Source organism: Pleurodeles waltl, chromosome 5, assembly GCF_031143425.1.
Source record: "Pleurodeles waltl isolate 20211129_DDA chromosome 5, aPleWal1.hap1.20221129, whole genome shotgun sequence".
Lineage (NCBI taxonomy): Eukaryota > Metazoa > Chordata > Amphibia > Caudata > Salamandridae > Pleurodeles > Pleurodeles waltl.
In genome coordinates, this window is record NC_090444.1 from 1,354,229,100 (window position 1) to 1,354,301,188 (window position 72,089).

Below are 72,089 nucleotides of genomic sequence, written 5' to 3' on the forward strand. Positions count from 1 at the left end.
ACCTTCCCCCCTCTGGAAACCCCAGCACAGCACCCACCCAGCGGGCCCATACCTCCGTCCCCAGGACACGTCAATCAGCTGTGTGTCCACCACTACAGGGAACCCAGGATGACCCACCACCCCAACAACAACAGGGACCTGGGGGCAGAGGCAGTGGGCACACGGTCAAGGGGACGGAGGCCCAGGAACACAAGGGAACTGGGAGGGCTGCCGTGCGACAGGGGACAGACAGGCCAAGGGAACCCACTCTCCACGAGGCCCTCTCCTCCATCATGGGAGCATACCACCACAGGAGACCCAGCGAATGCAGGAGGAACAGTATATGGGCTTCAGGGAGGAACTCAGAACCATCAGCTCCGCCCTGGGCACCATCGTAGGGGTGCTTAAGGAACTACTTAACACCAGGAGGGACACTGTGGCACTCCAAGGGGCCGCTGACACTAGCATGGACGATGAACTGTCCACCACCTCCGCCGGCGCTAGTGGACAGGACGCCCCGCCACAGGAACACCACACCAGCACCCCACCCCCTGCAGAGGGAGAACCACCCTGCAAACGGTCCCTGAGATCCAGGAACAAGACAGAGCACGATGCCAAGACCCCCGCCAAGAAATGAGACCACCCTGATTGTCATCCCACTGTCCCACTTTGTCACCCTGTCCATAATTAAACTGCCCCAGCTCCACTTCCTATGCCCATATGGGCAATGCACCTGTGAGAATAATAGACTGGACTCTGCCATGGACACTCCTCCGCCATCACCCCTCACCATTTAACTTCCCCCTCCAATATTTTACATTTAAATAAACACACCTAAAGCACAAAATAATCTGGAGTCTGTCTGTGATTTCGAAATAGTGTATTTGCAATTACAGTGACAAAATGTTCTTGAAATAGTAATGTCAACATACCTATGTCACACAGCTCTAGTCCATGAGGAATCTAAGCAGATGACACACGTTGGGACCCACATCTGTGAAACCTTAAGGGAAAGTGACAACTCAGTGACCATACACTGGGTGAAAACGACAGACAGTAGAGAGGTAGTAGTGTAAAAGTACATGTAGTAGGCAGGAATGTATTCTCACCTGTGTTTCACTGGAAATATTGCTGGATCACTGAGTCCTTGTTCTGCATGTCTTCTTCCTCTGCTTCATCCTCATCACTGTCCACAGGCTCCACAGCTGCCACAACACCGCCATGTGGACCATCCTCCTGCAGAAAAGGCACCTGTCGTCTCAAAGCCAAGTTGTGAAGCATACAGCAGGCCACGATGATGTGGCACACCTTCTTTGGTGAGTAGAATAGGGATCCACCTGTCATGTGGAGGCACCTGAACCTGGCCTTCAGGAGGCCGAAGGTCCGCTCGATCACGCTCATAGTTCACCCATGGGCCTCATTGTAGTGTTCCTCTGCCCTGGTCCTGGGATTCCTCACTGGGGTCAGTAGCCATGACAGGTTGGAGTAACCAGAGTCACCTGCTAATGGCGAGGGACAACTGTTAGACACACACTAACCTGTAGGGATAACCCCAGACAACCATTCCCACTGTCTTGCTTCCAGGGGCTCACCTAAAAGCCACACACGGTGCCTCTGGAGTTGACCCATCACATAAGGGATCCTGCTATTCCGCAGGATGTAGGCATCATGCACTGAGCCAGGGAACATGGCATTCACATGGGAGAGGTACTGGTCTGCCAAACATACCATCTGTACATTCATCGAATGATAACTCTTCCGGTTTCTGTACACCTGTTCACTCCTGTGGGGGGCGGGGGGACCAAAGCCACATGGGTACCATCAATGGCACCAATGATGTTGGGGATATGTCCAAGGGCATAGAAGTCACCTTTCACTGTAGGCAAATCCTCCACCTGAGGGAAAACGATGTAGCTCTGCATGTGTTTCAGCAGGGCAGACAACACTCTGGACAATACGTTGGAAAACATAGGCTGAGACATCCCTGATGCCATGGCCACAGTTGTTTGAAAAGACCCACTTGCAAGAAAATGGAGCACTGATAGCACCTGCACTTGAGGGGGGATTCCAGTGGGATGGCGGAATGCTGACATCAGGTCTGGCTCCAACTGGGTACACAGTTCCTGGATTGTGGCACGGTCAAACCTGTAGGTGATTATCAAATATCTTTCCTCCATTGTCGACAGGTCCACCAGAGGTCGGTACACCGGAGGATGCCGCCATCTCCTCACATGTCCCAGCGGACAGTGCCTATGAAGGACAACAGCAACCACAGAGTCAAACAACTCAGAGGTACGTACCCACAGTTTACACAGAACACCAATCATACACAAAAGGTGGCCTGTATGTGTGTTGAGACTAGGCCTAGGTATGTGTGACGCAGTTGGAAATTAGGTCATGTGGGCCCCTCAAATGGCGGCTGCCTGACCTCTAAAGTGGGACAATGGGATGTGAGGTAACTGCGCTGGCGTTGTACTCCGTCGTGGTAGGCGGTCGGAGACCGCGGCGCAATGCTGCATTGGTTAACATTGGACCCTATGGGTCCCAGGAGCCAATGACGATGTATGCCGGCGGTGATGGTACGCACCACCGTGGACGTGACCGCCGCGGACATGACCGCCATTTTCTATCTGTTCAATAACTCGATACCTGATCTTCGACAGGAGAGGACCTACACTGCAAGTGCTGCTGTGACCTCAGTCTGGAAGAGACAATGGCTCGTGCGTCTGGGGAAAGAGCCCCTGCCTTCACATCGGAGAAGTTGGAGAAGCTCATTGATGGGGTCCTCCCCCAGTACACGCTACTCTACGGTCCTCCAGACAAACAGGTAAGTACACAGGGAGCATGTTGTATGGGCTATGCCAGTGTGGAGAGGGCTGGATGTAAGAAGGAAGGGGGCAGAGTTCCGCGTGCATGAAAGACGGTGGGTGCATGTGCCACATGGCAAGGGTAGGGATGGGGGCCACCCACATTGACGGTGCAGTTGGCAATGACTTCTCTTCTTCCCCTGTACATTTCATGTAGGTCAGCGCCCACCAGAAGAAAGATATTTGGCGTGCCATCGCCAAGGACGTCCGGACCATGGGGGTCTACCACAGACGGAGCACCCACTGCCGGAAAAGATGGGAGGACATTCGCCGCTGGAGCAAGAAGACAGCGAAGGCTCAGCTGGGGATGGCCTCCCAACGTGGGAGGGGTGCCCGTCGAACCATGACCCCCCTGATGTTCAGGATCCTGGCGGTGGCCTACCCGGAGTTGGATGGGCGCTTGAGGGCATCACATCAGACACAAGGGGGTGAGTACACTCTCATTCAGCTGACTTTGCGCGCAGTGGAGTTGTCTGGGTGGGGGAGGAGGGCTGTGGGTTTCCCTAGGCCAGGGCGAGATCCGTAGGCTAGGCCCCTCCGTAATGCATGGCCCTGTGGCCCCCCACCCCACCTCTGTAGAGTGCCAAGTACAGCTATTCATGCCCCTGTGTCATCTATGTGTGCAGATGTCATCCATAGCCTTGTAGGCTATTTCAAGGAATTGCACTGTAGAGCCCAAGAGCGCGGCGTAGTGCAGGGGGCTTCTGTGTCTGTCTTGTCCGCCAACGGTAGCGGTAATCCATGCACTCAACATGTCTTTATTCTGTTCCCCCCGCTTTTTGTGGTCTCCCTGTTCTTGTGTGCATTAGCATCATCAGGCGGAGGAGCAGTGGCACCGGAGCACGAGGGAGCTGCATTCCACATGGCCATGGAGGGCCACACTACGGACTCCGAATTCACCAGTGTGACGGAGGGCAAGGGGAGCTCCACGGCGGGGACAGGAGCTGAGACCAGCGACATGGACTCGTCCTCTGATGGGAGCTCCCTTGTGGTGGCGGCAACATCTGTGCCCCCGCATCTACAGGTACAGCCGCCAACCCCGACCAGCACCGCCCTCCCTGCAGCCCCTCAGCCTTCGCCCCGTGCCCGCTCACCCAGGAGGGTGGGCATCACCTTCGCCCCAGGCACCTCAGGCCCTGCCCCAGTCACTCCTGCTGCCCTCAGTGAGGAGGCCATTGACCTCCTCAGGTCCCTCACTGTTGGGCAGTCTACCATTTTGAATGCCATCTAGGGTGTAGAAAGGCAGTTGTAACAAACTAATGCATTCCTGGAGAGCATTCATTCTGGTCAGGCGGCCCTTCACCGAGCCTTTCAAACTCTGGCCTCAGCACTGATGGCAGCCATTGTCCCTGTGTCTAGCCTCCCCCTCCAACTTCCTCGACCCAGACCCAATCCCCTGTACCTCTGCCCATCCCAAGCACACCATCAGACCAGCCTGCACACACCTCACCACACAAGGGAAGCTCAGGCAAACATAAGCACCACATATCCCACAGGCACTCATGCAAGCATCACACACATGCAGACACACCAACATCCACTGCCTCTACTGTGTCCCCCTCGTCCTCGTCTCCTCCTCCCTCCCAGTTTCGTCTACACACACACCTGCATGCACTACCTCTACAGCCACTACGTCCTTCACCAGCACACCCACCAGCACACCCCCCTCACGTGCAGTCACCACCCCCACTACCATTCACATATTCCGTGTCCTCTCCCAGTGTGTCTGTGACGCCCCCTCCCAAGATACACAAACGCAGGCACACACCCACCCAACAGCCATCCACCTCACGACAGCCTCCAGCGCATGCACCTGCACCCAAAGTCACCAAACGTACATCTCCTACTACCACCACCTCTTCCTCCATTCCCAAACCCCCTCCAGCTACCCGTCCCAGTGTGTCCCAAAAACTTTTCCTGTCCAGCCTTGACCTTTTTCCCACACCTCTCCCACCCCGTCCATCTCATAGGTCCCGAACTAGCTCCTCAGCCACAACATGTCTCCGGGACCAGCGGTGCCTGTAGTCATAGGTATGTGGAGTGCACCGGCCACCAGGAAAGCCAGTGTGGCACGGAGCCACAGCACAGCCAGTCCCCCCCGTGAAGCATCAGAAGTTGACCAGTGCCCGGCAGGAGAGGGGGAAGACTCCAGCCACCAAAGCCGCTCCCAGGGGTCCCGGTGGGAGTGTGGACTCAGCTGTGACACCTCCCAAGGTGGGGAAGGGCCACAAGAAACCCAGCAAGTCTGGGAAGAGCAGCATGACGGAGAAGACCGCCATCATCCCCGCTGCCCAGGAGGCCACCGCCAGCCCCATCCCCGCTGCCCAGGAGGGCCCCACCAGCCCCATCCCAGCTGCCCAGGAGGGCCCTGCCAGCCCCATCCCAGCTGCCCAGGAGGCCATCGCCAGCCCCATCCCAGCTGCCCAGGAGGCCACCGCCAGCCCCAGCCCAGCTGCCCAGGAGGCCACCACCAGCCCCATCCCAGCTACCCAGGAGGCCACCTCCAGCCCCAGCCCAGCTGCTCAGGAGGGCCCCCGCCAGCACAAGCCCAGCTGCCCAGGAGGGCCCCGCCAGCCCCAGCCCAGCTGCCCAGGAGGCCACCGCCAGCACAAGCCCCGCTGGGCCACGAAGGACTGCCAGCCCAAACCCCACTGGGCCATGAAGGACCGCCAGCACAAGCCCGCTGGGCCATGAAGGACCGCCAGCACAAGCCCCGCTGGGCCATGAAGGACCGCCAACTCAAGCCCCGCTGGGCCATGAAGGACCGCCAGCACAAGCCCCGCTGGGCCATGAAGGACCGCCAACTCAAGCACCGCTGAACAGGGCACCGCCAACTCAAGCACCACTGAACAGGGCACCGCCAACTCAAGCACCATTGAACAGGGCACCGCCAACTCAAGCACCGCTGAACAGGGCACCACCAACTCAAGCACCACTGAACAGGGCACCGCCAACTCAAGTACCGCTGACCAGGGCACCGCCAAATCAAGCACCGCTGAACAGGGCACCGCCACATCAAGTACCGCTAGCCCATGAGCGGCAGGGGCACTGACGCAACTGGGACCGTCACGAGGTGAGTGATGCACTCTGCTCACAAGTCCCCCTCCAGAACCAGTGGAGACATCCATCCACTACCTCTGTCCTTCACAGGATGAAGCACTCTGGGCAACAGTCCCCCTCCAGAACCAATGGAGACATCCATCCACTACCTCTGTCATTCACAGGATGAAGCACTCTGGGCACCAGTCCCCCACCAGAACTAGTGGAGACATCCATCCACTACCTCTGTCCTTCACAGGATGAAGCACTCTGGGCACCAGTCCCCCTCCAGAACCAGTGGAGACATCCATCCACTACCTCTGCCCTTCACAGGATGAAGCACTCTGGGCACCAGTCCCCCTCCAGAACCAGTGGAGACTGTTATCAACTTGAGAGACTGTGGCTTTGCACTCCCCAGGATTGAACAGTAGGCAAACCACCCACTGGAGAGACTTGAGAGACTGTGGCTTTGCACTCCCCAGGATTGAACAGTGGGCAAACCACCCACTTGGGAGACTTGAGAGACTGTGGCTTTCCACTCCCGAGGATTGAACAGTGGGCATTGAGCCCCCTTGTGGATGTGGCATCGTGCACTCATCCGGCTGAGGTGCCCCCCCTTCCCTTTCCCCTGAGGTGCCTGTTGTATTTCTATCTGATGCCTCTGCAGTGTTCTCTCTGTTTTGATCTGGTATCGAGTGTGGGCCTCGCCCACGCATTTTGGGCCCAGTGGTCCACGGACTATAAATGGTGCAATACCTGGACTTGTATTATTGGTGTACACATATGTTTATAGTGTATATATATTTTATAGTACTGTATTTTAATACATTACAATGGTTACAATCATTTCCTTTGGTCTTTGCATTCTTCCTTGGGCATGGGGGGTGTAACTATAATGTATAGATATGCATTAGTGTGTGTGTTGTAGTGGGTGAGGGTGGAGGTGGGGGTGTTGCATGTGTGTGTGTCCCTGTATTTTGCCTCCCCTCCCCTGTGTCGTAGGTGCAGTACTCACCGTGGTCTTCGCCACCGGCGTTCATGCTCCTGGTAAAGGAGCAGGAAGACTATAGCAGATAGAATTTGGAGTTCCGGGTCCATGGTGTCCTCGTTCCTCGTGGAGTGTGATGAGGTGAGCATTTTCCCTTTGAAATTCCTGTTTCTGCTGTGTTTTTATCCGTGGTGAATCCGCCCCGGAAAAGGTGGCGGATTGGCCTGTCATAATAGTGTGGGCGGTACATTGTCTCCCGTCTGTCTGTTGGCGGTGACCGCCGCCCTGTTTGTTTGTACCGCCGTGGCGGTCGGAGTGTTAAAGTGGCTGTCTTTGTTGGCGGTTTCCACCACGGTCATAATTGCACATTTTTTACCGCCGGCCTGTTGGCGGTCTTACCGCCGGTTTAACACCGTCTGCCAGGGTTGTAATGAAGGCCAGAGTTGGGATGGTTTAGAGAAATAACAGATGAGGTGAGTGTGGGGAACCAACATGGACCATTTGAGGACCCTGGTATTTGTGGGGGTGCAGCACACAAGTGAGAGAGAAAGAAAACACAAGCACTCACACAGAGTGCTAAAAGAAAAAAGATCTGTCTGTATTCAGCTGCCTGAAAATAAGCAGATGAAGGATACAAGTCATTCAAGAAAAGGATGGTAAAGGCGCTTTAGGGGCAAACTCAAGAAGAGAAAGTCGCTATGCCATTTGCTTGTTTGAATAAGAAACAAGCAAATTAGATTGGCAAGAAAGCCAACCAATGGTAAGCAGTGGGCTGGCCCAAGGTCCATTGTATGTGTTGATATTGTCCACAACAGCTTTTGACAATGGACAGCTAAAACTGCCTGCACGCAAAACCTAAAAAGGAACACAGCCACATTAAAAAAGCATTGTTGGCATACCAAACCACCCTATGCCAATGGGGGTCTCATTACAAGTATGACAAAGCAGTATCCCAGGGTAGAGGATATGGATCTGCCAGACTCCCAGTTGCATGGTGTTCCTGTACCTGCAATTCCCAGAAGAGCAACACAACCCCCACCTGACTACCAGGAACACCATGGGGAATATACAAGGCTCATCCTAGCATTGCAGTAGCCTGCCCGTTAATGCCCTTCACACCCTCAGAACCTCCCACAATCAATATGGCAATCATGATTCCATATAGTGCTTGCAGAGAGTAAATAGGATTAGAAAAGAGCCTGTAATTGGGGCATAGAATGTGGATACACACAAAGAAATTCTCCTGTTACTATAGGGTCCACGTTATTTAATGCCCAACATATTTCTATTTAGTCCCTTGTTAGTGGGAAGGGAAATGTATTGTTTATTGCATTGTATACACAATATGCAAAATAATACAAGTCATCTGTACAGCCTAGAGATATCAGGAGACTCAGTGATATAAAGAGTTTTGGGGGAAATTCTACCCGGAGTCAGTACTCCTGGCTCTAGTATAACTCCATCAAAACTGGCCATTTTGCAATGAGTTCCTGATCATGCAACTGGTTTTAAGTAGATTTCTTCTGTTAAGTCAGCTATTGATACCAATCAGCTGAGAGATGCAGGGAACGATATGAGATCAAAATCATGATTTAAACATTCTAGATTGTGGTAGATCACATTGTGCACATGGTTTGTTCCGTAAGTCATTTCATCACAATATCTTTCACTGGGATGAGCACAAGTAGACAGCCAAGGGTGCCACAAATCACGTCCTAGAGCAGAAATAACTCCTATCTTTCCCAACTATAACTACGATCTAAAGTTAGAGCTTAGTTCTAGTTAGGAAAAAATATTTTCCCTATACAAACCAAATTTAAACTACAAAACCTTTTCAAATTCTAAAGCTATTTCTTTCATTTACAATATATCCCACCTTCAAATTAGCGGACTTCGTTACACACTCTTTTCAGTTCACCATCCAGACATCACTAACCATAACTCAGCAGTCTACCATGCACTGTGTTATGACAAATAATGTAATTTGAGAAGTTGTAAGTGTTGTTATGAATGCTATGATTTCACATGCTATAAATGATATGGTATTCAAGGGTATAAACTGTGCATGGAAGGGGCATGAGTTTTAGTTAATGTGTTGTGGTGAGTGAGGTGACAAGACTGTGTTGGAGGTGCACAGCATAGTTATTTGAAGGTGGCGTATAAATTATAAATTAAAGCTATAAATATAATTTTACAACTTTCATTGTTTGTGTATTTTAAGTTGGGTTTGTATAGAAAGTGTACATAAGGTATTTCTAAGTATAAATTATCCTTAATCTTTGTTGTTTGCATTTTCTAATAATGTTTTTTTCTTTTTTAATAAAGATGTGTTTCAAGTCATAGTGTGGAGTTTCACTGATTGGAGTGTCATAAAGTGGATTGTATTACAGTATAGTGGGGAGAATGTTGTAAAGTCTATTGTCATAGACGAGGGTATTGTAATTTGGAATCAAGTGGAGTAGAGTAGAGTGCAGTAGTCTCCTGTAAAGTGTAGTAAAGTGTTATATAATGTAGTGGCATGGTGTCTCACATAGTGGAGTCTAGTATCGTAGACTGGAGAAGCATATTGTACAGTGAAATGGTGTGTCAAACATTAGATTAGGGTGTCAAAATGTCATAGAGGTGTGTAGAGTATTTGAAAGTGGAGAAGTGTGAACTAGAGTGTCATAGAGTGGAATATTGTCAGGTGGAGTGTCGTAGAGTACAGTAGAGGAGAGTGTTGTAGAGGGGAGCGCCGTGTCATATAGTGGAACTGTGAATCATACAAAGAAGATGAGGGGCATGTTGTTAAATGTCATACAGTGCAGTACAGTCTCGCAGAATAGATAGGCATAGAGTGAAGTAGAGTGTAGTACAGTGTTGTAGAGTGAAGTTGCATACTGTGGAGTAGAGTGTCAGACAGTAGATCGGTGTAGAGTGGAGTATAGTGGAGTGGAGTACACTGAAGTGGGGTAGTGTAGACTGGAGTAAAGTGTCATAGAGTGGAGTGGCATGTGCTAGACTATAGTGGTGTGGAGTGCAGTCGAGTGGAGTAGAGTGGAAAGGATCAGCATCCAGCCGAATAAAGTATCATAAATTGGAGTACTGTGGTGTACAGTAGAGTGCAGTGGGGTCTATTGAAAAGTGATGTAGAGTAGAGTGATGTACAGTCTAGGTGTTTTTTGTAGAGGGAGTGGTGTAGAGTATAGTGTTGTAGAGTGAGGTACAGTGGATTGGCATGTAGTGTTATAGAGGGAGAACTGAGTGGAGTGGCGTACAGTGGAAAAATGCAGTACTGTGTCAGAGTAAAGTGGAATAAAGTGGGGCGCAGTGGCATACAAAGAGTTGTGTATAGTGCTGCGTGGTGGACTATAGTATCATAGAATAGAGTGGAGTAGAGTGTTGTACAGTGGCATAAGGTATAATACAGTGTTGTACAGTGGAGTGATAGAGTATAGACAGGAGTAAAGTGTGAGAGAATGGCATGCAGTGTAGTAGAGTGGAGTTGCATAGAGTACAGTAGTGTGTGAAATAGTGGAGCTCAGTAGAGTGGACCTTTGTATAGTACCATAGAGTGAAGAAAAGTCTTGTACAGTGGAGTAGAGTCGAGTAGATTGGTGTAACATATTGTGGAGTAAAGTACAATAGAGTGTATTGGTATGTCAAAGAGTACAGTGGCATGGAGTGGATCGTACTGGCATAGCGTAGGTAGTGAACTGTTATAAACTGGAGTGGGGTCTCATACAGTAGAGTGGAGTTCTGTCTCCTATAGAAAAGTGTTGTATAGTGGAATAAGTGTGCAGGCATAGAGTGGAGTACAGAGTTCGGCATCGGAGAGTATGCGGATAGAGTGGATCATAATGTTATAGAGTGACATGAAATGTGGTAGGCTTTTATGCAATGGAGCTATATAGAATGAAGAAGTGTGTCATACAATGAAGCGGCATTGAGTGGAGTGACGTACACTGTAGTGGAGTAACATAGAGTGGAAAAACATACAGGACAGTGGACTGTACAGTGGAGTGTAGAAGAGTGGAGTAGGATGGAGTGGAATAATGTATAGTGGAGTGGTGTACAATGGAGTGGCATAGAGAGGAGAAGGATAGTATGGATTAGCATAGAGTGGGGTGCAGCATACATTGAAGTGATGTACTGTAGATTCAAGAAAACTGTTTTAAATTGTAGTGACATCTCATACAGTAGAGTGGAGTGCAGTGTTGTAGAGTGTTGGAAGCTGACGTAGAGTGGAGTAGATTGTTGTACAATAGGGTGTAGGGGCATAGAGTCAAGTTACATTTTGGAGAGTAGAGTGTATGGGGATAGAATGGAGTAGAGTCTTTTACAGTGGAATAGAGTATAATTGAGTTTTGTAGAGTGGAGTTATATGTAGAGTGGAGGAGAGTACACTGGAGTGCATAGAGTAGAGTATTGTACAGTGGAGTGGAGTGGCATAACATGAATAATGTTGAATGGAGAAGGAAAGACTGGAGTGGCATACAGTGAAGTGGCATCCAATGTAATAGCGTATAGTGTAGTAGCGTACAGTGGAGTAGTGTAAAGTGTAATAGTGTATAGCCTAGCAGCATACAGTGGAGGGGTGTACAGTGGAGTGGTTTAGACTGGACTGGTGTACTGTGGGGAGGGATAGAATGTAATAGCATACAGTGGAATGGGCTACAGTGGAATAACATACAGTAGAGAGGCAAAGGTTGAAGTTGTATAGAGTGTAATGACACAGAATGGAGTGGCATACCGTAGGTTATCGTACAAAGAAGTGGCATAGAGTAGAATAGCATAGAGTGGAATAGTGTAGCATAGAATAGTGTGGAGTGGAGTGGCGTACAGTGGAGTAGTGTAGACTGGAGTAATGTACAGTGAAGTAGAGCATAGTGAAATAGTATATAGTGGAGTGGCATAGAGTGGATTTGTGTAGACTGGAGTGGCGTAGAGTGGAGTAGCATACAGTGGAGTGGCATAAAGTGGAATAGCATAGAGTGGAGTAGTGTAGACTGCAGTGGCATAGAGTGGAGCAGCGTAGAGTATAATGGCATAGAGTGTAGTAGCGTACAGTGGAGTGGCTTAAAGTATAATAGCATATTGTGTAGTAGCACACTGTGGAGTTGCATACAGAGACGTGGTTTAGATAAAGTGGTATAATGTGTGATGGGGCAGAGTGTAATAGCATACAGTGGAGTAGGGTACAGTGGAGTGGGGTACACTGGAATATAATACAGTAGAGGAGCAAAGCTTTGAGTTGCGTACAGTGTAATAGCATAGAAAGGAGTGGGGTAGAGTGAAATAGCATAGAGTGGAGTACAGAGGAGTGGTGTAGAGTAGAATAGCATGGAGTGGAATATCATAGAATAGAGTAGAGTAGAGTGGCATACAATGGAATGGTGAAGACTGGAGTAATGCACAATGAAGTGGGGTATTGTAAAATAGCATATAGTGAAGTGGCATAGAGTGGAGTAACACAGTGAAGTGGCATACAGTAGAACTGGGCAGAGTGGAATAACATATACCAGAGTAGTGTATAACGGAGTGGGATACAGTATAGTGGACCAGTGGACCAGTGCTCAGTGGGGTTTTGTACCATGTAATAGCAGGTTTGGTGCAGAGTGTAATAGGGTATAGTGGAGTAGCATACAGTGGAGTGGTGTATAATGGAGTGGTGTAGACTATAGTGGCGTACAGTGGTGTGAGTAGTGGAGTGGCCTACACTGGAGTAGGGTCCAACCAAATAGTGTAGAATGAAGTGTATCGAGGGGGGTGCCTTACACTGGAGTGGCGAAGATTGGAGCAGTGTACAGTGGAGTGGCATGCAGTGGAATAGCATAGAGTGAAGTGACATACAGGGGAATGGCGTAGAGTGGAATAACATATAGTGAAGTAGCATACAGCGGAGTGGCATACAGTGAAGTGGAGTACACTGAAGAGGAGTAGATTGGAGTTGCATACAGTGTGATAGCATAGAGTGCACTGGCATAGAGCGGAGTTGTGTACAGTGTAATAGTGTACAATAGAGTGGCGCAGAGTGGAGTGTTGTGCAGTGGAGTGGCGCAGAGTGTAATAGTGTTTACTGGAGTAGCGTATAGTGGAGTAGCCTATAATGGAGTGGTGTAGACTGGAGTGGCTTACAGTGGCGTGGGGGTAGAGGGTAACAGCATACTGTGGAGTGGTGTACAATGGAGTGTGGTCCAATTGAATAATTTAGAATGAAATGGCATTGATTGGGGTGCCATACACTGGAGTAGTGTAGAATGGAGTAGTGTACAGTGGAGTGGCATGCAGTAGAATAGCATACAGTGGAGTGTTGTAGAGTGGAATGGCTCACAGTGGAAAAGAGTACAGTGGAGTATTGTACATTAGAATGGCATAGAGTGGAATAGCGTATAGCAGAGTAGGATCCAGTGGAGTAGTGTACAATGGAGTGCAGTGGCATACAGAGGTGTTGCGCGCAGTGTAATATCGTACATTGGAGTGGCATAGAGTGGAGTCTCATACAGTGCAAAGGCAAATAGTGAAGTGGCATTGAGTGGAATAGTGTAAAGTGAAGTGGCTACAGTGGTGTGGCGTATGGTTGCATGTGCAATTTAGCAGCAATGTAGATTATGGTGTGCAGAGTAATGCAAAAGATCAAATTGCGCTGCCTAACGTTTCTCCAGATTTACCTGTCAATGCAGGGCCACACATGATGGCCCTGCAATCCTTTGTAAATGTGACTTAAGTACAGCAATCCAGTAATAGAGCTAGGTCTTAGTTATATTTTGGACCATGGTATACTGGATAACTTTGCAGTATGCTGTGATACAGGGGGATGACAAGTCAATATGTAAATGGGTAATGGCTGTTTTTAGAGAATAAAAAGGCAGCCATATTGTTGTTACTACACTTCAGCTGTGTTCAGTGTTAGGGCTTTAGGTATAGGTAAGTAGTAGATCCCTAGCTATTACCACTTTACTTAAGTGGTAATAGGTAGGGAATGTATTTATATTTTTTATATACTTTTAAAAATGTTTACAGTCATGTCCTGTGGTAGTTTAACAACATTTGAAATTCTTCCAAAGTCCCACAGTGATAAATATCACTATGTTCAAATGCCTTATAACTTAAAAATACTTAACATACTTAACTGCAGTACCCAAAAAGCATCCTCTCTGCCCCAAAATGTATATTCCTGACAAATTTCATGGAAATCCATGAAGCGGTTTGTGCTCTACGTCAAATACAATGGTCTAAGGAAAATGCATTGGTAGAAAAATGCATTTTGTGGCACTTCTTTTATCTTTATACTCCCTTAATGAATCACCACAATGAATCACATCATGTCAAAATATAGAAAATGGTGTAGGTCTGGAACGTTTTGTGGTGATTGGTAAATTGGGTGGAATGTTATTCCAATCTTTGGGCAGACTAACTAGAATTACAGAGTGGCAAACATATTAAATGTGATTTCTTTCTTTTTATATATTGTATTTGCTTATTTATTTACATAACCATGTGACCATAAATGGGTCTTCCATTTGTTCATATAGTAAATCTGAAACTTCAAATATGGAGTCTAGTTTATTCTTTGGGCTTGCTTCCTTACTACGTTTAATAGGATTATGCTACATATAAAGGCAAAAGTGAATGAAAGGCAATTATTATTCTTGGTGATTTTTTTTTTTCTATTGGCCAATCAGCATGTCCTTCAAATAGCAGTGTAGGTGGCTCACTGCAGAGTTAGATAAGAAAGATGGTGTTTCTTTTATTTTGTGAGACAAGGAGCATGCAACGAAAACTTCAGTAGATTACAAATATTCTATTCCTTATGTATTTGCTTATAGGTTTCCAATAGCATGTGACATAAGTGGGTCTTTCAGTTGTTCATGTAGTATATCTGAAACTTTACATATGCATTTTAGTAATTTTTTTTTTGGTTTCCTTCCTACCTTTAGAAGCATTGTGGTACAAGAGATAACTATGTTGAAAAACTTTATAACTTAGGAAATACTTTCTCTACTTACCTACAGTACCCCCCCAAAGAATCACCTGTGCACCCTAATATGTAATGCTGCCAAATGTTTTAAATATCCCACTGTAATTTTCATGCTACGCAAAATACAAATGTCTATGTAAAATACATTGGATTTCAAGCCTCCTATTTTCTTTGCACCCCCTTGACCAAATGGTACAAAACTCTCAGTAGTAATGGGGGACACAGGTCTGCAACGTTTCATGGAAATTTGTCAAATGGGTGCAAAGTTAATAAGGGACACAGATAAAAAAAACTATTTCTGGTCACCTTATCTATAACTACACAGTGACTACCCGGTCCATTAACTCCCTGAAGCTTGCTGTCATGTTGGGCTCAGTGTGCAGTTTGGGGGGTTGTCTATCCAGAGTACCATCCAGGACACAACTAAACTCTCCCACCCAGATAATTGGAACCTCCACACATGGAAGCCATTCTTTTTCCAACATATTGAAAAATGTATATGTTGGAACACTTATTCCTCTTGGATCATGCTCTGCTGATGCTAGAATAAGGTACAAGGAGGGAATGGCCTGGGATCCCGCTGCAACGCTTTCAGGTGGAGGTGCTGACTGATTCCCCTTTTGGGGGGAGCTCTAGGAAGTGTTGATTGGGTACTTTGATACTAACTGGACTTCAACGTCGTATAGGGGGACAGTATGGAATGCCTTAAAAGTTGTGTTGAGGGGTGAGTGCATCTCCAGGATCAGTGGTACCAGGCTCCAAGAGCCTGGGTCTAACCAAGACAGAACGGTCACTAGCGATCTGCTGCGCACGTGGTGCGAACGGGAAATGTACAGCTGATAACAGTCCAAAGGAAGGGAGGTGAGCCGTGGGATATTAGACTGCCACACACATTGTAAGGGCAGGCAGTGTCAGCACAGAGAGGAGGACAAGACGAGTCAGGTGCTTGCATGGTTACTTAAGAGGGAGGGACTTCCCCGACTATTCTCTCCTTGAAGAACAATATGGGTCAGTGTTGCAGACCCAAACGGGCATTAATGCCCTGAAACTGTATCAGTTGTTAATAGGGCATGCCTGACTGCCTATACGAAAGATCTGTTTTGCCGGGCGATCCTTATTCATACATCCATTTATATAAAACATGTCTAGGGATCCTAGAGTTCTTACTAGGGACAAGTCCTGGGCAGAACATTCTACATTTGGAAAGGTGCTATCTGGAATTTGTGCAGCTACATGCAGCTCCTTATACAATTTATCACTGCTATTGGGGTCAAGTCAATGGGAAAAATCTCCCAGCATTCAAATCAAGTGTACATATTCCTTCCAAGTCTTCCTCCAACAAACCCCGCTAGATGTCATAATCATGCCTATTCCCTGGTTGTATGTATTCAGTAATTATCATAAGCTGTCTGGACCCTCCAATTAAATTGTAACAATCTACCTGACCTGCCAGTAACCAGGGACATTTAGTTTTTACCACTGTAAGTCTGTTCGCTATTCTGATTGAAACCAAAGTTATTAGGCCCCCTGACGGATGGCCTGAACCTTGCCGAGTTGCTCCCCTAAAGAGCCTCATAAAATTCGTCGCACAACCAGATTTCCTGGAAACACATTATATCGCATTTTTCCAGCCCTCCTTAAATAGATCTTGTTTTAATTGTTTTTTATAGCCTCCTAAATTCCAGGAAAAAATCAGATGGCTGTGCGAAGAGTTTAATTCCTAGACCACATCACTCAATCCCCCCCGCTGTAATTATCATGGGAGTTTACAAGGGGCTCAAAGCAGTTCCTCAACTGTGGGTCATTATACTTACACCTAATCTGCCCTTATTTCCATCCAAGCACGTTCTTTGTTTTTTACTACGTGCCAAGTTACACTACACTTGATTTGGGAGCAGGCCTGCATGACACCTAAGGGCTCTACTATTTCTTTCCTCTGCCTCTAGCTTGCTTAATTGCACCAATCTTATGCCCTCCTTCATTAACTCCAGTAGAAGAGTGTCTTTGTCACCTCCACCCCTTCCGAGTTTAAGGTGAATCCTATTTGCTTTATGTCTTCTGACTCAATCTCACATAGGCTTGGACACAAGGCCATAACTTCTAGAAGGCGCGTGCGATTCAAGAGCTTTAGTTTCCTTCGCCATTTTCTCCCGATCACCCTTCCATAGGGCTCCAAATATATCTACCTACTCGTACTTCCTTTAGGGCTATCTATCTTCCTCTCTTTCCCAGGGCCCTTTGCTGGAGACAAAACCCTGCTCTTCGCTGGGGAAACAGTGTTATCTAATTCTCCACTTACTCCACTTCTTACTAACGTTGTTCTCTCCCTTTAATCCCCTACTTTTCCTTCTTTGTTCCATTACCATTCTTTGGATGCCCTTCTTTCTTTTTGCTCGCTGACTATCTTCTCTGTGAGGTACGCTGGGTACCTTTTGTGGCGTACTCCTCCGGTCTGGGACTCCTGCATGCCTTCCTTGTCCTTGGGTTGTCCTTAATTTCTTATCCTGGACTGCCTGGACTATCTTCCCCTCTCTCTCTGCTGATGTTTTACTCCTGCTGTTTGTTTGCTTACTCTGCTTACTCCTTTGGGAGTTAGAATCTATAGGGTCTATATCCTTTTCTCCCCCATCCTTGATTCCTTTTTATCACCAGAATAGGTTGCTTAGAAAAATATACTGACGGCTGATTTGATGTCTTTGTTATATTTCCTACCCCTCCTTGAAGTGCGAGGCATGGGGATGAGGAATGCCTAGGTTCCAGCGAAACCTTCCTCCCAATAACCTCCTCTAACTCCCCCCCTAGGAACGCATCCTCGACCTGCAGTGATTATGAGGTCTGAAAGTCAATCTTTATAGATGATTCAATTTCTCTCTGGTTAGAATCAAAAATATTGTTTCACTCTGACACATGTGACATGTAATCAGTCTTTTTAAAATATTTCCCCACAAATTCTCTAATTGATGCCCAAAGTGTGGTTACTGAAGATCTTTCACCATTATTTTCATTATCTCTCTGGATATCCTCTTGTTCCGACGATTGGAATATATTCCCTCCTCGTTCTTGGCTACTGACTGTTACTCCTGAAGACCGACACACATTCATAGTTTCCTTTACTTTAGAAACTGTCTTCGGTCCCTTCTTTACTCCACACGTATCACGTCATCAAGCTTTGTTCGCCAGCATACTGTATACTATATGTTTACCCCTTACAGCGGGGACTCCACGCTCCAAATTCCTGACTGTAAGGGTTCTTTAGTTCTTAGGTAAATGCCGGGGAAGGCAAACCCCTGAGAAGAGCAAGCCGCACTGGCATAATTCCAGCTGCCTACGCACCACCACTGGGAACTGCAGCTCTGAGCTTACCTCCCCTGGCTTAGCTTTAGCTCTATTTTAGCTCCCCCAGGACTCCCAGGACTAGCGTATCCTGCGCCTAATTTGTGTTTGAATATAGCACTTGTAATAGTGGCACCAGGGTCCAGATAAAATTCTTAGGGCTCGAAGTCAAGTAAGCCGGTCACCATAATCAGACTGGCTGGCCTCATAGTTTATAAATTACCTGGGGAGGTTTACCTGGGGAGCAACCTAGGGAGCAATGAGGGTCCCCCTGGCTGCTAGTCCCTTTGTTGTAAAATCCAGTCACAGCGAATCACAGCTAGATCTCTGCCAGTTCTGTGCCCATCGCTACTCCTCAGCTCCTCTGCATTTGATGCGTTTGCTGCGTTTAATGCTTTTTACTCCCCCCCCACACTAACCACTACCTGCCCTACCTAGAAAAGCCACTGAGTAGCACTGGGTACCTGGGTGGTAGGCATGAGAGGGAGGGGCACGGGGAGGGTGGAGCACAGGCTGGCGTGAGGTACCCTTTTTTGCCTCTTACTCTCTTGATGTGCCACGCTGATCCAAAGTGGCTGCAGATGCAAGCAGACTCCACAAGTTTTGCAGGTGTCTAACTTCTTCTCCATTTTGTTTACTTTTTCGCTTCGCCGCTACTTTCTTCGGCTGTGACTGGGCTATGTCAGCGGCAGTAATACCTGGCAATGGCAACAACAATGGCTGGTAATGTGGGTGGGTGGTTGCGGGCATGGGCTGCCATGGCTGCTGCGGAATGCCGCTGTACCTCAATTGTGGCTCCCAACCCTTCTCTGCCGTCACTCTCTCCCCGCTTCACCTTTCTCTAATGCTCCTCACGGCAGCCACAAGAACCCCTAGCGCCTCCTAGCACCATATTAGTGTATTTTGTTAGACGCTAATGTGGCCCAACAAGGCCAAAATTGCTGCACCAAATCTACAAAGTGGCGCAATGCCTTTGCACTATATTATGCATTCGCCAGGCATAATGCATGCAAATGTGGCATTCCTCCATTAGGGGGGTTGAAAAAATGGTGCAAAGAAACCTAGTTGTTAAAAGGAGGCACACCATTGCTTACAATGGGCCTCAATGGGCTTTGCAGGATTAGTGTCAACATTTGTTACCCTAATCCTGCAAAGCTCCAAAATAGCGTCAGAAAATCTGACACTAGTTCCCTAATTACCACCACACATTGTGACCTTACGGGGTGCTAAGAAGCACAAGAAAAATGGCGCTACACTGGGTGCAGCGCCATTTTTCTTAAATCAGTCCCTTCATTTTAGTCTAAAGATCACATGATCTACATCAAAGTCTCTCAGATCTATGAAGTTGTAACTTATTTAATGAGCTCTTTGTAAATCAAGGATTATTATAATTTTTTGCCACATTTTTTCATTGTTTTTATAGGAACAAACTCTTCTCGTCTTATTAAGCAATTATCGAGCCTTGCACGGTAAGACCCGTGGTGCAACTGTAGAACGTTTTCTATGAGTACCCTCTAATTGTTTTTGAAGCTGATTTCATAGCTGATGTATAGACTAAGTAGTGGTCTGGAACTGTCAATGAACCAGTCCAAATCATATAATTTGGCTCACTAGCTTCTATTTTATCCCAATTTAGAAATATTGGGTCATGAAGATGTCCAGCGAAGTGGGTGGGAAAAGTAGAAATAAGTTGTAAACCAAAAATAACTAGAATTTCTTTAGATTTCCGTGCAGGACTAGTAGAAACTTTGAACCATAGATTTCAGAAATCCCATATAACACCAGTTTATTTTTCTGGAGGAAGGTTAACCCTAGCTCTTCTAAAATTAAATTGAGTGAGGACAGGGCAAGTTAGGGGGGTCTATAAATTAAAAGAAAAGAAAGCTGCAAAATATGATAAAAATGAATGAGCTGATTTACAGTTAGGCAGATAGAGTTTCCTTCTTTGGGATGATGGAGGAAAATACAGCAGAACACTCTCTACTGTCTGAGTGACAGTACCATCAGCCAAGACAGCTGGCCGTAAAACTTTTCAAAAGTGTTTTCTTTTTCAAAAACAAACTCCCAAAGCAGGAGTTTGTGTTTGAAAAACAAAATGTTAATGTATCTCACACACAAGGAATTTTCACCCAAGGTGTAGGGGTAATTATTGGTTTTTTTCTGTCCCTTACTGCCAGGTTTTTCCTGTCGGCGATGGATGGCAATAAAAAAACTTTACAAGATCTGCTCTTAATAGGTTGGCTGGTGTAAGATCCTTCCTCTGTCAGACCCTACTTAGGGCCCTTTTTAGAGTTTGGAAGGTATGTATTCCACCACAAACGTGGTGGATATCCCATACTCCTGACTATAAGTCCATAGGACATAATGCACTTGATATCGATAACATTTGTAGTGGAGTAACATGTCTGCCAGAATCTAAATTAGGACCTCAATTAGGCCGTCGGATGAACTAGAGGAAGTATTTCTTTGCTGGAGCCAACGGGGGAATTCATCGACCGAATACTTGTGTCCCGCCCAAATATAAATGAGGTGAGTGGACTTAGGGTTTGGCAGGCAGAGTTTGATGTCACATTTAAAATGGAATACCCTCTCTGCCCATCTCTAAATCAGGCCATAAGTTTACCAATGTGGACAGACAAATGGGCTGTTCCTTGTTATATCACCGATATCTTAAAAAATCCGGCCCATGCCCTCAATGGTTTTGTATTCATGGTCTGTCTGTAACAATTTTAAACACAGTTTATTCTATTATGGGGTTGTAATGTGAGGAAGCCCACATTTCTGTTAAAAAAGTTAATGTAGGTGTAATTGTTCAAAAAATTTGACTGAATATGCTGGGACTGAACGCCTGTTACAAAGCATCACATTCAGAGTGCAGATGTTACACTTCTTTTCTGTGTTAGAGGTTTGTTTTTTAGTGGCTAGCATGCAGGCAAAAGAAGAAAACATAACTTTCTATTCTCCTCTCAAAAGAGAGATGGTAATTTGAGTGAGTCACTGAAACTGTGGGCTTGTACAGAATTGTTAAGCCATATATATTAAAGTCCCATACTTTAGAATACCTAGATCTTCCATGGCGAGATATGGGTGGTCATTACAACCCTGGCGGTCGGTGTTAAAGCAGCGGTAAAACCGCCAACAGACCGGCAGAAGAAAAAAATGGAATTATGACGTGGCGGAAACTGCCAACATAGACAGCCACTTTAACACTCCGACCGCCAAGGCGGTACAAACAAACACCGCGGCAGTAACCGCCAACAGACAGGCGGAAGACAATGTACCGCCCACATTATTACAATCCACCACCTTTTCTGGGGCGGATACACTGCAAACAAAAACACAGCAGAAACAGGACTTGGAAGGGAAAACGCTCACCTCTACACTTCCCAAGAGGAACCAGGACGCCATGGAACCGGAACTTCAGATTCTTCTAGCCTTTATCTTCCTGCTCCTCTATCAAGAGCACGAACGCCGGCGGCAAAGACCACGGTGAGTACTGCACCTACGACACAGGGGAGGGAAAAAACAGTCCACACACACGAAACACTCAACACTCTCAACCCCACCCTCACCCACGACAACACACACACTAATACATCATGATACATTACAGTTATACCCCCCAACGCCCCCTGGAAGAATGCAAGGACAAAAGGAAACGAGTCGAATGATTGTAATATATACGAAGACAGTAATCAAAAATATATACATATATTAAGATATTCACACTATAAACAGATATATACACCGAAAATCCAAGTCCAAGGTATTCCACTATCATAGTCCGTGGACCACTGTGCCCAAAAAGCATGGGCGAGGCCCACACTCAATACCCGAACAAGACGGAGAGAACACTGCTGGGGCATCAGATAGAAATAAAACAGGCACCTCAGGGGGAAGGGAAGGGGGCACCTCAGCCGGATGAGTGCACGACGCCAGATCCACAAGGGGGCTCCATGCTCACTGTTCAGTCCTGGGGAGTGCAAAGCCACAGTCTCTCGAGTCTCTACAGTGGATGGTTTGCCCACTGTTCAATCCTGGGGAGTGCAAAGCCGCAGTCTCTCAAGTCTCTACAGTGGGTGGTTGGCCCACTGCTATATCCTGGGGAGTGCAAAGCTACAGTATCTCAAGTCTCTACAGTGGGTGGTTTGCCCACTGTTCAATCCTGGGGAGTGCAAAGCCACAGTCTCTCAAGTCTCTACAGTGGGTGGTTTGCCCACTGTTCAATCCTGGGGAGTGCAAAGCCACAGTCTCTCAAGTGGATAACATTCTCCACTGGTTTCTGGAGGGGGCTTTGTGCCCAGAGTGCTTCATCCTGCCAAGGACTGTGTGAGTGGATGTGATACTCCACTGGTTCTGGAGGGGGCTTTGTGCCCAGAGTGCTTCATCCTGCCAAGGACTGTGTGAGTGGATGTGATACTCCACTGGTTTCTGGAGGGGGCTTTGTGCCCAGATTGCTTCATCCTGCCAAGGACTGTGTGAGTGGATGTGATACTCCACTGGTTCTGGAGGTGGCTTTGTGCCCAGAGTGCTTCATCCTGCCAAGGACTGGGTAGTGGATGCTGTTCTCCACTGGTTCTGGAGGGGACTTTGTACCCAGAGTGCTTCATCCTGCCCGTGGCGGCCTCCGTAGTGTCGGAATCATTGGCGCTCACTGGCCAGCGGCGCTGCTGGCGGCGGTGTCCTGGGCAGCGGTGCTGCTGGTGGGGGTGTCCTGGGCAGCGGTGCTACTGGCGGCGGGGTCCTGGGCAGTGGGGCTGGTGGCGGCGGTGTCCTGGGCAGCGGTGCTGCTGGCAGCGGGTCCCGGGCAGCAGGGCTGGTGGTGGCGGTGTCCTGGGCAGCGGTGCTGCTGGCAGCGGGGTCCTGGGCAGCGGTGCTGCTGGCGGCAGTGTCCTGGGCAGCGGTGCTGCTTGCGGCGGTGTCCTGGGCAGCAGGGCTGGTGGCGGTCTTGTCCGCAGTGCAGATCTTCCCAGACTTGCCGGTTTTACTGTGCCCCTTCCCCACCCTGGATGGTGGCGCAGCTGTCTCCACACCCCCAACTGTACATCCGGGAGAGGCTTTGGTGGCTGATTTCTTTCCCCTCTCCCGCCAGGCACTGGCCAACTTTTTATGCTTTACAGGTGGGGGACTGTCCGTGCTCTGGCTCCTTGCCACACTGGCTGCCCTGCTGACTGGCGCACTCCAGAAGCCGGTTACTACTGGCACCACTGGTCCCGCAGATGTTGTGGCTGAGGTGCTGGGTTGGGACCTGGAGAGTCAGGCCCTAGGAGACTGAAGGGGTGGGGGAGGTGAGGGAAAGAGGTCAAGGTTGGACAGGAAACGTTTCTTAGGAACACTGGGACGGGTAGATGGACGGGGTTTGGGAGTGGAGGAAGAGGTAGTGGTTGTAGGAGGTGTACGTTTGGTGAGTTTGGGTGAAGGTGCATGGGCTGGAGGCTGTTGTGAGGTGGATGGCTGTTGGGTGGGTGTGTGGCTGCGTTTGTGTACCTTGGGAGGTGGCCTCACAGACACACTGGGGACGTGTGAATGGTAGTGGGGGTGGTGACTGCATATGAGCGGGGTGTGGTGGTGGGTGTGCTGGTGATGGAGGTAGTGGCTGAGGATGTAGTGCATGCAGGTGTGAGTGGAGACGAGGCAGGGAGGGAGGAGGGAGACGAGGAGGAGGGGGACACAGTGGAGGCAGTGGATGTTGGTATGTCTGCATCTGTGTGATGCTTGCGTGAGTGCCTGTGGGATGTGTGGTGCTTATGTTTGCCAGAGATTCCCTTGTGTGTTGAGGTGTGTGCATGCTGGTCTGATGGTGTGCTTGGGATAGGCTGAGGTACAGGAGTTTGGGTCTGGGTGGAGGAAGTTGGAGGGGGGAGGCTAGAGACAGGGACAATGGCTGCCATCAGTGCTGAGGCTAGAGTCTAAAAAGCTCGCTGATGGGCTGCCTGACCAGAGTGAATGCCCTCCAGGTACGCATTGGTTTGTTGCAACTGCCTCTCTACACCCTGGATGGCATTCAAATTGGTAGACTGCCCAACAGTGAGGGACCTGAGGAGGTCAATGGCCTCCTCACTGAGGGCAGCAGGGGTGACAGGGCCAGGGGCTGAGGTGCCTGGGGCGAAGGGGATGCCCACCCTCCTGGGTGAGCGGGCACGGGACACACGCTGAGGGGCTGCTTGGAGGGCCGTGTTGGTAGGGGGGTGGCGGCTGTACCTGTAGATGCGGGGGCACAGATTGGCCTGCCACAGCAAGGGAGCTCCCATCAGAGGAGGAGTCTGTATCGCTGGTGTCAGCTCCTCTCCCTGCCGTGGGGCTCCCCTCGCCCTCCGTCCCACTGGTAAATTCAGACTCCGTAGTGTCGCCCTTCAGGGCAATGTGGGATGCAGCTCCCTTCTGCTCCGGTGCCACTGCTCCTCCGCCTGATGATGCTAATGTACACAAGAACAGGGAGGCCACAAAAAGGGGGGGAAGACAGAAGAAAGACATGTTGAGTGCATGTAATACCGCTACAGTTGGCGGACACTACAGACACAGAAGCCCCCTGCACTCTGCCGCGCACTTGGAGTTCCCTATTCAATCCCAGAGACATGGGTTACAAGGCTATGCCCGATTGCTACACACATGGATGTCACAGGAGCCTGACTAGGTGTAGTTGGCACTGTACACAGGTGGGGTGGGGTGCCACAGGGCCTGCCTTAAGAAGGGACCTTGCCTACTAAACTCGCCCTGGCCTAGGGGAACCCACAGCCAACCTCCCCTACCCAGATACCTACAATGCGCACTGAATCAGCAGAACGAGAGTGTACTCACCCCCTTGTGGCTGCTGTGATGCCCTTAAGCGCCCATCCAACTCCGGATACGCCACCGCCAGGATCCGGAACATCAGGGGGGTCGTGGTGCGACGGGCTCCCTTCCCACGTTGGGGGGCCATCCCCAGCTGGCCCTCCGCCGTCTTCTTGCTCCAGCGGCGAATGTCTTCCCATCTTTTCCGGCAGTGGGTGCTCCCTCTGTGGTAGACCCCCAGCGTCTGGACTTCCTTGGCGATGGCAAACCAAATGCCCTTCTTCTGGTGGGCTGACCTACAGGAATAGCACAGGGGGAAAAGATAGGTTATTACCACCCGCACCGTCACAGTAATTGGCCCGCATCCCTACCCTTGCCATGACGCACATGCACTCACCGTCATTTCATGCACGCCTCATTCTCACCCCCTCCTATCTTTAATCCACACCACCCCACACAGGCATTGCCCATACAGCATGCTCACAGTGTACTTACCTGTTTGTCTGGAGGACTGTAGAGTAGCGTGTACTGGGGGAGGACCCCATCCACGAGTTTCTCCAACTCCTCCGTGCTGAAGGCAGGGGCCCTTTCCACAGACACACGAGCCATTGTCTCTTCCAGACTGAGGTCACAGCAGCACTTGCAGTGTAGGTCCTCTCCTGTCGAAGATCAGGTATCAAGTGACTGAACAGAGAGAAAATGGCGGTCACGTCCGTGGCGGTGCGTACCGTCACCGCCGGCGTACATCGTCATTGGCTCCTGGGATCCATAGGGTCCAATGTTAACCAATGCAGGATTGCGCCATGGTCTTCAACCGCCTACCACGAGGGTGTACAACGCCGGAACAGTTACCTCATATCCCCTTGTCCCACTTTACAGGTCAGGCAGCCGCCATTTCAAGGGCCCACATGCCATTATTTTGGACTGCGTCACACATATCTAGGCCTTGCCTAAACACTCATACAGGCATATGTCGATTTGCTAATATTTCAGAGTAAGCTGTGTTTACGTACCTCAGATTTGGTTGACTCTCTGCTCGCTGTTCTCCTCCATAGACACCATCCGCTGGGGCATGTGAGGAGATGGCGGCATCCTCCAGTGTACAGACCGCTGGTGGACCTCTCGACAATGGAGGAGCGACATGTGATCATCACCTACAGACTTGATCGTGCCACAATCCAGGAACTGTGTGCCCAGTTGGAGTCAGACCTGATGTCAGCTATCTGCCATCCCACAGGCATCCCCCCTCAAGTGCAGGTGCTGTCAGTACTCCATTTCCTAGCAAGTGGGCCATTTCAAACTACAGTGGCCATTGAATCAGGGATGTCCCTGCCTATGTTTTCCAACGTGTTGTCCAGAGTGTTGTCTGCCCTGCTGAAACACATGTGGAGCTACATCTTTTTCCCTCAGGTGGAGGATTTGCCTGCAGTGAAAGGTGATTTCTATGCCCTGATACATATCCCCAACATCATAGATGCCATTAATGGGACACATGTGGCCTTGGTCCCCCCGCAGGGGTGAACAGGTGTACAGAAACCGGAAGAGTTACCATTCGATGAATGTGCAGATGGTGTGTTTGGCAAACCAGTACATCTCCCATGTGAAAGCCAAATTTCCTGGCTCAGTGCATGACGCTTACATCTTGAGAAATAGCAGCATCCCTTATGTGATGGGGCAACTCCAGAGGCACCGTGTGTGGCAATTAGGTGAGGACATGGACCCAATACAGTGGGAATGGTTGGCTGGGTCTGGGGATGTCCCTATGAGTTAGTGTGTGTCTAACAGTTGTCCCTCGACATTTGCAGGTGACTCTGGTTACCCCAACCTCTCATGGCTACTGACCCCAGTGAGGAATCCCAGGACAAGGGCAGAGGAACGCTACAATGAGGCCCATGGGTGAACTAGGAGGGTTATAGAGAGGACCTTCGGCCTCCTGAAGGCCAGGTTCCGGTGCCTCCATATGACAGGTGGTTCCCTATTCTACTCACCAAAGAAGGTGTGCCAGATCATCGTGGCCTGCTGTATGCTTCACAACTTGGCTTTGCGACAACAGGTGCCTTTTCTGCAGGAGGATGGTCCAGATGGAGGTGTTGTGGCAGCTGTGGAGCATGCGGACAGTGAAGACAAGGAAGCAGAAGATGAGGACATAGACAACAGGAACACAGTGATCCTTCAATACCTCCAGTGAGACACAGGTAAGAAGATAACACAGCCTGCTACATCTGATTTAATTCTACTACCTCTCATCTGTTTGTCATTTTCACCCAGTGTATGGTCACTGCGTTGTCACTTTCCCATACCATTTCACAGATGTGGGTCCCACTGTGTGACATCTGCTTTGTTTCTGCATGGACTAGAGCTGTGTGACATAGGTATGTTGACATTACATTTGATATAGCATTTTGCCACTGTTATTGCAAATACACATTTTCTAAAGCACAGAAGGACTCCAGATTGTTTTTTTATTTAAGGGTGTTCATTTAAGTGCAAAATAGTAGAGGGGGTTGTAAAATGGTCAGGGGTGATAGTGGAGGAATGTCCATGGCAGAGTCCAGTCTATTAGTCTCACAGGTGCATTGTCCAAAGGGGCATAGGAAGTGGAGCTGGGGCAGTTTACGTATGGACAGGGTGACAAAGTGGGACAGAAGGATGACAATCAGGGTGGTCTCATTTCTTGGCGGGGGTCTTGGCATTGTTCTCTGTCTTTGTTCTGGATCTCAGGGACCATTTGCGGGTGGTTCTCTCATCTGCAGGGGGTGGGGTGCTGGTGTGGTGGTCCTGTGGCGGTGCCTCCTGTCCACTAGCGCCTTCCTGAAGCCCAAATACTGTTCCTCCTGCAGCCGCTGGGTCTCCTGAAACTTGGCCAGTACCGTTGCCATCGTCTCCTGGGAATTGTGGTAGGCTCCCATGATGTTGGAGAGGGACTCGTGAAAAGTGGGTTCCTTGGGTCTGTCCTCCCCCTGTCGCAAAGCAGCCCTCCCAGTTCCCCTGTGTTCATGGGCCTTTGTCCCCTCAACCGTGTGCCCACTACCACTGCCCCCAGGTCCCTGGTGTTGTTGGGGTGGTGGGTTAGCCTGGGTTCCCTGCAGTGGTGGGCACTGGGGACAGAGGTATGGGCCTGCTGGGTGGGTGCTGCCTGGTGTTTCCAGAGGGGGCAAGCTCAGTAGTGGCCTGTGCCAGTGTGAGGGGAACCGACTGTCCCGAGGTCCCAGATGGGCCAGGCTGGTCATCTAGATCCAGTTGGACAGAGCTGCTGTCATCACTGTGGGACTCTTCTGTGGGTGGAGTGGACATATCTGGACCCTCCTGTCCGGTGACGTTGGGTAGGGGTCCTGCAGGGGTGTAAAGGCATGATTATTGCATCTGTGTGTGCCATGGTGTGCAATGGGTGGGTGGCCATGTACCCCAGTGCTTACATCCCTGTGTAGGACCTTGTATGATAATGGTTTAGGTGGGTGTATGAGTATGTGTAGTGGCCATGCATTGGTGATGGGTGTCCATGCTTTGGTGTTACATGCAGGGCTTGAGTTTGGGATGTGTGGTTTGTGATATTGGGACATACGTGAGGGGTTGGAGTGATGGGGGTGAGGGCGAGGGTGGGGGTATGTGATAGCATGCAGGTGGGTGGGGATGTAATAGTTAAGATTTGACTTACCAGAGTCCATTCCTCCAGCTACTCCTACGAGGCCCTCAGGATGCAGTATAGCCAAGACCTGCTCCTCCCATGTTGTTAGTTGTGGGGGAGGAGGTGGGGGTCCGCCGCAAGTCCTCTGGACCGCGATGTGGTGTCTTGAGACCACGGAACGCACCTTCCCCCGTATGTCATTCCACCTCTTCCTGATGTCATCCCTAGTTCTTGGGTGCTGTCCCACTGCGTTGACCCTGTCCACGATTCTTCGCCATAGCTCCATCTTCCTAGCTATGGTGGTGTGCTGCACCTGTCATCCGAATAGCTGTGGTTCTACCCGGAAGATTTCCTCCACCATGACCCTGAGCTCCTCCTCAGAGAACCTGGGGTGTCTTTGCGCTGCCATGGGGTGGTGCGGGTGATGTGTGGGGTGGTGTGTGCTGTGATGTGTGGGGTGATATTTAGAGGTGTGTTGTGTGAGGTGCGTGGATGTTGTGTGAGTGATGGTGTGGAGTGCCTGTGGATGCTAGTTTGTAGATGGTGGTGTCTCTCTCTGGCCCTCAGTCGTAATTGTTGACGTAAGGGTTTGTGGGTGATGTGGGTATGTGTTTTATATTGTATTGGTGGGGTGGGAGTGGTGTGTGTATGTGTATCAGGTGTGTGTATTTCGAAATGTCCAATGTGGTAGTGTTTTGTAAATGTGTGTGTATTTTGAGCGCGGCGGTGTGTACCGCCAATGGAATACCGCGGTTGAAAGACCGCCGCGTGGATTCGTGGGTCGTGATAGTGTGGGCGTATTCCTGTTGGCGTGACGTGGAGGTTTTGTTATCGCCAGTTTATCACTGACCTTTGGTGTGGCGGACTTGTGTTGGTGTCTGGATTTTGGCGGATTCCGAGCTGTGGGTCATAATGACTGTGGCGGAATTCCGCGGCCGCAGCGGTGTGTTGGCGGTCTTCTGCAGGGCGGTAAGCGGCTTTTACCGCCAATGTTGTAATGACCCCCATGGTGTCACTCCAGCAACACGGCATGCAGTGAGAAGTGTTTGTGCATGGATGGCTCAGACAGGCTTGTCTTTGGCACGGATTCGGTGTGCCCGCTGCCCCAGGATGCATCGCCACATTTTTATACTCCAATCATGGCAACATATGAAAAACTAGTATGTTGACCAACAAATTCAGATGCCAAAATACATAATGGCAGAAATAAACGATTAGGAGCAAACATTATTGATGGAATTAAAAGCGAAGGTTCAATGTAAACAAGAAAATAATAAACAGTATACTAGACAGCAGCACAGTAATATAAAGAATAAAACAAGGCACAATAAAACACTAAGATAATCTTTATATTCCCCCAATCTAGTGACTTCATTAAACCATAAACATGGCTAGGAGCAAGCATCTGTACTTAGCAAAGTTCCTGTACTTTAACAGCAAAAATAAGTAGCAATGGTGTCTTCCAGTAGTTTGCTGTAAATGTGGTTTGGCATGAAGGGTGGTCACACATTGGCCCACTTTAAATACCCTGTTGGTCCAGCACATCAGAAGCAATGGCAGTGTAGATAAAATGCAGTAGCCCCCACCCTAAATTTACAGAGATACATGATAAGCAAGATATACTATTGAGATACTAAAGTGCAGGAGCCAATGTAAATATGTATACAATAAACACTAACTTCTGCATCAACAAAGTGATACTAAGGATGAAACAACACACAAAAAAGATGTGCCTTAAAATCTCCCAAAATGTTGTGATGTCATAGAAACATATCGAAGAAACTCGATACGGATCCTACCTACAAAACCACATAGGAAAAAGTGGTGGTCCAAGTGCTAAAACATAGGTTGGTGGTGACTTTAGTAAGCCCCTTTCAGTGTGCATTCTCAATGTAGCCAAGCAGTGTCCAGGACTGCCACTTTTTCACAGTTCCACAGGCTGCACAGAACGTCATGACTAAATGGAACCTTGAGATCAGGGGTGTAACAGAGGATCCTGCAGCACTGTGGTGCAGGGAGGGCCCCAGGCTTACCTATACTAAAGGGGTATCCACAGCCCCTACTGATGTGATGTGGGGGTCACTGCAGCATATATTGCAGGGCCCCACTCACATTTTGATATACCACTGTTTGGGATCAAGCTGAACCATAGACAAGCACAATTTGACAGTAGTGGTGATTTGTTTATCTTAGTCTTAATTAGACTGCTCGTTGATCTAACCAGTTACCTTATAGGGAAGAGGTGGCAGTGTGGGAATTAAGTTGGTGTTTTCATTATGGTGTAGTTACCTTTTTTATGCGTTCCTTTCCCCCAAATCCATATTGAGCTGCTCTAATAGTCTGACCTGACAGCACAGCCATTGCCAGATAATTATGCTAATTACCAGAGTAGGATATGGCTCTGTCCATATCTCGGGAGACAGGGGTACATGTTTTGATTAAGTAGTTGTGTGTTTCCAAAACACCAAAAACATGCTTGCAGTCCACACAGCTGTGTTTTTTTTACCTAGCTGCCTAGAGCTTGAACTTTCAGACGCACACACATGACATTGCAATGCTATTAAAGTGTCACAGATAACTGGAATAATTATGGTGTTTTTCTCTGTTATGTTCCTTTATGTTGATTTGTAGAGTACACTAAACACCTTTGAGATTATCCATGCACTAGAGCAGGAGTGAAGACATGTTGTCCCTGCAGAGTTATTCAAAGAGCCAGGACTTCAGCTTCTTGCAGAACTCAAAAAGTGAGGAGAGACCCTTATATGTTGTGGGAGGATTTTTCATGGTTTAAGTGTGATGTAGGAGAATAAGTGACCTCCTTGTCAGCTTTGGTGAATGTGGGAAGTGTGTGTGAGTGATGGTGAAGCTGAGCATAGTTGTCTGGAAGATTGGTGAAAGTGTATGCAGTTGCTCAGGCTTGCTGGTTCAGTGTTGTGCAGGGCTTTGTATGTGTGCATGAGGCCTTTGAATTGGTTTAGTTTGTGTATGGTGTGCCAGTGAATCTCTCTGAGGTGAGATGTAGGTGCAGTGTTAGAGTTGAGGATAAGTCTTGTGGTGGCGTTCTGAATGGTCTGACGTCTGTGAGCGAGCTGCTTGGAGGTTCAAGCATAGCTTGTGATGCTGTAGGAGAGCCCCTAGTGATGAGTATCTGTGTGACGGTTCATCCTGTGTTCTGTGGCAGCTATTTGAAGAACTTTCGTAGCATGCATTGGTTATGGATGCAATCATCGCTCACTGCATTCTCTGGCAGTAGCACAGATGGGAGGAGGGCAGTCTTTAAGTTATGTGGATTTTTAGGTCTGGCATGGCACAACAACTACCACCTGATCTTTCAACCTGCACCTGTATAATTCTCCAGTTCTTTGCTTCCACACAAATACATATACAATCCTATGCTATCTACATGTAATGCTTCACATTAGAATACAACTTTCCTTTAAAGACAGCCCTATTGGCATTGTCAATGCTTGTTTATTGTTAATACTGAGTGAAACTGCAATGGCTGTTTCATGTGGACTTAGGGATTTAAGTAAGGGATAATGGACGATTAGTGTGTTGGTGATATTTGGGTCTTGTTGTCTGTGAGTTACACAATGACCAATAAATAAGATTGAAATGTAAAGCAAAATGAACATCTGTATTACTGCTACACTTAGATGTGCATCATTACAGGTCATATGTCATAGAAAGAGTGGTGCTGGAACAATTTTCAGAGCAAGGGTGCTGGCAACAATGTTAAATCAATCAAGTCATAGGGATTGTAAAATCTCCAAGCATCACACAAAGAACAAGTATAGCAATTGAGTTACACCCATTCACAAGATGAGTGGGAAGTGTGTGGTATGTAGCACGTGGGACATTTTGAAGCACACTCTTGGAAATATATAAATGAAGCATGGTGTGTTAGTGCACTGTAATTTGCAGACAGCACATGTTCCATGGAAATAGCCACAAAATTTGGACTGACATGCAGTTCTACTGATAAAACTATATATATTGTACAAACAATAAAAGGGCATATTTATTAAGAAGTTGTGTTGCTCTTGTGCCACTCAAAGGGATGCAAAGGCAATGTAACTACTAAGTTAGATTTATCAAGCTACACAATGCCATCTTATGTGGCCCTGCTTACTTGATAAATCTAGAGTAACGCAATGCAGTGCAAACCGCTGTGTTGTGTTCCTCCATCCGGCCTCCCCAGGTAACGTGTACCGAGAAGAAATATCTTTCTCGTCATTATTTTTCTCTTTCTATGCAGCACTTATAGATGGAGGAAAAGGCCTCAGGGGATTAATTTTTAGTAGGAAGGTGTCCCTTTCTGCACAAAAGCAATCCTGTATGCAACGCGGGCACCCTTGCATCATGGCCAACAGTGTGATGTGGCCCATTCCATCCCTCTAGTTTGACTTCAGAAACTCTGACCACAAGGACAACAATCAACAGAGGCCACTGACAGCTGTCAGTGTCAAGAGCCAGGCCCCAGACCATCTTAGGGTCTCTAGCCTCTGTGGTTTTCAAGAGTGGGGGTTAGTAGCCCAGGGTGCCTTGTACCCTTTTTCCTCTTCACCAGTTCAGGGGTGGTATCCTGAGACTGGTCACTCAACTTAGGGTCTGTACCCTCAGGCTAAGCAGAGGACAGAGATGGGCTCTTCCTCCTCCTGTCCCACTTGCTGGGGTCCTGTACCTTCTGCTTTGGAGGGGTACCCCCCAAAAAGAGAACTGTAAGAGGACCTTTGGCAGCCACCTCTCCCAGTTTCCCTGACACCTGGGGCAACTCATTTCCCAGACAGGGCATTTGGGGACTAACTATGAACCTCCTCTGGGTAACCTCCCCACCTCACTCTAAGGACACCAGGACCATAGGGCAGAAGATGTCCTGCCCATGGGCTGGTGTCACCCTACACACCTGGCTGGTGTACTGCTCTGGGGAGACAAGCCTTTGAACCATCATGGTATGGCTAGCCCCACTGTCCCTCAGAACAGTGACTGGAACCCATTCACTGTCACCTGGTGGAAGTGATGACTCCCACCCCCAGGGATCAACAACTCACCCTCTGAGACCACCTCTCAACTAAAGGACATCACTGCATGGCCTATGACCTGCCCCGGGGACTACCTCCCAATAAGGCCACATTGGCCACCCCTGTAGAGGGGTCACCAGTGGGGGTATTCGTAGGACAGGCAGAGTCCCCTTTCTTGTGTCGTAACTGGGAACACTCAAAGCACCTGGTTGGAAAGGGGGTATGCTGGGCACTGCCCACCAGAACCTCCTTCCTTCCTATCAGAAGGGACATGAGAACCTTTTTCTCCCCCCTTATCCTGGGAACTGTCTGTGTCTCCCTTGACCTCCCTCTCCTTCTTCTGTTGGGAACCCTGCCCACCCTTAGCTGAGTTTCCCACATATACCTTCTTTTGGACCATGGTGCTGAGCCAGTGGTCTGCCTCCTTGGCAAGCTTCCTGGAGTCAAGAAGCTTGCTGTCAATCAAGTGCTGGTGCAGCTCTGGAAAACAACAACTAGACAAGTGCTCCCATGCAATTAAATTATACAGCTCCTGATAGTCTGCCTTCACCCAACCATCCAGTGATCTGCAGAACGAATCCACATACTCCACCCAAGTTTGTGACCCAAGTTTAGCACTCTCTGTAAACTTGACCCTGTAACTCTCTGGGGTGAGACCATACCTCCTGATCAGGACATCCTTCATGGCAGGTACCTCATCTAGTCTTCGATTGCTAAGGCCAACAAGGTGTCCCTCCCCTCCACTGAAAAATACTTCCACTGGCCTGCCTCCCAATCTCTCTCAGGGACACTGTGCATCCTTAGTGTCTCCTCATACCCCCGAACCACTGCTCAATGTCATCACCCACAACAAAATCTTTCACCACATCTTTGGGGATATGTACCTTTCCCTCAAACTGCACTAGAGAACTGCTGCCACTATCTGTTCTGGACCCACTCTTTAGATCCAGCTCTTTCAAGCTCAACTCTTAAGCTAAAAGTAATTTATTTTCCTGCATAGCAAGCTTTTTCTTCTTCATTGTGAGTTTGCCTTTCTCTGCCTCCATTTTGATCTTGACCAGCTCTAGCTGAAGCTCCCTCTCATGCTGCAGCCTGAGCCTCTTAATTTCCATTTGATGCCTCTGAGTCGTCAGCCTGGCCTCCAGCTCCTCTGTGGTAAGACCTCTTGAGAAAACACAACTCCTTGCCCTGGAGAATGCCTCCCCCCTAGGCTGATCCTGGTTATCCACCACATCCTGCATATTTCCCTCCTCTCCCTCCACAATAACATCCTCCACCTCCTTTGCAGGCCCCCCAGCCTCCTTTGCTGCCAACCAGGCCCTCAGCACCTTTTACAGGTCCCCCTTCTTATGGAGGCCTCTAATAAGACACTTGAACTCCTTGCAGAACTTCTTGAGCTGTGGCCCCGCATAGGTTTCCAACCTCTCCTGCTCAAACTCTAGGGGGGTCATTACAACCCTGGCGGACGGTGTTAAAGCTGCGGAAATACCGCAAACAGGCCGGCGGACAAAAAAAGGAAATTATGACCCTGGCGGAAACCGCCAACAAAGACAGCCACTTTAACACACCGCCCGCCACGGCGGTGCAAACATGCAGCGCGGTGGTCACCGCCAACAGACAGGCGGGAGACAATGTACCGCCCACAGTATTACAACCTGCCAATCCGCCACATTTTCCGGGGTGGATTCTCTGTGGATAAAAACGAGGCGGAAACAGCTTTTGCTATGGGAAAACGCTCACCTGAACACATCCCACGAGGAACGAGGACTCCATGGAGCGGGAACTCCAAATACTACCTGCCCTTGTGTTTCTGCTCCTCTATGACCAACAGCGACGTAGGCGCCGAAGACAACGGTGAGTACTGCACCTATGACACGGGGAGGGGGGAGGCAAAAGTTAGGGGGACACCCACCAAACACCCCTACCCCGACCCTCGCATATTACAACATACACACCAATGCATTCACAAAAATCACAGTAACAACCCACAATCCCCCCGGAAGAATAAAAAGACAATGCGAAATTCGGTCAAACATTGTAATGTGGCAATATACATGTCATACAAAAATATACAGATATATATTTGAAAATCAGTCATAATTATATACAATACGAGAAGTAGTGCAGATATGTAAATAACAATGTCCGTGCACCAACAGTCCAAAAATGCATGGGCGAGGCCCACAAAGGATACCTGACCACAATCGGAGAGAACACTGCCGGGGCATCAGATAGAAATACTACAGGCACCTCAGGGGGAAGGGAAGGGGGGGCACCTCAGCCAGATGACTGCAAAGCCAGATCCACGACGGGGCTCCATGCCCATTGATGTACCCTGGGGAGTGCAAAGCCACAGTCTCTCAAGTCTCTACAGTGGGTGGGGTGCCCACTGTGCCATCCTGGGGAGTGCAAAGCCACAGTCTCTCAAGTCTCTACAGTGGGTGGGTTGCCCACTGTGCCATCCTGGGGAGTGCAAAGCCACAGTCTCTCAAGTCTCTACAGTGGGTGGGTTGCCCACTCAACCATCCTGGGGAGTGCAAAGCCACAGTCACTCAAGTAGATGCAGGTCTCTACTGGTACTGGGGTGGCCTGGTGCCCAGACTGGATGAGTCTCCCCGTGAAAGTTCCTGTCCTGTCACTGTCCCAGCTGCACATGGGATAAGGATGCCTGATGTGGCGGGCCATTCATTCCTACCCGGTGCTTGCCCTGTTCAGCAGTGCTTTGCCATGGCAGTTCTGGACTGATTAGCGGTGCTTTGCCATGGCGGTCTTTGCCCTGTTCAGCGGTGCTTTGCCATGGCGGTCTTTGCCCTGTTCAGCGGTGCTTTGCCATGGCGGTTCCGGACGGTTCAGCGGTGCTTTGCCATGGCGGTCTTTGACCTGTTCAGTGGTGCTTTGACATGGCGGTCTTTGCCCTGTTCAGCGGTGCTTTGCCATGGCGGTCTTTGCCCTGTTCAGCGGTGCTTTGCCATGGCGGTTCCGGACTGTTCAGCAGTGCTTTGCCATGGCGGTCTTTGCCCTGTTCAGCGGTGCTTTGACATGGCGGTCTTTGCCCTGTTCAGCGGTGCTTTGCCATGGCGGTCTTTGACCTGTTCAGCAGTGCTTTGCCATGGCGGTTCCGGACTGTTCAGCGGTGCTTTGCCATGGCGGTCTTTGCCCTGTTCAGCGGTGCTTTGCCATGTCGGTTCCGGACTGTTCAGCGGTGCTTTGACATGGCAGTTCTGATACGGACATTGGTGTGTGGCATGACGTTCTCTACACTGGGCATTGGTGTGTGGCATGACGTTCCATCATTGCCTAGCGGGGCTGTGGCAGCCGGGGCCCTCCAGGGCACTGACTCCGGCGGTGGTCTCTGGACCAGTGACGATACTTGTGCCCTCCTGGGCTGTGACTCCGGCGGTGGTCTCTGGACCAGTGACGATACTTGGGCCCTCCTGGCCTGTGACTCCGCCGGTGGTCTCCTGACCAGTGACGATACTTGGGCCCTCCTGGGCTGTGACTCTGGCGGTGGTCTCCTGACCAGTGACGATACTTGGGCCTTCCTGGGCTGTGACTCCGGCGGTGGTCTCCTGACCAGTGACGATACTTGGGCCCTCCTGGGCTGTGACTCTGGCAGTGGTCTCCTGACCAGTGACGATACTTGGGCCCTCCTGGGCTGTGACTTCTGCGGTGGTCTCTGGACCAGTGACGATACTTGGGGCCTCCTGGGCTGTGACTCTGGCGGTGGTCTCCTGACCAGTGACGATACTTGGGCCCTCCTGGGCTGTGACTCCGGCGGTGGTCTCCTGACCAGTGAAGATACTTGGGCCTTCCTGGGCTGTGACTCTGGCGGTGGTCTCCTGACCAGTGACGATACTTGGGCCCTCCTGGGCTGGGACTCTGGCGGTGGTCTCTGGACCAGTGACAATACTTGGGCCCTCCTGGGCTGTGACTCTGGCTGTGGTCTCCTGACCAGTGATGACGGTGCTGGCGGTTGTGTTTCGACCACCGGTAATGATGGCGCACTTCTCTGCCGTGACACTCACAACAGTCTGGGCAGACTTCCTCTGGCCCTTCCCCACCTTTGGTGGAGTCACAGCGGACTCTCCAATCCCCTTGGAACCCATGTCTGTTGTTTTCCCACCAGGAGTCTTAACACGGTCCCGTCGTCCACTCTCCAATTTTAGAGCCTTTACAGGGGGTGGGCTGCCAGTGCCTTGGCTCCGGGTCCTACTGCCTGCCCTGGTGGCCGGTGCACTCCACAAATCTTGAACAGGCACCACTGGTATTGGCGGCTTTTTGGCTGAGGCGCTACGACAGGACTGATGAATTGGAGGGGTTGGGGTGGGGGCAAAAAGGTCAACTTTACAGAGGGACAGTTTCTGACGAACACTGGGATGGGTAGCTGGAGGGGGTCTGGGAGTGGAGGAAGAGGAGGTGGTTGTCGGAGGTGTCACTTTAGGTGTTTTGGGTGCAGGTGCAGGTACTGGAGGCTGTCGTGAGGTGGATGGATGTTGGGTGAGTGATTGCCGGCGTTTGTGTACTTTGGGAGGGGGCGTCACAGACACACTGGGAGAGGACACAGGGGACATGTAAATGGCAGTGGAGGTGGTGAGTGCAGGTGAGCGGCTTGTGGTGCTGGGTGTCCTTGTGTGATTCATGGTGCCTGTAGATATGGTGCATGCAGGTGTGTGTGTAGACGAGAATGGGAGGGAGGAGGGAGAAGAAGAGGAGGGGGACACAGTGAAGGCAGTGGATGTTGCTGTGTCTGTATGTGGGTGAGGCTTGCGTGAGTGCCTGTGGTGTGTGTGGTGCCTATGTTTGCTTGAGCTACTTGTGTGTGTTGACTTGTGTGCATGCTGGTCTATAGGTGTGCTTGGGATGGGCTGGGGTACAGGAGATTGGGTCTGGGTGGAGGAAGTTGGAGGGGGGAGGCTAGACACAGGGACAATGGCTGCCATCAGTGCTGAGACCAGAGATTGCAGGGTTCGCTGAAGGGCAGCCTGACCAGAATGAATGCCCTCCAGGAATGCATTACCGTGTTGCAACTCTCGTTCTACACCCTGGATGGCATTCACAATGGTAGACTGCCCAACAGTGAGTGACCTGAGGAGGTCAATGGCCTCCTCACTGAGGGCAGCAGGGGTGACTGGAGCAGGGCCTGAGGTGCCTGGGGCGAAGGTGATGCCCACCCTCCTGGGTGAGCGGGCACGGGGCGAACGCTGAGGGGCTGCTGGGAGGGCGGGGCTGGTAGGGGAGGTGGCGGCTGTACCTGTAGAGGTGGGGGGCACAGATGGTGCCGCCACCACAAGGGAGCCCCCATCAGCGAACGAGTCTGTGTTGCTGCTTGGTGATCCGGTGGCCGACGTGAAGCTCCCCTCGCCCTCTGTCCCACTGGTGCATTCAGAGTCTGTGGTGTGGCCCTCCATGGCCATGTGGGATGCAGCTCCCTCGTGCTCCGGTGCCACTGTACCTCTGCCTGTTGATGCTTATGTACAAAAGGACAGGGAGAGCAGAAAAAGGGGGGGAGACAGAAGAAAGAGAGTTTTAGTGCATGGATTACTGCTACCGTTGGCGGACAAGACAGACGCAGCAGCCCCCTGCATTACGCCGTGCTCCTGCCCTTTGCACATCCAATTTCTGGGATATGGCCTACATGGCAATGGTGGACATCTGCGCACATGTATGCCACAGGGACAACTGTACCTCGACTTGGCACTCTGCTGAGGTGGGGTACAGTGCCACATGGCCTACATTACGGAGGGGCCTTGCCTACCTAACTCGCCCTGCCTAGGGACACCCACAGCCCACCTCCCACACCCAGACCCCTCCACTACGCGCAAAATCAGCAGAATGAGGTTGTAGTCACCCCCTTGTGTCTGCTGTGATGCCCTCAAGCGCCGATCCAACTCCGGGTAGGCCACCGCCAGGATCCGGAACATCAGGGGGGTCATGGTGCGACGGGCACCCCTCCCACGTTGGGAGGCCATCCCCAGCTGAGCCTCCGCCGTCTTCTTGCTGCAGCGGCGAATGTCCTCCCATCTCTTACGGCAGTGGGTGCCCCGTCTCTGGTGGGCCCCCAGGGTCCGGACCTCCTTGGCAATGGCACGCCAAATGTCCCTCTTCTGGTGGGCGCTGACCTACATGACATGCACAAGGGAAGAGGAACAGTCATTAACAACTGCACCGTCGTTGTGAGTGGCCCCCTCCCTACTCTGGCCATGTGGCCCATTCATTCCCATGCATTGTTGTTCTATGAACTCTGCCCCCTTCCCTCTTCCAACCAGCCCTCTCCACCCAGGCCTAGCCCATACAACGTGCTCCCTGTGTAATAACCTGTTGGTCTGGAGGACCTTAGAGTAGCGTGTACTGGGGGAGGACCCCGTCTACCAGTTTCTCCAACTCCTGTGCAGTGAAGGCAGGGGCCCTTTCCCCAGACGCAGCAGCCATCGTCGCTTCCAGACCGAGGTCACAGCAGCACTTGCAGTGTAGGTCCTCTCCTGTCGAAGGTCAGATATCTAGTGATTGAAAAGATAGAAAATGGCGGTCACGTCCGCGGCAGTGACGTCCGCGGCAGTGCGCATCATCACCGCCGGCGCACCTGTTCATTGGCTCCTGGGACCCATAGGGTCCAATGTTAACCAATGCAGCATTGCGCCGCGGTCTACGACCGCCTACCGCGACGCTGTGCAACGCCAGCGAAGTTACCCCACAATCCCATTGTCCCAGTTTAGAGGTCAGGCAGCCACCATTTCAGGGGCTCACATGGCTTCATTTACTACTGCCTCACACATAGCTAGGCCTACACTCAACACACATACAGGAAGGGTTTTGTGAGTGGTGTAGTCTTGTGTGTAACTGTGGGTACATACCTGGAGGAATAATGACTGGTTCTTCACTGTTGTCCTTCGTAGGCACCGTCAGCTGGGACATATGAGAAGATGGCGGAATCCTCCGGTGTACCGACCGCTGGTGGACCTGTTGACAATGGAAGAGAGACATGTCATCGCCACCTACCGGTTTGACCGTGCCACTATCCAGGAACTATGTACCCACTTGGAGCCAGCCCTGATGTCACCAATCCGCCATCCGACTGGAATCCCCCCTGACGTGCAGCTGCTGTCAGTGCTCCATTTCCTTGCAAGTGGGTCTTTTCAGACAACTGTGGCCATGGCATCAGGGATGTCCCAGCCTAAGTTTTCCAACGTGTTGTGTAGAGTGTTGTCTGCCCTGCTGAAACACGTAAGGAGCTACATCATTTTCCCTCAGGTGGAGGATTTGCCTACAGTGAAAGGTGATTTCTATGCCCTTGCACATATCCCCAACATCATAGGTGCCATTGATGGGACCCATGTAGCTCTGGTCCCCCCCACAGGAGTGAACAGGTGTACAGGAACTGGAAGAGTTATCATTCCATGAATGTCCAGATGGTCTGTTTGGTAGACCAGTACATCTCGCAGGTAAATGCTATGTTCCCTGACTCAGTGCATGACGCCTACATCCTGCGGAATAGCAGCATCCCTGATATGATGGGTCAACTCCACAGGCACCGTGTATGGCTATTGGGGGACTCTGGTTACCCCAACCTGTCCTGGGTATTGACCCCAGTGAGGAATCCCAGGACCAGGGCAGAGGAAAGGTACAATGAGGCCCATGGGCGGACTAGGAGGGTGATCGAACGCACCTTCGGCCTCCTGAGGGCGAGGTTCAGGTGCCTCCATATGACAGGTGGATCCCTATTCTACTCACCGAAGAAGGTGTGCAACATCATCATCGCCTGCTCCATGCTCCATAATTTGGCTTTGCGAAGCCAGGTGCCTTTTGTGCAGGAGGATGATCCAGATGATGGTGTTGTAGCAGCTGTGGAGTCTGTGGAGCCTGTGGACAGTGATGAGGATGAAGCTGAGGAAGAAGACAACGACAACAGGGATTCAGTCATACAGCAATATTTCCCGTGAGACACAGGTGAGAACATTTTCATTTTTAGCATTACATTAACTTTCACACGTCTACCTCTATCCTGTTTCTCGATTTAAATCACTATTTGGAAACTGAGTTGTACCCTTCCATTACGGTTTCACAGGTGTGGTTACCTACGTGTCAACTGCTTGCATCCTTCAAGGGCTTGTGATGTGTGACATAGGAATGTCCATGGCAGAGTCCAGTCTATTAGTGCCACAGGTGCACTGGCCATCTGGGCATAGGAAGTGGAGCTAGTGCAGTTTAAGTATGGACAGGGTAACAAAGTGGGACAGTGGGGTGACAATCAGGGTGGTCTCATTTCCTGGCGGGGGTCTTGCCATCTTGCTCTGTCCTATTCCTGGATCTCAGGGCCCGCTTGCGTGGTGGTTGTCCGTCTGCAGGGGGTGGGGTGCTGGTGTGTTAGTCCTGTGGCGGGCGTCCTGTCCACTAGCGCCGGTGGAGGTGGTGGGCAGTTCATCGTCCTGGCTAGTGTCAGGGGCCCCTTGGAGTGCCACGGTGTCCCTCAAGGTCTGCTGTATGTCCTCCAGCACCCCTACGATGGTGCCCAGGGCAGAGCTGATGGTCCTGAGCTCCTCCCTGAACCCCAAATACAGTTCGTCCTGCAGGCGCAGGGTCTCCTGCAACTTGTCCAGGACCGCTGCCATCGTTTCCTGCGAGTGGTGGTATGCTCCCATGATGGAGGATAGGGCCTTGTGGAGAGTGGGTTCCCTTGGCCTGTCTGCCCCCTGTCACACAGCAGCCCTCCCAGTTCCCCTGTGTTCCAGTGCCTCCGTCACCTGGACCGTGTGCCCACTACCACTGCCCCCAGGTCCCTGTTGTTGTTGGGGTAGCGGGTTATCCTGGGTTCCCTGTAGTGGTGGACACACCGCTGATTGACCTGTCCTGGGTAGGGAGGTTTGGGCCCGCTGGGTGGGTGCTGTGCTGGTGTTACCAGAGGGTGGAAGGTCGGTGTTGGGCTGTGCCTGTGCAAGGGGAACCGACTGTCCGAGGCCCACGATGGTCCGGGCTGGTCATCAGGATCCAGTAGGGCAGAGCTGCTCTCGTCACTGTGGGCCTCTTCTGGGGGTGGAGTGGTGTTGTCTGGACCCTCTGGTGTGGTGACGGTCCTTCGGGTTCCTGCAGGGGCATAAGAGCATGATTATTGCATGTGTGTGTAATGGTGTGCAATGGGTGGGTGTTTGTGTACCCCAGTGCAAGCATTCCTGTGTGTGGGTTTGTGTGATGATGGTTGGGGGGGTGTTCTGGGTATGTGCAGTGGGCATGCTTTAGTGAGGGGTGTCCATGCTTAGTTGTGTCATGCAGGGCTTGTTGTTGGGATGGGTGGTTTGTGTTATGGGTAGATTAGTGATGATTTTGAGTGGTAGGGGAGGGTGTGAGGGTGGGGGTGTGTGATAGCATGCAGGTAGGGTGTGGGGATATGATAGTTAAGATTTGACTTACCAGTGTCCCATCCTCCACCGACTCCTCCGAGGCCCTCAGGATGCAAGATGGTCAAGACTTGCTCCTCCCATGTTGTTAGTTGTGGGGGAGGAGGTGAGGGTCCGCAGCCAGTCCGCTGTACTGCGATGTTGTGCCTGGAGACCGTTGAACGCACCTTCCCCCGTAGGTCGTTCCACCTCATCCTGATGTCCTCCCTATTTCTTGGGTGCTGTCCCACAGCATTCACCCTGTCCACTATTCTGAGCCATAACTCCATCTTCCTGGCTATTGATGTGTGCTGTACCTGTGAGCCAAATAGCTGTGGCTCTACCCGGACAATTTCCTCCAACATGACCCTCAGCTCCTCCTCGGAGAAGCGGGGGTGTCTTTGTCGTGACATGGGGTGGTGTGGGTGATGTGTGGGGTGGTGTATGTGGTGATGAGTATGGTGAGTGTAGTGGTGTGTGGTGTTTTGTGCGTGGATGTTGTGTGGGTGATGGTGTTGTGTGCCTCTGTGTGATGGGGTTGTCTATTCTGTGCTCTCTCTCTCTGGCCTTCGTTCGTGATTTTTTGGTCATAGGGGTTTGTGGGTGATGTGGGTGTGTGTTTTATATTGTGTGGGAGTGGTGTGTGTATGTGTATCAGGTGTGTGTATTTTGAATTGTCCAATGTGGCGGTGTTTTGGAGATGTGTGTGTATTTTGAGCGCGGCGGTGTGTACCGCCAATGGAATACCGCAGTTGAAAGACTGCCGCGTGGATTTGTGGGTCGTAATAGCATGGGCGTGTTTCTGTTGGCGTGGAGGTGGAGGATTTGTTTCCGCCAGTTTATCACTGACCTTTGGTGTGGCGGTGTTGTGTGGGTGTCTGTATTTCGGCGGATTCCAAGATGTGTGTCATAATAGCTGTGGCGGAATACCGCTGCAGCGGCGGTGTATTGGCGGTGTTCTGCACGGCGGTAAGCACCTTTTACCGCCAATGTTGTAATGACCCCCTAGATCTGCAACAACTGCTGATGGCTCGCCAGACAGACATGCTTGTGAATGAGGATCAAAAACTGCAAAGTAAAAAAAAAGGCAAGAGAACTCCAAAAACAGAAAAAACAGTATGTGGTTAAGTAATGGTCTGCAATAAGAGAGTAGTGCACACCAATCATTTTATGTAAGGTATAAATACAAGTCGTATCCTCACCACTGATCACCAATGTGAGAAATGGGGTCTCTAATTGGCAGTGGTTTGCACCCTCTCCAAGTAGGGACCCTCATTGTAGTCAGAGTAATCGAGCCACACAACTAAGATAACCCCTGCTCACCACCTTGGTAGCTTGGCATGAGCAGTCAGGCTTATCTCATAGGCAATGAGTAAAGTATTTGTACGCACACACACGCACACACACAGTTACACATTGAAAACATCACAGAATGACTCTACACCAGTTTAGAAAAATAGCCAATATTTATCTGAATAACACAAGACCAAAACAACACAAATCTAACATACACGAGCAAAGACACACATTTTAAAGGTTAAATCTGAATAAAATCGCTTAGAAACTTAGAAACACAATAGCTCCGACTGGGGCTATCACAACATCGATGACGGAGTTGTTCCCAATAGTCCGGCACTGCTCGCAATGGAGTGTGGGCCCGTCACAGAGTCGCACAGACCCCAGGCACAGGACCATTGGTAAATGAAACAAAAACACTGCACAGAGTCAGGGAGGTGAGGCGTTGCTGGAGTCTGTACGGCGTTGGTTATTTCCTGATACTGGGGAGGTGAGGCGTTGATTCCTTAAGGTTACAGGGGAGGTGATGCGGTGTCTGTGGTGAGGCGCTGTTTCCTTATGATCCGCCAGGACTTCGGAGGCGCTGCAGCAGCATGGAGCCTGTGGTGTTGGTTTCCGTTGTTGCATTGAGTGGTGACCATAGCTCCTGGTGCAGGCAGCAGTGCAGAATCAGACAACAGTGCCAGTTCAAAAGTTGCTGTGGAGTCGATGCACTTGGTTTCTTCTTGGCTATACCAGAACTCACTTCCAAGGTACCAGGGACTGAATTTGACACCACTTGGCGAGCCTGGACACTCAGCCAGAGAGCTCAGGTGCTGGCAGGTGAAGTCTTTGATGTCCCTGAGACTTCTTAACAGGCACAAGCTCAGTTCAAGTACTTGGAGAAAAGCAACAGGCAGAGTGACAGTCCATCCTACAGCTTCAAGCTCTTCTTCCTGGCAGAATGTCCTCAGTCCAGAAGTTTCTGAAGTTGTGGGCTCAGAGGCCCAATACTTATACAAATTTCAGCCTTTGAAGTAGGGAAACTTCAAAGAAAGTCTTTGTAGTGCACAAGACCCTGCAATTCTCTGCCCTGGCCCAAGACACTCCATGGGGTTGGAGACTGCTTTGTGTAAGGACAGAGACTGCCCTATTCAGATGCAAGTGTGAGCTCCCTCACCACTCTAGCCCGGGAAGGTCCCTCAGGATATGCATGGCACGCCTCAGCTTCCTTTGTGTGACTGTGTATTCACAAACAGCATAACTGTCATCCTGACCCATATATTCCATCAGGCAGGCAGAGGCACAGAAAGGTTAAGCAAGAAAATGCCCACTTTCTAAAAGTGGCATTTTCAAACTTACAATCTAAAAACCACCTTCACCAAAAGATGTATTTTTAAATTGTGAGTTCAGAGACCCCAAAACTCAAAATCTGTAGCTGCCCCCAATAGGAAACTGCACCTAAAATATATTTAAAGGCACTCTTCATGTTATCCTGTGGGAGGGATAGGCCTTGCAATAGTGAAACCCGAATTTAGCAGTTTTTCACAATTAGGACATGTAAAACACACCAGTACATGTCCTACCTTTTAAATATACCACACCCTGCCTATGGGGCTGCCATGGGTCCACCTTAGGCATGACTTACATTTAGCAAGAGGGAAAGTTTTGGCCTGGCAAGTAGGTGCATTTGCCAGGTTGAACTGGCAGTTCAAAACTGCACACACAGGCCCTGGGCACACATAGTGCACTTTACTAGGGACTTACTAGTAAATCAGATATGCCAATCTAGCAGAAACCAATCACCAATACCATTTTACACTGGGAGAACTTGCACTTTAGCACTGTTCAGCAGTGGTAAAGAGCCCAGAGTCCTAAAGCCAACAAAAACAGGTCAGACAAAATAGAAGGCTGAAGGCAAAGAGGTTTGGGGGCAACCCTGCAAAAAGGGCCATTTCCAACACAACCCCCTCCCAGCCCAGGGTAGGCCAATGAATACCTTGCTGGACTTTCCTGTTTAGGGCGATAGAACCTGAACAATGGCCCACTACTGTAGCGGCTCTTGCCAGTTTGAGGCTTCTCCAACAGTATCCTTTCAGCTGAGTACACTTAAATTGAGAGCTAACAAACATGGGTATATGGGCAAGTGAACACTGAATGTTGGTAAACAACACAGTGGCAAAAGCTGAGCTGTGAGCTTGCATGACATTGCATTTTTGCAACAGGTTTTGTGTGGTATCTTACCAGACTCTACTCCCGCAGTTATTTCTGTCAAGCCCTCAGGATGAAGGATGGCCAAGACCGTTTCCTCCCTGGGAAAGATTCTTTATGGGACACTGGGAGGACCACTGCTAGTCTTGTTGGCCTCCATCTGTTGCCTGGATGCCAGGGAATGCACCTTGCCTCTCAGGCCGTTCCACCTCTTCCTAATTTCCTCCTTTGTGCACAGGGTGGTGCCTACAGCATTCACTCTGTCAACGATCCTTTGCCACAGTTCCATTTTCCTACTAAGAGGAGTATGCTGGACTTGGGCTCTAAAGAACTGTGGCTCTACTTTAATGATTTCATCCACCATGACTCTCCATTCATCTTCAGAGAAATGCAGATTTTTAGCATGTGACATGGTGGAAAACTAAAGTGGGTGACAGGGACTTGCGTAAGAGGGAGAGTGCAATAGGGAGTGAATGGGCTAACATGTGTGCAAGGTGTGAAATGGGTTGTTAAAAAAAGGGTGCCTTACCTATGAGTATTAGCCAAACGGTGGTCTCTGGTGTCTTTCTTGCCGGGGAGCTGCAAAGGATTGTAGTCTGTTAAAGAGTGTGTTTTATAGTGTGATTTGTAGGCTTGTCCACTGGACCAATGTGTATTAGTTATGTTATTTTTTATTACATCCAATGGCCACTTGTTTGTTACTTTGCTGAGCGCGTACCACGCAGGGCAATCAATCATAGCATTTGTAAAGCACACTACTCACTTGTGAGGGTCTCAAGGCACTGGGGTGGGTGCTGCTACTGCTTGAACAGCCAGGTCTTGAGGTGCCTCCTGAAGGTTGGCAGGTCCTGAGTCTGTCGCAGGTGGATAGGAAGGGTATTCCACGTCTTGGGGGTGAGGTGGGAGAACGATCTGCCACCGGCGGTCGTTCTTTGGATGCATGGAACGGTGGTGAGGGCAAGGTCAGCGGAGCGAAGCTGGCTGGTCTGGGTGTAAAAGGTGAATAGTCTGTTGAGGTATTCTGGTCTGGCGTTGTGCAGTGCTTTGTGAGTGGCACGTGGGTGAGGAGCTTGAACGTGATTCTCTTGTTGATGGGGAGCCAGTGCAGGTCTCTCAGGTGGGCTGTGATGTGGCTGTGGTGGGGGATCTTCTGAAGCATGCGGAGGGTGTTGAAGCAGGAGGAAGAGATGGCGTTGACTTGCTGGGTCATTGATAGCGATGAGTCCAGGATAAACCCCAGGTTGCGTGAGTGGTTGGTGGGTGTCGCTGCAGTTCCCAGTGCGGCAGGCCACCAGGAGTCGTCCCAGGTGGACGGGGTGGAGCTGAGGATGAGGACCTCAGTCTTGTCAGAGTTCAGTTTCAGGCAGATGTTCTTCACCCATTCAGCAATGGCCTTCATTGCTTCGTGGATGTTGGTTTTTGGCGGTGGTGGGGTCCTTGGTGAGGGAGAGGTTCAGCTCAGTGTCATCGGCATATGATACGATGTTGAAGTCGTGTTATGGGATGATGTTTGCGACGTTAAAGAGGGTCGGGCTGAGGGATGACCCTTGGGGTACGCCGCAGATGATCTAGGTGGCTTCAGAGTGGAATGGAGGGAGGTGGACTCTCTGAGTTCTGACGGTGAGGAAGGAGGTGAGCCAGTCCAGGGCTCTGCTGCAGAGCCTGTCATAGTTGGACTCTTACTCTAGGCAAGATTGCTGGTTTAAGGATGACAGTACTTATGTTTGTAGGTGACTATGCCTATCCTACAACAAGTCGCAACTGTAGTCCCAACCCTTCCGGCTCACTAGCAGTACCTCACCAAAAACCCAAACAGTTTAAGGTGATTTGTGGCAGCCTTTACGCATGGACTCAAAAGTATGACATCTCAGGGCGTGTCGTGGTGAAACAGAGATTACCCCTTTCTCACAGATACATCACGTCTCAACCAAACATAGGCAATAACGAAGCTGCAGTACGGTTTCAATAGTTTTTATTTAACACAATCTGCAGTAAATTGCATGGGCTGCAATAATTAGGATTATGAACAGTGCAAGAGACAGAATTGTAAAAACAAGAGTCATGTTTATAAAGACCCCCACCATCTTGCAATAACATGGAAAGACATAGAGTGCGTAATATGTCCTAATACCCTATCATAATGGGCCTAACCTTCTACCTAAAAGAGAGCTGGGTATGTTAAACCTAATCTGCCAATGCCATGTCCCTGGAAGAAGCCCCCAACCCTTGTTACCTTGGAATGAGGTCTCTAGCTCAGACTCCATAGGAACACGAAGTCTGGGTCAGCGTCAAGACGACGTGCAGCATCAATAGCAGCAATGGTATCTGGTCGGAATCCCTCTGATTATCTATATAAAGTGAGGTATATTTATACAGATCTACTTGGACCCCTGACGTAGGTTGTTCCCAAACAATAGATAACACAGCATGATTGGGACGGTAATTAATATAACAATTCTCTCAAGCGTGAAGAGGGAAAATACCTAATGTGAACACCTACAGTTTGTTTGCCTTTGTTGCTTGATTTGACGCCTTAGCGCGGTGGCACTGATAACATAAAGCTAAACAAATGGCCTATCTATAAAAAAGGCAGCCATCTTAGAAGAATTAATTAAATAAATGGGCTAAAACTAGGCAAGCTAAGTAGGTTAAAAGTCACTAGGAGACAGGGCACAAGTCTGCAAGCCAAAAGGCTAAGCTAACTCCTGTAATCCCATTAAAACAAACTAGGATTCAGTACACCCTCCCCATTGTTGTAACAAGTATGACACCATTACTGGATGCCACCGAAGGTGAGGGATTCCATTAAAGGCTAAGCATAAAAACAAAGTTAAAAAACATAGTTACAATTAATAGCTTAAAAACATACAAAGAGACTTAGGCCCTCATTACAACATTGGCAGTAAATGCCGCCTACCGTCATGCTGATGGCCACCAACATACTGTGACCACGACGGTATACCGCTACGGGTATTATGACCCACACAGAGAAATCCGCCACTATACAGACACAAATACAAGTCCGCCAGCCCAAAGGTCAGTGATAAACTGGCGGTACCAAAACCCACATTGTTAAGGCAACAGATATACGCCCACAGCATCATGGCCTATGAATCACCGCTGCGGACATTCAAGCGTGGTAAACCATTGATGTTACACACCGCCGCGCTCATAATACACACACACTAACAAAACAGCACCACATTGGACAATTCAAACTACACAACCTGACACACATACACACACCACACCCACAAAACTATAAAACACACACCCACATTTCCCACAACCCCTTACAATGAAAAAAGATTATTGCCAACTGAGAGAGAGACAATCCAGGAGCACCCACTGAATTCGAGCTACAGAACACCATCACCCACACACCATCCACGTACCTCACAGCATACACTCCAACACAGCACCCCACACGCCCTCACACATACCACTCACACTACACACATGGCACCCCAAAAACACTGCAGGTTCTCCGAGGAGGAGCTAAGGGTCATGGTGGAGGAAATCATCCAGGTAGAGCCACAGATATTAGGATCACAGGTGCAGCAGACATCCATTGCTAGGAAGATGGAGCTATGGCAGAGAGTCGTGGAAAGGGTTAACGCCGTGGGACAGCACCCCAGAACAAGTGATGACATCAGGAAGAGGTGGAATGACCTATGGGGGAAGGTGCGTTCCGTGGTTGCAAGACACCATGTAGCTGTACAGAGGACTGGCGTGGATGCCCACCTCCTCCCCAACAACTAACAACATGAGAGGTGCAAGTCTCGGCGATCATGCATCCTGAGGGCCTCGCTGGAGTAGCAGGAGGACTGGACTCTGGTAAGTCAACTCTCTATTACATTCAACCCCCTACCTGAATGCCATCACATACTCCAACCCCATCACTCCACCATCTCACATATACCCCACTATCACAACCCAGCCATCCCAATAACAAGCCCTGCATGCAGCACCAATGCATGGACACTCATCACAGACCTGCATGGACACCCACCACCACAGCATGCACACTAGTGACAATCACTTAGCCAACAAAATCACAACTCACACAAGCCAAAGCTGCCTTGCTAATAACAACCATAGAGGGAAACATATCCATGCACAAGATGGCACACGCAGATACAATAACACTGCATTTACATTCCCATAGGACCCCCACGTCACCAGAGAGGAGGTACCACCAACATCCAGTCCCTACCCAGAAGAGGCCCACAGTGATGACATTAGCTCTGCACGCCTGAATCACGATGACCAACCTGGCCCATCAGGGACCTCTGGACAGTCCGTTACCCTGCCACAGTCCCAACCAACCACAGAGCCTTCTCCCTCAGGAAACACCAGCACAGCACCCACCCAGCAGGCCCATACCTCTGTCCCCAGGACATGTCAATCAGCAGTGTGTCCACCACTACAAACCCCACAAACCCAAGACAATCAGAGACCTGGGGTCAGTGGCAGTGGGCACACGGTTCAGGGGACAGAGGCACAGGACAACAGGGAAGCTGGGAGGACTGCTGTGTGACAGGGGGAGGACAGGCCCAGGGAACCCACTCTCCACGAGGAACTTGCAGGGATCCTGGAAGCATACCACCATTCCCAGGAGACCTTGGGCCAGATACTGTGCAAGTTGCAGGAGACCCAGCAGCTGCAGGACGGACAGTACCTGGGGATCAGGGAGGATCTAAAACACATCCACACCATCCTGGTCACCATTGCAGGGGTGCTGGCTGACATGGCCAACACCATGAGGGAGGCAGTGGCACACCAACGGGCCCCTGACACTAGCCACACCGAAGAACAGCCTTCCACCTCTGCCGATGCAAGTGGACAGGAGGCCCCGCCACAGGACCAACAGGCCACCAGCACCTCACCCCCCCCTCAGAAGGAGAACCACACCGCAAACGGTCCCTGCGATCCACGCAGAAGCCAGAGAACATTGAAAAGACCCCCGCCAGGAAATAAGACTCTCCTGATTGTCACCCTTCTGTCCCACTCTGTCACCCTGTCCACCATGAACTGCCATTGCTCCCCTTCCTATGCCCCCTTGCACAATGCACCTGTGATACAAATAGACTGGAATCTACCCTGGACTTCCTCCATCAGCAACCCAGCCCATTGCAATACCCCCTCCACTTATTAGCACATAAATAAACACCCTTGGAACAAATACAAGTATGGAGTCTGTCAATTCATTGAAATATGTATTCGTTTAACAAGCTGTAAACATTGCATTTCCAATCTACTGTAATATCAACATAGGTATAACCTGTAGTGGGCAACAGCAAACACACCAGAAGCCAGAGGGGGCACAGAGATCTGAAAATAGAGATGCCAAAGGGTACAGTAAGTGGCCATAGACATAGGTAAATTAGGCTGCCATGTTAAATGTCAAACACATAAATGCAACGGAAGGTGAAGTTACAGTGTCTTACGTGTGTGTTACAGGAAGTACTGTTGAATGAGTGTACATCTGTTGTCCACATCTTCTTCCTCTGCCTCCTCTTCGTCACTGTCCACAGGCTACACCGCTGCCACAAGACCATCTCCAGGCTCCTCCTGTGGAAAAGGCACCTGGCGTCTCAAGACCAGTTTGTGCAACATGCAACAATGATCTGGCACACCTTCTTGGGTGAGTAGTACAGGGATCCACCTGTCAGATGGAGGCACCGGAATCTGGCCTTCAGGAGGCCAAAGGTTCTTTCAATTATCCTCCTTGTTCGCCCAGGTTCCTCAGTGTAACGTTCCTCTGCCCTTGTCCTGGCATGTCGCACTGGGGTCAGTAGCCATGAGAGGCTGGGGTAACCAGAGTCACCTGCAAATATCGAGGGATACCGGTTAGCCACACACTCACCCTTAGGGCCAAACCCACACCCGGATACTGACATCAACTGGGTGGGGACCTTGGGCTCACCTATTAGCCACACCCGGTGCCCCTTGAGTTGAGACATCACAAATGGGATGCTGCTATTCCTCAATATAAAGGCATCATGCATAGAGCCAGGATACTTGGCATTCACATTGGAGATGTACTGGTCCGCCAAACACACCATCTGAACATTCAGAGAGTAAAAGCTTTTTCTATTCCTAAACACTTGTTCATTTCTCCAGGGGGGGGGGACAAATGGAAAATGTGTACCATCAATGGCACCAATGATGTTGGAGATATGTCCCAGGGCATAAAAGTCAGCCTTCACTGTGGCCAAATCCTCCACCTGGGGGAATACGATGTAGCTGCGCATGTGTTTCAGCAGGGCAGACAACTCCCTGGTCAGCACGTTGTAGAACACTGGCTGAGACATCCCTGATGCCATGCCACTGTCGCTTGGAAGGAACCACTTGCCAGGAAATGGAGCACTGACAGGATCTGCACTAGAGGGGGGATACCTGTGGGGTGACGGATAGCTGAAAACAGGTCTGGCTCCAATTGGGCACACAGTTCTTGAATTGTGGCCCTATCAAGCCTGTAGGTCAGGATAATATGCCTGTCCTCCATTGTCACCAGGTCCACCAGGGGTCTGTACACGGAGGATGTCTCTATCTCCTATTTATCCTCAGCGGTTAAAGTCTAGGGAGAAAAACGGTGAGCAGAGAGTCATATTCACACGTTATAATAAAATGCATTTCTTCCTTTAGAGAAACAGTATGGGAACTCAAGAGTCAGTTGATGTGCCAATGTCAGCTATGATGCAGTTAGGTGCCATGGCCTGTCACCCTCTGAAATGGCGTCTGTCTGACCTGTGAGGAGAGACAAGCGGAAATGAGGTAATTCTGCTGGCGAAGACCGCCGCACCACATTGCATTGGTTATCATTGGGCCCTCTGGGTTCCAGGAGCCAATGGTGATGTACGCCTGCGGTGACGGTACGCACCGCCGTGGTAGTGACCGCCATTTTCTATCTGTGCACTCATTTGCTACCTGACTTTCAACAGGACAGGACCTACACTGCAAGTGCTGCTGTGACCTGTGTCTGGAAGCAACAATGACTCGAGTGTCTAGGAAAAGGGCCCCTGCCTTCACTTCGGAGGAGTTGGAGAGACTAGTGGATGGGGTCCTACCCCAGTACACTTTACTCTATGGTCCTCCAGACAAACAGGAGAGTATACTGAGAGCATGATGCGTGGGCCATGAATGTATGGATTGCTGTCTGTGTAAGCCCCGTGTAGGGGGGGATCTGAGAGGTCCTGGGCAGAGTGCTGCATGTATGGTGGTCAATGTATGTGAATAAGGGGATGGGAGGGATATGGTGGGCCATGAGTATGACAGTCCAGACGGTATGACTAATACCTTTGCTGCTGTATTTTTTCTGCAGATCAACACCCATCAGAAAAAGGGTATTTAGCGTGCCATCGTAAAGGAAGTGCGGACCCTGGGGGTCTTTGACAGAGCGGAGCACCCACTGCAACAAACGGTGGGAGGACCTGTGCCGCTGGGCAAGGAAGATGGTAGCGGCCCTGCTGGGGCTGGCCTCCCAACGAGGAAGGGGTGTTCGTCATTCGTCGTTCCCTGACCCCCCTGATGTTCCGCATCCTGGAGGTGGCCTATCCGGAGTTGGATGGGCGCTTGAAGGCATCACAGCAACCGCAAGGGGGTGAGTACAGATTCTGTATCATGACTTTGCACGTGTTAAGGTTTTACCTTGGTAGGGGATGTGGGCTGTGGGTGCCCTAGGCCAGGACGAACATGGCAAGGTATGTTCAATGATGGGCAATATCAGATGCACTCCAACCCCAATAGTGTGAGTGAGCATCTACTACTGGGTAGGGTCCTGTGGGTTTCAGGTGTGCAGCTAATGGCCTTAGGCATTGCACCCCATGGGCTGGTGACTATCATTGTAACTGGTAGTGTATGGCCTAGTGCATAGGGCTGTTCCCTGTGTGTTGTGTACACCAACGGAAGTGTTGTCGCTGGCATTGACCAAGGGTATCCTCTGTCTCTCCCCCCCCTTTTTGTTTTGTCACCCTGTCCTTGTGTGCATTAGAATCATCTGGCGGAGGAGCAGAGGCACCGGCGATGAAGGGAGCTGCATCCCACATGGGCCTGGAGGCCGAATCCACCGACGGTGAGGGCACCAGTGGGACGGAGATCGAGGGGAGCACCACGACGGAGGCAGGAGGGGACACTACCGACAGTGACTCCTCCTCCGATGGAAGATCCCTGGCGGTGGCAGACACCACTGTGCCCACCCCAACAATAGGTACAGCCGCCACACTCCGTACCAGCACTGCCCTCCCAGCAGCCCCTAGGCGTGTTTCCCGTGCCCGCTCACCCAGGAGGGTGGCCATCTCCTTCGCCCCAGGCACCTCAGGCCCTGCCCCAGTCAGCCCTGCTGCCCTCAGTGAGGAGGCTATTGACCTCCTGAGATTCCTCTCTGTTGGGCAGTCAATCATACTGAATGCCATCCAGGGTGTAGCAGGGCATTTGAAACAAACAAATGCATACCTGGAGGGCATTCACTCTGGCGTGGCGGCCCAACAGAGAACATTCCAGGCTCTGGCCTCCGCACTGCCGGCAGCCATTGTCCCTGTCTCCAGCCTCCTCCCTTCAACTTCCTCTACCCTGTCCCAATCCCCTCAACCCCAGCCTATCCCAAGCACAGCTTCAGACCAGCCATCACTCAAATCAACACACAGAAGTGGTTCAGGCAAACACAAACATCACACATTATCTCACAGGCACTCACACAAGCACCATCCCCATGCAGACACACCAACATCCACTGCCTCCAACCTGTCTCCCTCCCCCTCCTCATCCACCTCCGTCCCAGTAGCGTCTCCACTCACACCTGCATGCCCTTCATTCTCATCCACTACCTCCATCACCAGCACGCCTATCACTGCACGCCCCTCACTGGCAGTCACTACCCCCACATCCATGCACATGTCCCCTGTGTCCTTGTCTACTGTGTCCGTGACCACTCCTCCCAAAGTACACAAACGCAAGCACACACAAACAGCTATCCACCTCACAACAGCATCCAGCCCATGCACTTACACCCAAACACAGCAGACTGACACCTCCTACAACCACTCCCACTTCCCCCACTCCCAAACCTTCACCATCTTCCCACTGTCCCTAAGAAACTTTTCCTCGCCAACATTGACCTATTCCCTACCCCTCCTCCCCCCGTCCTTCACCTTGGGCCAGGGTGGCCAGAACCCAGCCCAGCACCTCAGCCACCCAGTCCATGGCCAGCCAGCAAAGGGAAGGAGGCACAACCAGCCAGCAAGGGCAAGACAAAGACTCCAGCTGGCAGAAGTAAGAAGGCACCACCATCTGCCAAGGTCAGGAAGCGGCACAGAACATCAGCCATGGCAATTCAGCCATCCAAGGCTGCAGGTGAAGGCCTGGAGTCTACCAACACCACTGCCAGTACCGCCACCTGCACCACGTCCAGCACTGCCACCTGCACCTTGCCCAGCACCGCCACCTGCACTGCGGCCAGCATTGCCACCTGCCCCGCCTCCAGCAGCACCACTGCCAGCAGCAGCAGCCCCAGTGGGAAGCTGTCCGAGGCTGCCGGTGAAGGCCTCGAGGCTACCACCACAACTGCCTGCACCGCCACCTGCACCGCAGCCAGCACCGCCACCTGCCCAGCTGCCAGCAGCACCACTGCCAGCAACAGCAGCCCCAGTGGGAAGCCGTCCGAGGCTGCAGGTGAAGGCCTGGAGGCTACCACCACCACTGCCTGCACCACCACCTTCAGCCCAACTGGCATCCACTGAGCAGCCGTCACCGCCAGAGAGCAGTGTGTAGTGGTGACTACATGGGCTGCAGTGCATCCTGGACCCTGCAACACCTGTCAGTGTGCATCCAGGTGAGAGACTGTGACCTTTCCCCAGCCAGGAGGAAGCACACTGGGCACAGAGCCCCCTCCAGAACCAGTGGAAGAAGCCATCCACTCAGCCCCACCATGCTAGGATTAAGCACAATGGGCACAAGGCCCCCTCCAGAACCAGTGGAAAACTGGCACCCACTTGAGAGACTGTGGCCTTGCACTCCCCAGGATCAAGCAGTGGGCAAACCACCCACTTGAGAGACTGTGGCTTTGCACTCACCAAGACCAAGCAGTGGGCAAACCACCCAATTGAGAGACTGTGGCCTTGCACTCCCCAGGACCAAGCAGTGGGCAAACCACCCACTTGAAAGACTGTGGCTTTGCACTCCCCAGGACCAAGCAGTGGGCAAACCACCCACTTGAGAGACTGTAGCCTTGCACTCCCCAGGACCAAGCAGTGGGCAAACCACCCACTTGAGAGACTGTGGCTTTGCACTCCACAGGACCAGGTAGTGGGCATGGGGCCCCCTCCAGGCCAGTGGCATTATACCATCTTCCGGCTGAGGTGCCCCCCCATTCCCTGTCCCCCTGAGGTGCCTGTGTGTTTTTGACCTGATGCCCCAGTGTGGCCTTGGCCTATGTGTTTCAGCCCAGTGGGCCACGGACATTTTGGAGTCAGCATTGTCCCTCCTTAGTATATATTGTATATAATGTACATACGGTTTATTGCTTTAAGAACGGATTTCTCAAAATTACTCATTTTACTCCATTCCTTTTACCCTTGTGTTATTCCTGAGGGTTACGGGGTGTATATGTAATGTTGTTGCATGTGTTTGTGTGTATGGTGTTGGGGGTGAGGGTGGGGGTGGGGGTGTTGCGTGTTGCATGTGTGTGTCACTCTTGTTTTCCTCCCCCCTGTGTGCTAGGTACAGTACTCACCGTGGTTGTCTTCGCCGGTGTTCATGTTCCTGGTGTATGAGAAGGTACAGCAGCATGGGGTGCACCTGCAGTTCGGGCTCCATGGTGTCCTGTTTCTTCCTTGAGTGTCGAGAGGTGAGTCGTTTCCCTTCAGTGTTCTGTTTCCGCCGTGCTTTTGATGGGGTTGGTACTGTCCCAGAAGAGCTGGTGGATGGGCATGCTGTAATGCAGTGGGCAGTACATTGCCTTCCGCCTGGCTGTTGACCGTTACCGCTGCAGTGTTTGTTGCTACCGCCGTGCCGGTCGGAGTGTTAAACTGGCTGTTTGTGTTGGCGGTTTCTGCCTGCCTGTTGGCGGTATGTCCGCCACTTTATCACCGACCACCAGGGTTGTAATGAGGGCCTATGTTTGTTAGTGAATAAATTCTGTTGGACAGAGTGTTCATGCCGTTTTCGACAACTGTTAAAGCCTTTTCTAAGTGTTCCTTATCTATTTGCCTTAAACGCGCAGCAGCTTCTATCTGAGAAAGTTATATCTCATTATTCATAGCATAGATGAAACTTTTAGAGCGCTGTTTCCTAGGACCTAACAAAATGTCCTGCAAGTCTATATCTTCAGAAAGTGTGTTAAGGTGTTCTTTAACTGCGTCTAACGTGTTAGACTGTACCCATTATTGGCACAGTTTACCACACTGTGGGGGTTATTCTAACTTTGGAGGAGGTGTTAATCCGTCCCAAAAGTGACGGAAAAGTGACAGATTTACCACCAGCCGTATTACGAGTCCATTATATCCTATGGAACTCGTAATACGGCTGGTGGTATATCCGTCACTTTACCGTCACTTTTGGGACGGATTAACACTCCTCCAAAGTTAGAATAACCCCCTGTATGTAGTAACTATCCTCGTGTGTTGACCTGAGATAAAGAATTATAGGAACCAGCCTGAATCTTTGCATTAAGCTCTTCCTCTGTGTTATTCAGGAAGAATTGCCAATCATTAAACTTTGCCGGTGAGGGAATACTGGGCGTGTTCATGTATTTTATTTTTGCTAACCCTAGGCAGGACGTCTGTTGAATCGTGTCATTTAGAAAGATCATTTGCACAGGAATCAGGCATGCTCTAAATAAAGCTTCCCTACCCTGTATTTACCAATCTTGTGTTCCCCATACACTTTTTAAATCAATAGTGTTCTTCCAGTGACCGTAACCTTCAACAACAAGACGGGAAATAAACGAATCTGGATAAATCAGTTTTGTGTCTGTTAGCTAAATTTTCCTAATTCTTGACAGAGGTAATTTGAAAAAATAAGACTCTGAATTTCTTGTGTCTGGAGTTTCGTATCAAAGATATAATCAACATCAGTAGCGGTCAGAGAAGTTGCCCACTGAATACAATGTGGATGTAATGCTTTGGCGTTAGGAACGCTTGCTTTGGTGATGGCCTCTGAGGCTGGCACTGGGGTAATGACAATGATACGTTTCCTTTGGGCAAGTGGCCTCTCCTTTATGACAGCCATCTGAACTGTAGTTAGAATTTTTTCTGTGGGTGCAAAACCGTTGTTCTGCATTGGCGTATCAATGTGATTTATATGCTATGGGCACTGTGTCATCCTCATTGGAGGTCACATAAGTAAACCCAATGGCACCAGCAATGACTCTGATGACCAAATTAGTTTTGTTGTCACGTGTGTGCAAGTGTTTAATTCCAGCATGTCCTGTTGCAGTTCCCTAAGGATGCGTGTGTGTTCAACTGTCCAGTGTGTGCTAGAAAAATCTGGATGTATCAAGTCATAAAGTGGCTTGATACATTGTGCATAGTTTGGAATGTATGTTCTGCTAAAATTGAAGAAACCAAGTAAAGGCTGTATTTTCTTTAGAGTGTTAGGTAGGTGCAGTTGTGCACATTTTTCCAGAAAGTGCAGAGCCAGGCTCTTGCCCTCATTCGATATCCCGTATCCCAGGAATAATACACTGAGAAAAGGAATCCTACTTTTATAACCGACTTCTGCAAACCCCAAAATTATTCGATTGACCCTTACAAGATGAATGTTCAGGTCGTCTGTGAGATAAATGTCGTCCACATAGGATACTGCCTCAGGATCAATATCATGTAATATTGATGTTACTCGGGCTGACAACAGCCCTAGGCTATTCTTATAGCCCTGGGGTAAACGGCAAAAGCATTTTTGTGAGCCAAATGAGAATGCACCTAGGTCCCGACTTTCTTCTGCTAAATTCTGGCAGAAAAAACCATTGGATATATCTAATGTTGTTTTATATGTTTTGCGCACTATATTGTTTATTAGTGCTGTGCTATGTGTATTTTGTATAGCATATGTACGTGTATGGCTGTTTAAATGTCTGTAATCTAAGACTATTCTATAGGAATTGCCTGGCTTCGCAACCGGGAATAACGGATTATTCATTGCAGAGGCACAGGGCTCAACTACCCCCTGATATTCTAGCTGAGTGAGGATCTCCCTCACTGGAGCTTTAGCCTCGTGTTTAACCGGATATTGGCCCTCATTACAACCCTGGCGGTCGGTGTTAAAGTGGCGGTAATACCGCCAACAGGCCGGCGGTAAAAAAATTGAATCATGACCAACGGGGGAAACCGCCAACACATACAGCCACTTTAACACTCCGACTGCCATGGCGGTATCAACAAACACTGTGGCGGTAACTGCCAACAGGCAGGCGGAAGTTAATGTACGGCCCACCCCATTACAACCCGCCCATCTGCCAGCTTTTCCGGGGCAGTACCCACGCCATCAAAAGCACGGCAGAAACAGTACTTGGAAGAGAAACCACTCACCTATCTACACTCAACGAAGAACCAGGATGCCATGGAGCCAGAGCTGCAGGTCCTGCCCATGCTGGTCTACCTTCTCATCTATCAGGAGTACAAACGGCGGAGGCGATGACCACAGTTAGTACTGCACCTAGCACACAGGGGAGGGGGGAGGAAAAAGAGTGACACACGCAACATGCAACACCCCCACCCTCACCCTCAACACCATACACACAAACACATGCATCGACATTACATTTACACCCCGTAACCCTCTGAAAGAAAGTAAGGACAAAAGGAATTGAGTCAAATTAGTGATATATTGGAAATGGTCAGATATACGTAATAACTTGAAAAACAATATTTACAAAAATATACAATATGTACATAAGGCGGTACATTGTCCACTCAAAATGTCCGTGGACCACTGGGCCAAAACACATAGGCCAAGCCCACACTTGACTCCTGCCTCAATACAGAGAGAACACTGCAGGGGCATCAGGACAAAAACACACAGGCACCTCAGGGAGATGGGGAAGGGGGAGCACCTCAGCCGGAAGATAGAATAATGCCACTGCTCCTGGAGGGGGCTCCATGCCCACAGCAATGTCCTGGGGAGCGCAAAGCCACAATCTCTCAAGTCTCTCAAGTGGGTGGGTTGCCCACTGCTTGGTCCTGGGGAGTGCAAAGCCACAGTCTCTCAAGTGGATGGGTTGCCCACTGCTTGGTCCTGGGGAGTGCAAAGCCACAGTCTTTCTAGTGGATGCCTTCTTCCACTGGATCTGGAGGAGGCCTTGTGCCCAGTGTGCTTCATCCTGGCAAGGATAGAGTGAGTGGATGCATATCTCCACTGGTTCTGGAGGGGGCTTTGTGCCCAATGTGCTTCATCCTGGCGGATAGGGTGAGTGGATGCATATCTCCACTGGTTCTGGAGGGGGCCTTGTGCCCAGTGTGCTTCATCCTGGCAAGGATAGGGTAGGTGGATAAAAATCTCCACCGGTTCTGGATGGGGCCTTGTGCCCAGTGTGCTTCATCCTGGCAAGGATAAGGTGAGGGGATGCATATCTCCACTGGTTCTGGAGGGGGCTTTGTTCCCAGTGTGCTTCATCCTTGCAAGGATAGGGTGAGTGGATGGAGATCTCCACTGGTTCTGGAGGGGGCTTTGTGCCCAGTGATGCAACACTTGGGGTGTGGCAGTTCATAGTCCCTCACGTGGCTGTCTGAGACACGAGACTTGCAGGGACCAGAATGCATGATAGTCCATGGAGGCAGGGCTAGAGTCCATCTGGCGGCTACAGCTGCAAACTGGTGGTAGTGCCGGTGCTGGTGGGGGTGCTGTCAGTGGTGGAGGGAGGCTCCAGCCCCTCTCCTGCAGCCTCGGACGGCTGCCCACTGGGGCTTCTGCTGCTGGTAGTGGTGCTACTGTCAGCGGTGCAGTTGGCAGTGCAGGTGGCGGTGCTTGCGGCGGTGCTAGCGGCGGTGCTAGCGGCGGTGCAGGTGGTGGTGCTGGCCACGGTGCAGGTGGCGGTGCTGCCAGTGATGGGGGGAGGCTCCAGCCCTTCTCCTGCAGCCTTGGACGGCTGCCCGCTGGGTCTGCTGCTGCTGACAGTAGTGATGCTTGTGGCGGTGAAGGCGGCGGTGCTAGCGGCGGGGCAGCTGGCAGTGCTGGCCACGGTGCAGGTAGCGGTGCTGGCGGTTGTGCTGGTAGCCACCAGGCCTTCACCTGCAGCCTCAGGCGGCTGAAGTGCCTTGCCTGGTATTTTGTGCCCCTTCCTCACCTAGGCAGATGGTTGTGTGACCTTGGTTCTGGCAGCTGGAATCTTTGAGGTGGCATTGCTGGGTGGTTGTGGCTCGTTCCCCTTGCTGGATGCTGTCCCCTTCTTCACCTTGACAGGTGGCGGAATAGTTTTGGCCTTGGCAGGGGTTGGTGGCACACTGGCTGGGCTGATGGCTGCCCCCTTTGAACCTCTGATAGCTTCAGGTCCCACAGTGGACCTGGACGTGGTAGCTGAGTTGCTGGGCTTGGTTTTGGCCACCCTGGCCCGAGGGGAAGGACAGGGGAGAGGGGTAGGGAAGAGGTCAATGTTTGCCAGGAAAAGCTTCTTAGGGACACTGGTGCGGGGTTCGTTGCAAATGCCTCTCGACATCTTGGATGGCATTCAGTATGGTTGACTTCCCAACAGCGAGGGATCTCAGGAGGTCAATAGCCTCCTCAATGAGAGCAGCAGGGCTGACTGGGGCAGGGCCTGAGGTGCCTCGGGCGAAGGAGATGCCCACCCTCCTGGGTGAACGGGCACAGGAAACACCCTGAGGGGCTGCTGGGAGGGTAGTGCTGGTAGGGGGGGTGGCGGCTGTACTTGGTGTTGGGGTGGGCACAGTGGTGTCCGCCACCACCAGGGAGCGTCCATCGGAGGAGGGGTCGCTGTCTGTGGTGTCCCCCCCTGCCCCTGTCGTGGTGCTCCCCTCCATCCCACTGGTGTCCTCACCGTCTGTAGATTCGGCCTCCAGGCCCATGTGGGATGCAATTCCCTCCATCGCGGTGCCTCTGCTCCTCGGCCAGATGATGCTAATGCACACAAGGACAGGGTGACAAAACAAAAAGAGGGAGGAGAGACAGAGGATACACTTGGTCAATGCCAGCAACAACACTAGCGTTGGTGTACACATCTCACAGGGAACAGCCCTAAGCACTAGGCCATGCACAACCAGTTAGAATGCTGGTCATCAGCCCATGGGGTACAGTGCCTAACGCCATCAGCTGCACACCTTAAACAAACAGGGCCCTGACCAGTAGTAGATGCCCACTAACACTACTGGGGCTGGAGTGCTTCAGAGCCTGCCCAACAAGAGACCTACCCTGCCATGTTCGCCCTGGCCTAGGGGCACCCACAGTTCACATCCCCACCCAGGTCAACCATTAGCACGCGCAAAATAATGAATCTGAGTTTGTACTCACCCCCTTGTGGCTGCTGTGATGCCCTCAAGTGCCCATCCAAGTCCGGATAGGCCACCGCCAGGATGCAGAACATCAGGGGGGTCAGGGTATGACGGGCACCCCTTCCTTGTTGGGAGGCCAGCCCCATCAGGGCCTCCGCAGTCTTCCTTTCCAAGCGGCGCAGGTCCTCCCACCGTTTGCGGCAGTGGGTGCTCTGCCTGTCAAAGTCCCCCAGGGTCCGCACCTCCTTGGCGATGGCAACCCAAATCCCTTTTTTCTGAAGGGCACTGACCTGCACGAAAAAAACAGCAGAAAAGGGAATTCGTTAACCGTCCGGACCGTCACACTCATGGCCCACCAGATCCCTCCCATCCCCTGATGCACATACACTGACCACCATACATGCAACACTCTGCCCAGGATGCCTCACACCCCCCTACATGTGGCTTACACACACAGCACTCCATACATTCATGGCCCACGCATCATGCTCACAGTGTACTCACTGTTTGTCTGGAGGACCGCAGAGTAACGTGTACTGGGGTAGGACCCCATCCACCAGTCTCCAACTCCTCCTCAGTGAAGGCAGGGGCCCTTTCCCCAGACACATGAGCCATTGTCGCTTCCAGACACAGGTCACAGCAGCACTTGCAGTGTAGGTCCTCTCCTGTTGAAGGTCGGGTAGCAAGTGAGTGAATAGATAGAAAATGGCGGTCACGTCCGCGGTGGTGCATACCGTCACCGCCGGCGTACATCGCCATTGGCTCCTGGAACCCATAGGGCCCAATGATAACCAAGTTGTGCGGTGGTCATCGACCGCCTACCGCAACGCCCGCTGAATTACCTCATTCCCACTAGTCCCTCCTCACAGATCAGGCAGCTGCCAGTTCAGGGGGGCACAGGCCATGGCACCTAACTGCGTCACAGCAGACACTGGCACAGCAACTGACTCTTGGATTCACATACTGGTTCTGTAAAGGAAAAATGCATCATTATTTCAATCAATGTGTGAATATGACCCTTTGCTCACCGTTTTCCTCCATATGCTTCAACCGCTGAGGATGAACATGAGATGGAGACATCCTCCAGTATACACACCCCTGGTGGACAGACACATTATCCTAAGATACAGACTTGATCGGGCCACAATCCAAGAACTGTGTGCGCAATTGGAGCCAGACCTGATATCAGCTATCTGCCAGCCCACAGGTATCCCCCCTCTAGTGCAGGTCCTGTCAGAGCTCCATTTCCTGGCAAGTGGTTCCTTCCAAACAACAGTGGCCATGACATCAGGGATGTCTCAGCCAATGTTCCCCAACTTGTTGACCAGAGTGTGGTCTGCCCTGCTGAAACACATGCGCAGCTACATAGTATTCCCCCAGGTGGAGGATTTGGCCACAGTGAAAGGTGACTTTTATGCCCTATGCCCTGGGACATATCCCCAACATCATTGGTGCCATTGATGGTACTGTAGGAAAGTACCATCTTGCCTGGCATGTTACCCCCATTTTTACGTGTATGTAGGTTTGTTTTTGCCTGTCTCACTGGGATCCTGCTAGAATGTGTTACCGGTGTAGTGACTAACTGTGTCACTGAGGCTCTGCTAATCAGAACCTCAGTGCTTATGCTCTCTCTGCCTTTAAAATTGTCACTATAGGCTAGTGACCATTTTTACCAATTCTAATTGGCACACTGGAACACCCTTATAATTCCCTAGTATATGGTGCCTAGGTACCCAGGGTATTGAGTTTCAGGAGATCCATTTTACACTGCACTTAAGTAACTTATAAGTCACCTATATGTCTAACCTTCACTTAATGAAGGTTAGGTGCAAAGTTACTAAGTGTGAGGGCACCCTTGCACTAGCAAAGGTGCCCCCACATAGTTCAGGGCAATTTCCCCGGACTTTGTGAGTGCGGGGACACCATTACACGTGTGCACTACATATAGGTCACTACCTATATGTAGCTTCACAATTGTAACTCCAAATATGGCCATGTAATATGTCTAAGATCATGGAATTGTCCCCCCATGCCAAATCTAGTATTGGGGTGCCAATCCCATGCATTTCTGGGGCTCCACTATGGACCCCGGGTACTGCCAAACTAGCTCTCTCGGGTTTTCTCTGCAGCTATCGCTGCTGCCACCCCGCAGACAGGGTTCTGCCCTCCTGGGGTCTGGGCAGCCCAGTCCCAGGAAGGCAGAACAAAGGATTTCCTCTGAAACAGGGTGTTACACCCTCTCCCTTTGGAAATAGGTGTTAAAGGCTGGGTAGGGGTAGCCTCTCCCAGACTCTCCCAGCCTCTGGAAATGCCTTGAAGGGCACAGATAGAGCCCTCCTTGCATAAGCCAGTCTACACTGGTTTAGAGAACACCCAGTCCCTGCTCTTGCACGAAACTGGACAAAGGAAAGGGGAGTGACCACTCCCCTGTCCATCACCACCCCGTGGGTGGTGCCCAGAGCTCCTCCAGTGTGTCTCAGACCTCTGCCATCTTGAATCCAGAGGTGTGAGGGCACAGTGGAGGCCTCTGAGTGGCCAGTGCCAGCAGGTGACGTCAGAGATCCCTCCTGATAGGTGCTTACCTCACTAGGTGGCCAATCCTCCTCTGAGGGCCTCCAGTGGGCTTTTTCTCAGATAACGACTTGCAAGAATTCACAAGAGTTCCTCTGCACCTCTATCTTCCACTTCTGCCAAGGATCGACCGCTGACTGCTCCAGGACACCTGCAAAACTGTACAAAGTAGCAAGAAGACTACCAGCGATATTGTAGTGCCTAATCCTGCCAGCTTTCTCGACTGTTTCCTGGTGCTGCATGCTTTGGGGGTTGCATTCATCCTGAATGGGAGCCACGAAGAAATCTCCAGTGGGTTGACAGAATCTTCCCCCTGCTCCAGCAGGCACCAAACTTCAGCATCACCAGTACTCTGGGTTCCCTCTCATCCTGACGAGCGTGGCCCCTGGAACACAGGTGGGGGGCCCAAGTGACCAAGACTGTCCAGTGGTCCAACTGTCCAAATTTGGAGGAGGTAAGTCCCTGCCTCACCTCTCCAGACAGTAATCCTGTGCACCATGTGAACTGCAGCTGCTAGGGCTTCTGTGCACTTTACCAAGGAATCCTTTTTGCACAGCCAAGCCCAAGTCCCCAGCACTCTGTCCTGCATTGGTCAACTCTCTGAGTTGACCTCTGGCTTCATGGGACCCTCTTTTGTAGTGTTGAGACGACCACCATGCTTAGTCTTCTTGAACCCATGTTCAAGGACTTCTGTGGGTGCTACCTTATTGTGCGTGGGCTTTCTACGTTCCTGATGGCCCCCTCTGTCTCCTCTCCTATGTGGTGACATCCTGGTCTTTCCTGGGCAGCACCCTTTTTCCTCTACTGCGACTCTTGCAACTAGCACGGCTTGTTTCTGGTCTTTCTCCAAAGAAACAACTCTGCATCCTCCAGCACTCCGTGAGACATCTTCTGCACAAAGGAGAGGCTCCTAGCACCTTTCGTTGTTGCAGAATCTTCAGCTTCTTCCATCCAGAGGCAACCATTTTGCTCATTCATCTGTGGTTGAGTGGGCTCTTGCCCCCCCTGGACCCTTTCACGACTCTTGGACTTGGTCCCCTTCCTTTGCAGGTCCTCAGGTCCAGGAATCCTTCTTCAGTGCTTTGCAGTCTGTTGGGGTCTTTGCAGAATTCTCTATTACGACTTTAGTGTGTTTCTGGGGAAATAGTAGTACTTTACTCCTACTTTTCAGGGTCTTGGGGTGGGGTATCTTGGACCCCCTTAATGTTTTCTTACACTTCCAGTGACCCTCTACACACTACAATAGTCTAGGGGTCCATTCGTGGTTCGCATTCCACTTTCTTAGTATATGGTTTGGTTGCCCCTAGGCCTATTGCATCCTATTGTATTCTACAGTGTTTCCACTACTTTCTCACTGTTTTACTTACCTGAGTTTGGTTTGTGTGTATATTTTGTGGATTTTACTTACCTCTTAAGGGAGTATATCCTCTGAGATATTTTTGGCACATTGTCACTAAAATAAAGTACCTTTATTGAGTATTGTCTTTCTTATGATATAGTACCTATATGATATAAGTGGTATAGTAGAAGCTTTGCATGTCTCCTAGTTCAGCCTAAGCTGCTCTGCTATAGCTACCTCTATCAGCCCAAGCTGCTAGAACACTACTAATCTACTAATAAGGGATAACTGGACCTGGCACAAGGTGTAAGTACCATCAGGAACCCACTATGAGCCAGGCCAGCCTCCTACAGGTACACATGTAGCATTCCCCCCCCCCCCCCGGAGAAATGAACAAGTGTTCAAGAATAGAAAAAGCTATCACTCTCTGAATGTGCAGATGGTGTGTTTGGCGGACCAGTACATCTCCCATGTGAATGCCAAGTATCCTGGCTCTGTGCATGACGCATTTATTCATCCCATATGTGATGGGCCATCTCCAGAGGCACGGGCTGTGGCTAATAGGTGAGCCCAAGGTCCCCACCCAGTATAAGTTGGTGTCTGGGTATGGGGTTGTCTCTAAGGGTTAGTGTGTGTCTAACAGCTGCCCCTAGATGTTTTCAGGTGACTCTGGTTACCCCACCCTCTCACGGCTACTGACCCCAGTGAGGAATGCCAGGACAAGGGCAGAGTAATTTTACAATGAGGCACATGGGCCAACAAGGAGGATAATTGAAAGAACCTCGGGCCTCCTAAAGGCCAGGTTCAGGTGCCTCCATCTGACAGGTGGATCCCTGTACTACTCACCAAAGAAGGTGTTCCAGATCATCGTTCCATGTTGCATGTTGCACAACCTGGAAGTGAGACGGCAGGTGCTTTTTCTGCAGAAGGATGAGCCTGGAGATGGTCTTGTGGAAGCGGTTGAGCCTGTGGACAGTGAGCAAGAGGAGGCAGAGGAAGAAGATGTGGACAACAGAAGTAATATTATACAGCAGTACTTCCAGTGACACACAGGTAAGACACTGTAACTTCACTCAACATTTCAGTTTTCTGTTGAACATTGTACATGACAGCATGATTTCCCTATGTCTACGGCCACTTACTGTACCCTTTGGCATCTCTATTGTCAGATCTCTGTGGCCCACTCTGGCTCCTGGTATGTTTACTGCTGCCCACTAAAGGTCATTCCAAAGTAAATATGACTATAAATATGATTTGCAATGTTTTCATAATGTTGTAGTAATACATATTTGAATCATTTGACAGACTCCAGATTTGTATTTGTTCCAATGGTGTTTATTTAAGTGCTCATAACTAGAGGGAGATGTGCAATGGGCTGGGGTGATGGTGGAGGAATGTCCAGTTAGAGTCCAGTCTCTTGGTATCACAGGTGCATTGTCCAATGGGGCATAGGAAGGGGAGCAATGGCAGTTCAAAGTGGACAGGGTGACAGAGTGGGACAGAAGGGTGACAAACAGGAGAGTCTTATTACCTGGCAGGGGTCTTGGCAATGTTCTCTGGCTTCTGCCTGGATCGCAGGGACCGGTTGCAGGGCGGTTCTCCCTCTGCAGGGGGTGGGATGCTGGTGGCCAGTTGTTCCTGTGGCGGGGCCTGCTGTCCACTACCGTCGGTGGAGGTGGAGGGCTGTTCTTGGGTGTGGCTAGTGTCAGGGGCCCATTGGTGTGCCACTGCCTCCCTCATGGTGTAGTCAGCACCCCTGCAATGGTGACCAGGATGGTGTAGATGAGTTTGAGGTCCTCCCTGATCCCCAGGTACTGTCCCTCCTGCAGCCGCTAGGTCTCCTGCAACTTGGCCAGTATCTGTCCCATGGTCTCCTGGGAAGAGTGGTATGCCCCCAGGATATTGGGTTCCCTGGGCCTGTCCTCCTGTCGCACAGCAGTCCTCCCAGCTTCCCTGTTGTCCTGTGCCTCTGTCCCCTGAATTGTGTGCCCACTGCCACTGACCCCAGGTCCCAGATCGTCCTGGGTTTGTGGGGTTGCGTGGGGTCCCTGTAGTGGTGGACACACTGTTGATTGACGTGTCTTGGGGACAGTGACATGGGCCCGCTGGGTTGGTGCTGTGGTGGTGTTTCCTGAGGGGGGAGGCTCTGTGGTGGGTTAGGACTCTGGCAGGATAACCGACTGTCCAGAGATCCCTGATGGGCCAGGTTGGCCATCGTGATCCAAGAGTGCAGAGCTGCTGTCATCACTGTGAGCCTCTTCTGTGGGGGGACTGGATGTTGCTGGCAACTCCTCTCCGGTGACGTTGAGTAGGGGTCCTGTGGGGATGTATATGCAGTGTTATTGTATCTGCGTGTGCCATCTTGTGCATGGGTGTGCATGGGTGTGTTCCCCTGTATGGTTGTGATTGCCCTGTCAGCTTTGCCTTGTGTGCGTGGTGATTTTGTGGGCTAGGTGATTCTCTCTAATGGGCATGCTGTGGTGATGGGTGTCCATGCAGGTCTGTGATGGGGGCCCATGGATTGTTGTGGCATGCAGGGCTTGGTATTGGGATGGGTGGGTTGTGATACTGGGGTAAATGTGAGGTGGTGGGGTGATGGAGGTGTGGTTAGGGGTGGGAGTTTGTGATGGCATGAGGTAGGGTGGGGGATATAGTAGTGAAAATTTGACCTACCAGAGTCCAGTCCTCCTGCTACTCCTGTGAGGCCCTCAGGATGCATGATCGCCAAGACTTGCTCCTCCCATGTTGTTAGTTGTGGGGGGGGAGGTGGGGGTCCACCGTCAGTCCTCTGTACAGCTACCTGGTGTCTTGCAAACACGGAACGCACCTTCCCCCGTAGGCTGTTCCACCTCTTCCTGATGTCATCCCTTGTTCTGGGGTGCTGTCCCGCGGCGTTGACCCTGTCCACGATTCTCCGCCATAGCTCCATCTTCCTAGCAATGGATGTCTGCTGTACCTGAGATCTGAATAGCTATGGCTCTACCCGGATGATTTCCTCCACCATGACCCTTAGCTCCTCCTCCGAAAACCTGGGGTGTCTCTGGGGTGCCATGGATGTGGTGTGAGTGGTATGTGTGAGAGTGTATCTCCTTTCGGAATTCTCCGGATGTAGAGAGTCTGCTCTCTGCTTCTGTCTGTCTTTAAATTGTCTTGGCTTATCCTAGCGCTTTTTAGACCCCTTCTGCGTTTGTTTCATACCTTACTTAGGGGCAGTACCCTGTACTTCTATATTCTTTGGATTGGCTCCCAGACTATCGCGTCCTAGGGGTACCATGTGTGGTAGTATATATTGCAACGAAGACTGTACCACATGTGGCACAGTCATCCACCGAGGGAACCATCCCAAAGGGCAAGCACATTGTGAGAATTTCATGTTTCTCCTGTGGTCCCGTATGGGGGAAACACAGCTTCCAGCTGATTTGTTTACTGGGCTATCCAGTATGGTATTTTCTCCCACTCTGTGGGTACTTTACCCATAATAGTATGCACTGTTTTTTGATTAATCCCATTAGCCAATTGGTATCCAGCAGGTTCTGGTGGTGCAGGACTCGCTGGTGTTGTGTTCAATGTCTGCATTCCGAACTGAACAAGCCATCTGTATAGTGTTACTATCTCATTGTGTAATTTTCGCAGATCTGATGCTTGCATATTTTGTATGCCTGGGTGTGTGTGGCAAACATGGGCTACTTTGGTCCATCATTACCTAAAGGACCTAATCTCACTCATTGGATTACATGTGGTAGGGTGGCTTCAAACCAATTCTAATGTTCTTGAAACGTGAGCGGTATTTCATGATAGTGGTATGCTTGGTACCGTTGAGGTATGTTTGCAATTTTATATGTGTTAATTGTGACTGACCTGTGGTCTTCCTCAGGAAAGGTGGCCCAGGAGTAGAATGGTTCTGTTTGGTAAGCTTCATTAGCTTCTACTATGAAAGTGACGTCCCCACCCTCTTCTGTTAAGCCATGCGCTACTAGATGTAATGTTAATGCTTGTCTAGCATTCTCAGGAATGTCTATGGCGTTAACCATATTGTACAAATGGGTGTAGAGATGGAACACCAAGTGGGGAGTAAAGTCCTTTTTAAGAGTTTGAGCTCAAACAATCTACAGCCTAATTAGGTGTTCCCTGTTCAGCTGAGGAGGATCTTCACAAAGACCACGGACGTCTCTGTATAATGGTATGTAGGGTACCTGTTGTGTGTGAGACAGTGATAGTCGGGGTGCCCGTAAATCAGTGCCTAAACACCATCGTTGGTGGTGCCATTTTGTAGTTGGACTCTTGCTCTAGGCAAGACTACTGGTTTAAGGATGACAGTACTTATGTTTGCAGGTGACTATACCTATCCTACAACAAGTCGCAACTGTAGTCCCAACCCTTCCGGCTCACTAGCAGTACCTCACCAAAAACCCAAACAGTTAAAGGTGATTTGTGGCAGCCTTTACGCATGGACTCAAAAGTATGACATCTCTGGGAGTGTTGTGGTGAAACGGAGATTACCCCTTTCTCACAGATACATCACGTCTCAACCAAACACAGGCAATAACGAAGAAGCCGTAAGGTTTCAATAGTTTTTATTTAACACAATCTGCAATTTGCAGTATATTGTATGGGCTGCAATAATTAGGATAACGAACAGTGCAAGAGACAGAATGGTAAAAACAAGAGTCACGATTATAAAGACCACCACCATCTCGCAATAACATGGAAAGACATAGAGTGCATAATATGTCCTAGTACCCTATCATAATGGACCTAACCTTCTACCTAAAGGAGAGCTGGGTATGTTAAACCTAATCTGCCAATGCCATGTCCCTGGAAGGAGCTCCCAAACCTTGTTACCTTGGAATGAGGTTTCTAGCTCAGACTCAGTAGGAACACGAAGTCCGGGTCAGCGTCAAGACGACATGCAGCATCGATAGCAGCGATGGTATCTGGTCGGAATCCCTCTGATTATCTGTCTAAAGTGAGGTGTATTTATACAGATCTACTTGGACCCCTTATGTAGGTTGTTTCCAAACAATAGATAACACAGCATGCTTGGGACGGTAATGAATGTAAACAAGTCCCTCAAAAGCGTGAAGAGGGAAAGTACCTAATGTTAACACATGCAGTTTGTTTGTCTTTGTCGCTTGATTTGACGCCTTAGTGCGGTTGCACTGAGAACATAAACCTAAACAAATGGCCTAACTATTAACAAAGCAGCCATCTTAGAAAAATTTATTAAATAAATGGGCTATGACAGCGCAAGCTAAGTAGGTTAAATGTCACTAGGTGACGGGGGCATGAGTCTGCAAGCCAAA